This window comes from Urtica dioica, chromosome 5, assembly GCF_054948205.1.
Source record: "Urtica dioica subsp. dioica isolate 48M chromosome 5, U.dioica_male_clone48M_v1_H2, whole genome shotgun sequence".
Lineage (NCBI taxonomy): Eukaryota > Viridiplantae > Streptophyta > Magnoliopsida > Rosales > Urticaceae > Urtica > Urtica dioica.
In genome coordinates this window covers 40,818,209-40,887,896 of record NC_142760.1, presented here as the reverse complement: position 1 = coordinate 40,887,896, position 69,688 = coordinate 40,818,209, and the positions used below count along the sequence as shown (strand labels likewise).

The window sequence follows — 69,688 nt, the reverse complement described above, 5'->3', positions numbered from 1 at the left end:
TTCTGACGAAGATCCGAAGTGCCGTTTGGCCATAACCAGAAAGGCAGTTTCGGCTTAACGCCTAAGTGATTATATAATTTCTAGATATCACTTGATCCATGGTCCTCTAGTCTTCTTTGATAAATTCATACTTTAAACAAACTATTAGAAAAATAGCAAACTTAAACGTTTGATATTGCTAAATAGCCAACGTTTGGTAAATCTTAGGTAAATAGTCATTTTTATGTATTTACATATGTAAATCTTAGATAAATAGTCACCTCCATATATTAGGTCACGTCATTATTTACGGCTATTTAATTAAGATTTATCAAACGTTGACTATTTAGCAATATCAAACGTTTAAGTTGACTATTTTCCTAATTTTTACTTTAAGACGTTGATTTAATTATCAATTGTAATTATCAATTGTATTGATACAAAATTCTAAGATTGTTGAAATACATTTAAAATGAACTATATACAGATATATCATATATATATTTATCTTTCATCATAAAAGTTATTTTTAATTTATGCTTATATTTTTATGGAAACAAAAGAATCTCAATGACAGAAAAATAAGCTTTTTATATCACAACATAAACAGAGCGCCTTAAATTCACTTTATACTTCAATACCAAAATCAAAAGAAGAAAATTGATCTCTCAAATTGACTTGGCACATTTTTTATATAAATACAAAAAAAAATTATACATAAAAGAAAAAGCTTTATTTCTTACGCACAAGAAAACACCAAATTAAAGAGTACAATTAAACAATTTAATAATTATGCATAACTACAGAGTCCAAAAGCACAAAGACCTTCATCGCCACAACTATTGTTGCAGCCACCACAATGTTTCCTATGAAAGGAAGGGTTGACACATTTCCCATTACAACAAATCATGTTGTACTTGCATTTCTTTCCACATTTTCCACAATTTCGTCGGTCGGTCAACACGTTGACACATTTCTTCTTACAACAACTCGGCCCAGGGCTTCCCTTGGCCCGACAAACCCTAGGAATCTTGTTGCACGTCAATTTCCGAGTCTTCTTTCTCAGCGTGAAAAAGCCTTTGAATCTATCGACTTCGTCTAAGTGATCATGATCGAAGTAATTTACAGATTCTAGTTGATTGCTAAATTGTAAAGCGTCAATGCTTTGGATCATGATATAAGAAAAAACAATTGTGACAATAAAAATTAGATTAATGAGATTCATTTTGTGAGATAGGAAGAGAGCGAGAGGTGTATAATTTGTATTGAAGAATAGGTTTTCAAGAAAATTATTGTTTGGTTTGTCATGGTTATTGTGAGTTAGGGTTTGAATTTATATAGAGAGAATTTGAGTATAGTGGGTTTGACACGCTTTATTATTTGGCAAAACTTTTTTTCTTCTTTCATATTGGCGATTTCAAAATTCAACTATATGATACCCAAAAAAGCGTTGAGATTTTGTTTCCACCAAAAATCAAACACATGTGTGCTTTTCTCTTTTTCGGATAAAGGAATAGCAAAGACGTGAAAGTGACCGGAAAAAGGTCTCGATCGATAGGAAAATTGAACAGCACATAGGATTATCCAAAAATAAAAAATCATATATGAAGAGTTCTCTAATTAAAAGAAATTAATAGAAGATACTACATATGTACGTACTTGTAAAATCATTCATTTTTACACGTTTAATTCATTTGAATAGTTATGGATGTAAATGTTTTGTGATCTTGGGACAAAGAGATTTTTCAAATAAAAATAAAATCCGTAAATTGATTTGTGTATAATTATCTACCTTAACCGTAATGTCTTTAATTCATTTAATGAAATACCGTCTATTTTTAGAAGATAATTAAGTGAAATTAACTACACACATTAGGAGTTAAAAAAAAAAAAAAAAAACTACCCATTAGCTGAAATTTTATATGTAAAGATTTTAGATACACGTTTAATTTAAGTCCCTAATACCAAGCAAGTCCGACTTAATAGTAAGATTTTTTTTTTTTTTTTTATAAAAAGCTTCTAAAAATGATATATTGATAAAAATCAAAAACTTAAAATACAAAAAAGTACAAATAAAAATTCAAAAACTTCTACATAAATATGATGAATAGTGGACTACAAACAATAATAAATACAACAAAATAACTTTAGATTATCCAGCTTACACAAATAACTTTTCATTATCATATTACTAAACGAATCATAGCATGCGACTTAATAGTAAGAAATTATTAATCTATATATTGTATTTTTTTCAAATTAATCTATATATAATATAAACATACATTTTTGCAAGTGGTTCGCAATTTTTTTATACATTTTATATTTCATATTACCAGTTTTCCCATAGTCTCCCAAACGTAAATTCAATTAGCTCGGCTTTCAGTGTCCGCATACATTTCCCAATTTTGCTAATTGGAATTAGGTATAATATTGGAAATGGACCCAACTTATATTTGAATTTCATTTCCACTATCTATATACTTCCAAACCCAACTTTATCTCATTTTCTCCGATACACACTATTGCACTATTGACCTTTCATTTTTGACCGTGTTACAATATGTATAATAAATATAAGGGGTCTAATATATACACAGTTATTGACCCTATGATTTCTAACCCGTACGTAAAAGTACCAAAACCCAATAGGGTCGTCAAGCTTGTACCTTTGAGAGATGATGGGAAAATAATTCATTTCTCAGCCCTCCCACAGATTATATTTTGTCCTCTCTGCAGAAACAGTAATACATATTCGATTTTCTTCATATATTTCTTCATAGTTGACATTCTCAAGTCATGCATATCATTCCACTATTGGAGGTAAAGAATAGACCGTGTTACAATATGTATAATATATACATAGTTATTGACCCTATGATTTCTAACCCGTACGTAAAAGTACCAAAACCCACAAAGGGTCGTCAAGCTTGTACCTCATTTTATATGAGAGGCAAATAATTCATTTCTCAGCCCTCCCACAGATTATATTTTGTCCTTTCTGCAGAAACAATATACATACTTGATTTTCTTCATAGTTGACATTCTCAAGTCATGCATATCATTCCACTATTGGAGATAAAGAATATAAATATAAATTGATGGTATATTTAGGCCAACGAATTTCAGTGAACGGTCATATGCCATCACTTGTACAAGATAAAGAACAATGAACTATACAATTGTGCAAAGAGGGCCGGTTTAACATATCTTGATGCCTAATTTTTTTTTTTTAATTGTGTTTGCATGCCTATAATACCCGTATTATATCAATAAAAGTTCTATTGTTTGTCTTTTCTTTTTAACTCAAACACGTTATAGTATATAAATAAACACCGGAAAAGGGACACAGAAGCATGTAATAACTTAGCTCCATAAATATTTCTGGCATTAGAAATGACGATCAAAGGATGAAGTAAATCCATGCAGAAAGAAGAAGCGATAGAACAAAAAAAAAAAAAGTTAATACCCCGGTCAATGGAAATAATTTCTTTGTGATAATTTAATAATCCGGTTATTCCAGTCAATGAAAAATAATCTTTGTGACAAGGCTGAATTTGACTTATCCATCGTATCAAATGGAATTTTATGAAGACAATGATGTTTAATATTGGTGGTGTTTGAGTTAGTTTATTAAGCTTGATTTTAGTTTTTTTTTCTAAAAGCTCAATCGTTTTAAAGTGTTTGGTAAAAATAGTTTTTAGTAAAAATCGAAACGTGCTTTTGCAAAATATAGATAAAAAAAAATTTGAAAAGCAAAATTTTCGTAGTTTTTGGAAAAAGCATATTTTTTCAAAAGTTAAATCTAAAAACATTTTTTTAAGCAAAGCTATATCAAACAGAGTCATTATCATAAAAACAATTGCTAATTGGAACCATGAAGTTCATTTCTATCTGTTGGATGCTAGTTTTCTATGTTGTCGAATTGGCTGCTTTTATGTTTCGACAACGTTGTCCAAGATGTCATTGAACATGTGTGAGACACCTTGACTGGCTTCTGGTTGGATCTCTCTCGATACGATCTGGTCCATATTTTGTACAATTTTTTTTATTTTGATGTCCCCGGTGTCCACGACCGCGGAGTTGAGGGCTGCATCGGTGTAGTCTTAAACCCAGTCCACAAAATATTTTCCGTTGTTCTACTTCTCTTCCATATGATCATCTTATTCCGATTGTTCCATAAGTTTTACTTCAACGCAATATAAAATTCAGCAACATGTACCTTGAAGTTGGTTAGGCACTTGTGGGAATGGGTGGAATCATGCGGGGCCTAAGAGGGGCGAATTCCCCCTTAACTGAAATTGTAATTTTTACCCTAAAAATTTTAACATTTTTTTTATATATTTTTTGCTCAGATTTATGTGTTTTTATAATTTATCCCCTTAGATTATTTTTTTCAATTTTGTCTCCCTGCTGACTTGAATTTCTGGCTCTGCCACTGCTTATGAGCAGCTCCAAAGTGTGTGAGCCGGTATTTCGAGGTGGCCGTAGCATAGTGGATAATTAGCAGTGCAACTTTTAAACTATTTTGTTATGAACCATCGCTACAAGCATTTTTCATTCAGATTATAACTCCACCCAAAAATCAAAAGAAACATAGATATCAAGCCATTAATGATGTCGTTGATAAATGAATTGTTTTTATCTGGATTATTCAAGCAAATATATTTCAAATAGATAAATCGACGCGATGTGTATTTACTCTTTGTATTTTGATTATAGAAGCATTTGAATGAGAATTGTAAGCATATAATATTTATCAAGATATGAAGTATCTTAAGCATATTTGAAAAGCCTATAAGTATCACTAGCTATGTAAGAGCACGCCATCTTTGCGAAAAAGAAAAACCCATCAAATTTTTTTCACTCTTGCTATAGGGGCTAATTTTGACCGTGGATTCGACCATGCTAAGTGTTTCAAAAATTTTGGTATGATGAATTTTGGGAAGTCGAATGAGTGATAGGATCGAGAGACCGTCGGTGTGGTGTGAAGAGGGTTGTGATTAGTAGTGTAGTCTAGACTCACTGAATGTTCAAGGTAATATGTATTTACAAATACGTTGTTTTATTGTTACGCACCCAAATGTTTATTTTTTTATTGAAGGCAAATTAATCGCCTTCAACCATTTGGATAGGGGAGTGTTGATATTTTTTGTGTTTATTAATTGAAGAATCATATTCATCGTGGTTAGTGGGGCGCGGTTTCTTTGATTTATCTCAAATCAATCATTATGAGTATTTTTAAATAGTCAAATAGATGTTCAAGTTTTTTTTTTCCTCGTGTAAAAAGCATGCACAAAACAAAATGAGCGAACATTATATGTTATTCGATTTAAACTTGTGTCGTGTCTTTCTATTTTAAATGTTCTCCTCCTTATTTTTATCATGGGTATTCTACTCATATCCTAATAAATTGTTCCTTACAATATATATATACATATATATATATATATATAAGAAAAGAAATGCATTCATATATATCCATCAGTCTCAGCCAATAGTTTCAAAAGGAAGATATTTTTTCTCGTCAGAAGTAGCCATTACTTTGATTTTGCACATAAATTGAGTACTATATAAACACCCATACAATTGCCATATTGCACTACACCTAGTCCATATCTTTCTTTCCCAATCACATGCCAACCACATTCTCATCACCCCAAAATCCCCTATGAATTATTATTTCAAGGGTATTATTTCATATATAACTCTCAAGCTTCAATAAAATCAATTTGTTCATGAAATTCAACAATTGCCTATGTCCTCGGAATTCTCCTCTCGAAAATAGTGTTTGTGCTGTTAGAAAATAGTTAATTTGTGATAATTATTAATCCTTAGCTGCGCGACAAAGTAGCCCAACATGTTAGGATATTGTATTATTTTTTTATTAATGAACTATTATATTTTATGTAATTATGATATAATTATTTATGAATGATTTTATTTTGTCCATTAATTTTGATAATTGATTAAGGGACTTATGGGATACTAAATATAATTGATTAAAGGACTTTTGGGATTCTTTAATAATGTGTATATAAAGGCAAACAATGGGTTATGGTCTCCGATGCAAAGTCTATGGTGTTAGGAGATTCAAAGTCTATGGTTTGCAAGTTAAAGAAATCCATCTACGGACTCAAACAGGCATCCCGAGAATGGTATCTCTAGTTTCATCAAGTAATTACCTCATACAGATTCGAGGCAAATATTGTTGATGATTGTGTATACCCAAAGTTCAGTAGGAGTAAATACATCTTCATGGTGTTATATGTTGATGATATTTTGCACGTTAGTAGAGACATTGATTTGCTGTATGAGACCAAAAAAACTTTGACGAAGAATTTCGAGATGAAAGATATTGGTAAAGCTTCTTTGGTATCAGGAATCAAGATACTAAGAGATCGTTCTCAAGGTATTATGGATTATCACAAAAAAACTACATTGATTGAGTTTTGAGCATGTTCAGCATGAAAGATTGTAAGCCAAAAGATACGTCCATGTCCAAAGGAAACAAGTTTATTCTCAAGAATGATCTTGAAAGAAATGATATGCAAAAGATTCTCTTATGATTCGATTGTTAGGAGTCTTATTTATGCTCAAGTATGCAGTTGTCTCAAAATTGCATTCATTGTGGGTTTCCTTGGCATATATTTGTGTGATCCAAGTTTGCAGCTTTGGAAGGTGGACAAACGTGTAATGCGTTATCTAATACGAACAAAAGACTATATGCTCACTTACCAGAGATCACAGAGTTAGGAGGTTATTGGTTTCTCTGATTTTGATTTTTTAGGATGTCAAGATAGCAAGCGCTCCACATCAGGCTATGTATTCATGTTGGCTAGAGGAGCTATCTCATGGAATTATGCTAAACAGAGACTCATAGTTTCTTTAACCATGGCAACGGAGTTCATAGCTTGTTTCGAGGCATCCAACCACGGAATTTGGCTGCAGAATTTTGTCACTAGATTGCGAGTTTGATAGGCCATTGAAAGTTTATCGTGACAATAATTTTTGTAGTTCTTTACTCCAATAACAATAGTAACTCGACGAAGTCAAAGTTCATCGACATCAAGTTCTAGTTTTCAGGGAGAGAGTTCAGGATGGACAAATTTCTATAGAACACATAGGAACCAATTTTATGCTAGCAGACCTGCTGACTAAAGGTTTAACGTCTAAGGTGTTTCATGAGCACATTGCTCATATGGGCGTTATTCTAGATGATACCCGAGTTTAGTGGGAGTTTTGCTTTGTAGACTGTGTGTTTTGTATCCATGTGTTTGAGTGATGATTTTTCTGCAGAATAAAGTTTATATATTATAAAAAATGGACCAAATTGTTTAAGGAAATAAAATCAAAATAGCATAAAAAAATACACATCAAGAATTTGGTAACATGATTATTGTAAATATACGTAGCTCAAATGGGAAATTTTTAGGAAATTGTATTTCCTATTAATGAGCTATTATATTTTATGTAATTATGATTTCGCCAAATAATTTTGATCATTATTATGTAACTGATATGAAAATAATGGGTGGATACTAAATATGATTGATTATGGGACTTATGAGATTCCTTAATAATTTATATATAAAGGCAAACAATGGTTATGGTCTCCAATATTGCAAATCAATCCACTACACTCTCTCCCTATCAAGAGCTATACATTCGGTTTTTTTCATCGGATGAGTAAGGTAATTTTGCAAAGAAGACCACGTACCACCCGGTTCGTGTTCGTCCGACCACCGATCATCAAAGTTCTTCGATATCAAGTGGTGATCGACCAAGATGGATCCAGATGTTCTTTTAATCTTTAATAATCTGACAACATATTGATCTTGAGAAATACTATTAATATATAGATTTTCCATGGCAACATATATACACTCGCAACTTGTAAAACACCAAAAAAAAAAAAAAAACAAAAAAAACAAAAAAAAAAAAACAAAACAAAAACAAACAAAACTTAAGAATCGCGCTATTGGGAATTCTAAACTGAAATGGACTTGTGGTATGATTTTATTTATTTATTTATCAAATCATGAAATCCAAAGGTAAAATATTCATTTATACAAATATAAAAGTGGACAAATCTTGCATTTGAGCTATTTCCCTTATTTAAATGGTCATAAATGCTATGCAACTTTTTTTTTTTTTTTTAGGAAACGTGGTCGGTGCCACGGAATATCATAAAAGCCCTCACGTATGGCGGAGGAAAACCGTGGTTACAAAGATAAGAGTGAAAAGAAACCAACGGAAAGAAAACAGAAATAAACTCAAACAAACAAGGCCCTAGGCCGCGCGGGACCTCAACTCGCGATCATCGGCTTTAATGGCCTCTTCCGAACAAGGCGGGACTAAACCCAGCCAGGTCGAGGACGAGTGATGGTTAACCGCGTAGCGCGCTAGATTATGCGCAGCAACATTACAAAGACGAGAAATATGCATAATGCGAAAAATCTTAAGCTCCCTCACCTTTCTGAAGATGCGGTACAGGATCGTCCCAAGCTCTGTCGCAGGCGTCACACCCTCATCGATCATTCTCACCACCCCCAAGCAGTCTGACTGGATCTCCGCTCTCCTGCCGCCGACGCTACGAACTAGCTCTATGCCCTGGAGGACAGCATACGCTTCCGCAAGCTGGGGGGAGAACCCCTTAGCCAGAAAAAGCGTCTGCGAGGCGATCACCTCTCCGGTGTGGTCTCGAACTATACAACCGACACCGAAGCCTCCACGGTCGCGAGCGAGAGCCGCGTCGACGTTAATCGAGAGGGTCCCGTCACTAGGGGGTCCATCTGGGGGTCGTAGACACCCTCGTGCTCGTCGGAGTCTCCCCAACCGTAGCCGCTCTGTACTCCTCAAGGAAGCTCACCGTCCACTGGACTAGCTGTGGCTGGCTCCAAGCTGATCTCCCGGCCAAGACATTGTTCCTGTGGTTCCAAAGTTCCCAAATAATAGTAATGAAAAGCTCATGGAAACGAACCTCAAGGGTCTCCGTCGCTCTGAGGATAGCGTCGAAAGCATCGCCGTCTCTGAAAGGCGGAAGAATGTGGCCGAAGCCCACCTCTTTCCAGACTCTCCTGCTCCACCTGCAACCCCAGAAAGAGTGGAAAACAGTCTCTCTCGCCTCCTGACAGACAGGGCAGCTGTCGTCAGAGGTGATCCTCTTCTTGGCTAAGACTGCTCTGGCCGGGATTTGGCCTAAACAGACTCGCCAACAGAAGAGTTTCACCTTAGGAGGAGCTCTCAGCTGCCAGAACTTCGTCCACCACTTCTCCATCACCGTCGGGTCTGAAGAACTGGCGACCGGAGTACTGGCTCTCTCCATCGCGACACGGAAGCCACTCTTGACGGAGTACTCTCCGTTCTCGGTGAAATGCCAGCGTCGCACGTCAGGAATGTCCTCACCCCCACACGGAATGCTCAGGATCGCCGCAGCGTCCTCCTCCCCGAACATCGCTGTGATGAGATCGGCGTCCCAGCTACCGTCGAGTCTCATAAGCTCAGCTACCCGCATATCGGGGGGAATCCAAGGGGGGTCAATCCAGGTGGCCGGTCTGTCCCTCGGTATCCAACTATCGCCCATGACCAACACAGACTCCCCGTCTCCGATCCTCCATCTCGAACCGGACTGAATGATCTCCCGTCCCCAGAGAAGACTGCGCCATATGGAGGAGCTTTACTAGTACATTTTGCTAGCTTCCAAGTCAAGTTACGACTTGCTAGAAGAGTGGAATATTTTCTTAAAAAGTTAAAGGTGATCAAATAACAAAATTTAAGCAAATCTTTAAATATCTATATTATTATTAGAAGATATAATGTCTCTGTCTATATAATATACATATATATATATATATATATATATATATATATATATATTATATACATACATGTAATGCTTGTTTGACATTGAAATATTAAAATTTTGATTTGAAAATAAAATTAGTTGTAAAGTATACTGATTTTTCATTTGGAAACGAGCGATGCAAAATAATCAAACTAGTTTAAGACATAAACAAACATTTTAATCATAAACGTTATAATTTTCCTAGGAAAACTTTTGTCCTTTTTTTATAAGTTGATCAAGGCACGAATGAGAAGAGGGAAACTATAGCAAAATAATAAAAACGTTTTATTTGTTGACGTGATTAATTTAATTTATATTCTCATACATATTCCTTGTCTTTGCTTGCACTACTCTCTAAAAGCAACAATTTAAATATTCCTTCAAACATTTTCCAGTTTCCACGACTCCATATAAATTGATTATCCGAATCTTATGTTTTGGCTCTTTGTTTTTTGTTCAAGTGTTGTGAAATAATAATAAAAAAAATTGATGGGCTGGCAACTTTTAATACGAGCGTATCATGGAACTTGTTTCATTTTAACATGACTCATTAATCTCAAAATTAAATTGAATTCGTCCACATGATTAAAAAAATTATCTTTCTTGTTATGGTAAATGATTTTTTAAAGGATCTTTTGTGAATATGAAACCTTTATTTTACATGATATTAATATTTACACGCCAAACATTTATTGCATTTAACTGCTACATGAATCAGTATAAATTGGGTTAGTTACAATTTGTAAGGAATTAGTGGTATTGGTTTCCCGACCAGTCAGATCGAATTGTACTACCGGTTGACCTAAACTGCAAGTTATGATATAAGTTGTAACAACTAGCCAATAATTATAATGTAATTAATTCAAGCGCCGAATTTAATCGGACTGCCTTGGATACTATCTTTCATGATATTTTGCTCTTTAGAATTCTGGAGTTTTCTTATATCTCTATTGTTCTAGTATATTGTTTTGCATAGTACAATTTTTTAAATTTGTCGCAAGAATAAGCTCTTTTTGAAATTCTCGAATTTTCTTATGTCCCAAAAAATTTAATGTTGTAGCACATTATTTGGCATAGTGCATTTTTGAAATTTATCGCAATAATTTAAAATTTTTATCACGAAAATAGCATTTTATAAATTATAAATAATCATTTTTTTCTTGATGTTTGAAAAAAAAAATTAAAAACCATGTTTACTATCTTGGACCCTAAAATTTTAAGTTTGAAAAACACTATTTTTAAAAGAGTTAAGATAACCACTATTTGATAATGTTGCACTTTTTTTTTTTTTTAGAAAATAATGTTGCACTTTAAAAATATCATTCTTGTAATTAGTGGTACCTCAATGTAATGGACGGAGTCACGGAAACTACCTCCCCCAAACTTTTTAAATTGCTTTCTTAATCCTATTTATAATTCTTAGCCCATAACTGTATATTTTTTTTATATTTGGAAAAAAAAAATCATACACACCCTCCTGATTTTTTTTATTTTTTTATTTTTTTTATTTTTTTATGGCATATGTCCTTCCTGAGTTCAAATTAATCTGGCTTTGCCACTACTGCTCACAAAAATTATTCATCTGTTTTATTTTTATTTTTTTAAATAGAAGTATCTGAATGCATGTATACAAATAAATGAGAAAGGAAAGTTTCAAAAAAATATTATATAGATGAGAATGGAGAAATAAATGAGAAATACGTACACAAGATTGTACTAATAATATGATGCTTTACCTACCAATTAATGCAGTTAGGGAAAACCCACTTGCCAATACCATTTTCCATTTTCTATCTCTGTCTTCTCAGCCCACAGATCACAGAAGCTGCAAATAAAACTATACTAATTCTCAGCACCTGGTTTTTTTGCCGTTCTTTCTCTAATTTCTCTCTTTGCTCTGCAATTGGTTCTACCTTGTTCTTTTATATATATATATATATATATATATATATATATATATATATATGTGTGTGTGTGTGTGTGTGTGTGTATATATATGTGTGTGTGTATAAATAATCTCTGATTGAAGGGTCTTTTTATGACCACACGACAATCTCTATATATCTTGCATATGTCACTAATAATGTTATATGCTATCTTAGTGATTTAGGTTTTACATTTATATTTTTATTGGATATTAAAAAAATTATATTTGTATTATTGAGATATTAGGAAATGAGAAATTTCATTTTGTAGACCTAAAAACTATCAAAATATCAAGATTAGACCCATTAGTTTAATAATATCTGAAATTTGACTTTTGTACACTTTTCGGACAAAAATACCCATGAAATTCAAATAACACATATTCCTCTTTCATTTTCAAATTCTCTTCATCACAATTCTTGTCACCTTCGAATTGGCTGCGCTAGGATTAGAACTTTCGGTGGTCAAATTCCATAGCTAGAATTTCTAAAAAAACATGAAAAAATCCGATGAAATCCGATGAATGAGATTCATCGGATTTTTCCATAGTGAGAGTTTTTTAAATCCGATGCTTTTTATACATATATGGACTTGCAAGGGCATTTTTGTCCGAAAAGTGTCCAAAAGTCCAATTTCGGATATTATTAAACTAATGGGTCTAGTCTTGATATTTTGATAGTTTTTAGGTCTACAAAATGAAATTTCTCTTAGGAAATTATATCATTTTAGAATATGCGAAACAAATATATTTACTACATGTAAAAAGATACATAATTTGAGAAATTGCATAATTAAATAAATAAAAAAAATCGATGACCAAAACAAAATGCAACGAGAAACTAGAACTACATATAAAAAAAATCTCTAATTTTTTAGATGTGAAACCAAAACAATAATAAACGTTACAAGCTAAGATTTGACGATTTTATTATGTGCTCGGAAACTCGCTGGAGCTAATAATCTGGATTATTATTTTGTGTGCTAACTCCGGATTATTATTAGAGAATTATACCTCTTTACATAATCAATTATATGGTGGTTATATTGTTGCACGTATAGAGATGAAAACAACGATTCAGTAAGATATGTACGTAGTAGGAAAAAAAAAGTGTTGAGACAAATATATACTAATGTTTTTAGTCATCATTTCATTATTTAATGATGAATAAGTACTACCTAATTAGAATTCTTTAATATGTAATAACAACTAAAAATTGGTCATAGTTACTTAAAACTAATTGATTAATGAATTTACTATTTTAAGATTTAAAATAAAATTTTAAGTTTCTAAGCAATAAATTTAATCAAGTTTTAAGTTTTCAAACAAAATTGAGTACCAATAAATTATAGTGCATTTATTAATTTCTAACACATTGAGTATATTGATACATTTATGATATTAATCTTTCCGCTTCATGTACAAATCCATAAATCACTTTTGAAATCAACAACTTATCCTAAATATAAGGTTAATTAGTTTAAGAAAACTAATTTGAAGAATTGAGGAATGTAAAACAAATTACTTGATTTTGATTAATTAGCTGTTCTCTCTCGTTTTGACACTGTGTAAATTAGTAATTGATTTTTTTTAAATATTCTTTGATTTTTTTTAATCTATCATCGTATTCAGATTAATTGTTTATATTGTTCGTGCTTATTGTGAACGGTTTGCAATTGTTGTGAACGGTTTGATAAATTTTAATTTAGATAATAATGTGAACGGTTTGCAATTGTTGGTTGTCATTTGTCATACGTAAAAATTAGCATTTTTTTACCACTTTTTAATATATATTTAAACCATTTTAATTAAATAATAACTCATATATAAAAAAAATTAGAAATTGTAAGTTGTAATAATAATTGTTATCGTTTTAAAATTAGATTAGAGAATTTTCATTTTTAGAGTCATTTATGGAATTTTCGTTTTTTGGAGTTGTTTCTGGAATTTTTCGTTTTTTAAAGTTGTTTTTTGGAATTTTGTTATATGGTTACTTATGTAATTTTAAAACTTAAATAGGTATTTATGGAAATTTTAAGAAAAAAATATGGAGTTACTGTAGCATGAATAGTAAAATCTGGGTTTTGCTTTATATATATATATATATATATATATATATATATTTGTAGTGTTGATGAAAGGTTTGATATGTCATTTTATTTTATTTTTATGTTTGTCACTTTTTTTTATGTGATTAATTTATTTATAATATGGGTTCATTAGGTATATAGTCATATTTACAATTTCACATTGCAATATAGTCAACGTTTCGTAAATTTTAGATAAATACTCACATCCATGTATTTACACGCATAAATTGACGTAAATACCTCACCATTTTATTTCAATAAAAAAGCAAACCAGGAATGTCACGTCATGTTTGTGGATATTTACTTAAGATTTACGAAACGTTAACTATATAACAATTCCAAACGTTTTAGTTGATTAGTTACCTAATTTTTATTATAATATTGTATGTGGTTTGTGTTATTTCATTTTCATCACCATATTCTAGATGTTATCTATATTCTTTGCATTCTCCATGTTCTTCTTTTCATATATTTGACATTGTAAATAAAATATTGAGTCGTACAGGCACGAAGCCACATAGTGCTCAAGGGGTGTTATAGTCCCCCCTTCCAAATTTTTTTTTGCACTTTTCACTGTTTTTAAATTTTTTTTTAAAAAATTAACCCCAAATATTTACAAATTAGTCTCTCTCAACTTTTTTTTCGCATGTTAGTCCCATTAACCTGAATTTCTGGCTTCGTCCCTAGTCGTACATAAATTGTGAAAGACGTAATTACATTGTATATATATAGACCTCGTAATTCTAACTTGCTATCACACTAAGCCGGAGATTTATACCTAAAACTAGTTGTAATTATTTAAGCACAGAAAAAAAAAAAAAAAAAAAATTGACGATTCATTTTTTTTTTTTTTTTTTGCGTTTGTGTGACTCATCTCTCTAGTCATAGAAGGATAGGAGGATAAGAGTGGTTACCATAGTAATAATCTTATGAATTAATCTTGTCGACGATTTATTATTTAAGAGAGATAGAGTTATATGTGTGTAATATAATGAAATGCTTAATTTTATGTTTGGTGTAAAATTTTGCTACTTTATTAGATATTGGTCGAGCGAAAGAAAACGAAAAATAAATAGTTTAGATATACTTTATATATTTATATTATTATGATTATCATTATTATTATATATATATGAAAGAAAGAATTATTCCAAGTCTCTGGTGAGTCAAAAAAAACATCAGTGACATTATAGACGATGGCTAATGACCTTTGATAAGCCAAGTGGAATTTTTCCAAGCAGCCAATATTATTAGGTTATCAAGCTGCCTATATATAATCACGTAGGGTCTAGATATTAAATCCTTGAATCTCAATAAAACGGTTTTTCTTTTTTTTTTTTAAGATTCCAATATATGGTTAATGAGGAATTGGCGGCATAAATCATCAAACTCTTTCTCTGGACTTAGTTTGGTACTCAAACTTTTTTTTTACGAGAATAATCATTAAACTGCATTTCTAGTACCGACGTTACTCATTTTAACGATACATTTAGACAGAAATCCACGTGTCTCGATCTAACATAAATTCGAGTACCAACTTATTTATTCTACAACGCTTGACAAGCGTTGTAGAATTATTCTCTACAACGCTTGACAAGTGTAGAATCATTCCACAACTGTTTTTAAGCGTTGTAGAATCCTTGTTTTGTAGTAGTGTGTATGATTTTATAACTATTATATCAATGTATACACATATGTTTAGTTACAAACGTAAATAATAATAAGCTGAGTTAATCAAGCAGTTGGATTGTCAACAGGAAAAAAACTATCAAGCAATTGTAAAAAAAAAAAAATCCCTAATTAAATGGACACGTTGGATGACTGTAAGTACAGTGACATTTGGCTCATTTACCCGTATATAATACGTACAGATAGATATAAATATAAGAAAATTTGGAAAATAATCAACTTAAACGTTTAATATTGCTAAATACTCAACATTTGGTAAATCTTACATAAATAACCGTAAATAATAACATGGTCTAATATATGAATGAGGCTATTTACCTAAGATTTACGTCTGTAAATAAATGAAAATGGTTATTTACCTAAGATTTACCAAACGTTGACTATTTAGCAATATCAAACATTTAAGTTGACTATTTTTCTAATTGACCTTATAAATATAATATTTAATATAGTTCTTCCGTAACATGCATATATTTTTTTAATTTTTTATCCTAATATAATCAGATAATAAAATGTATATGTGGGTGGATATGAATCATATATGATGATTATATGATATCATGTAACGTTATGACAATTATAATACTTTAGCATTATTTATAATATCATTATCCTGTGTAACCGAAAGCCAGTTCTTCCTCATTAATCCATGCAAAAGAAACAAAAGGGGAAAAAAAATAATGTCCTTGTGAAGGGTAATAATCAAGAAGCTACTATATTTTGCAATATATATCATTATTTTTTTGTGGTAGATGATGTGACATTGCCTTATTTATAAGCCATGATATCATGTATTCTGATATATTATAGGGGTTTGGTGAGCCTCGGCTCTTGCCTCATTAAATGTACAATTCTCTCTCTCTCTCTCTCTCTCTCTCTCTCTCTCTCTTTTCGTTCCCTTTAAATGCCTTCTTATTTGTATGTTTTGTTCACTCATTCCCAAGGGGAAATAAAGCTCTAGCTAGTGAACGTTTATACTCTCTCTCTCTCTCTCACTCTCTCACTCTCTCTCTCTCTCATAAATAAAAAAATGCCAAGTTTCATGAGCGGTTATCCAGTGTTGATGATGAAGAGGTGGTTTTGTGAGGAATTACTTGTCTGTGTTTTGGGTGAGACTATAAGTGGTTTTAAGGCTAAACCTTTTGTAGTTAAGCTCTTGAACAAGATTGTTTTCGCTGCCACAACTTGCATTCTTGCATTAGGTACGTACGTTCTATTTCATGATGTATATTTTTCACTCTCTCTCTCTCTCATGGTTTTTTTTAGCTATTACATGACATGACGATGAATTATTTTTAATTTATTAGCCATTTTTGCCTTTTTTTTAGTAGAGGTTAGGTTGTTCTTTGAAAAGATGAACATTTTATTATTATTATTCTATTCTTAAAACAAAAGACAAAAACCAGTCACCTTTCATAAATCATACTAAACCAAAGATGTCATGCATATGATATGGCTTTGTTCTCAAGTTATTGCAACGTTTTCTTCTTTACAAAGCTTCTTTTATTTTATTTTATATTTCTTCTTTCAGTGCGGTGGGTGGTTCTTTTACACTTTTTGGCTAAAAGACAAGACTCAGTCAATACATTGGCTCTAATTACTAAGATCCATAATGAAGAAAGAAAAAGATAGAGAAAACAAAATAATTTAAAAGGTTTAATCAATTTTACTCTATACTTAATTTAGTGTAAAAACAAATAACATGAAGAACAAACACACTTCTTCCATCATTTAACGTAACGTAACATAATTTTATTTCCCATGTATATATATATATATATATATATGTATATGCATATTATATGTATGAGAAGAATAAAAAGAAACCTAGTTTAATTAATTATTAATGTATAAATAATTATAGGAGGGTCTATAATTGGAACAATTCATGGAGCCATAAAAGGGCAAACGACAGAGACTGGATTTTTAAAAGGAGCTATAGTCGGAGCCATAGTTGGTGCTGTTGCAGGCATTCAATTACTTGATTCTTCTAATATTGATGGCGAGCCATTTTCCAAGGTACAATATTATTATAAACAAATATAGAATATAAATCGAGATTAAAACATTGATATCAATATTCTTATTTTATTGAGATAGTGATTATCTACCGGAACTTCGTAATTATTTTGATACCAGTTTTAATTCACCGATTGAATATTAGTGAGATACCGGTTACCAACATACTTATCAATATTCAAAAAATAATATAGTGATTATTAATTTTAAACAAGATCCAAATTAAAATGTTGAGAAGGTTATTAAAAATATATTGTTATTGTAATAAAAATAAAATTATTAAATTGAAAACTGCATATGACTCTTACTTATATTGGAAAAATAAGCTACTATCATTTAAATAACGTTATTGCTGATTTATTTGTATTAAATTGAGTTTTAACTTTTAAGTCACTAAAGTAACTGTATTTCCTTGTTAAAATCAAGTATGTGACTTTCGTTTTTTTAATTATTATTAATCATTATTGCAGGCAGCTTTTTTACGTAGCTTATTAAATGGCAAGCTCTTCATGGAATATGTAAGCCGTGCGATGCTAAAAGCCTATCAATGGCAAGTAAGTATTTAAGAATATAAAATAGACTAGCTTTTCTATATATTTTTTCATTTAATAAAAACGCTATATACTTAATTTTTTTTTAACTGTTGACAGTGTTTTATTGAGCAGATTAGCGGTATGGAAAGTACTTATCGAGAGAATTCAGACATTTATGACACTACCTCAACTAAAGGGCTGTCCCAAATCTGCATCCAAAAGCTTATTCCTTCACAAGAATATCACCGATATTGTTTTAACAATATTATTCACTCATATGACTGCTCAATTTGCTTGCAGGTAACCCATACACAATAGATTTTTTGAAACTAATTAATTATCACTAAATTTTCAATTTCTTATAAAAATAGTTAAAATTGTACGTTTAACAAAATACTCAAGATTTTCTACTGTCTCTGTATATGCTTTTAATAATAATTAAAAAAAAATTAACAATTGTAAATAAAATACCTACCCCCATAAATCAATTTAATTAACAATAAATTCCATAATAAATTTACTGTCTCTGTATATACTCGAGATTTTCTACTGTCTCAATTTGATTGCATGTTGTACATATGTATGTATATATATATATATATATATATATATATATATACACACATATAGTTCCCATGCCATGCATGTTTATTATTTCTAGTGTATTAATTAGTAGATGCCAAAATTTATGATATTTACTGTTAAACTGTTGCTTTATTAATAATAGTACTCTAGAAAGAAAGAGAATGTGTGAGCTGATTCTGGCGAATTCCATGGATTAAAATTGGGACCCCCTAATTAAGTTTTGAACATATGTTTTTTGACTTCTTCGTAAGATCTATGTTTCTCGTTAATTAGTCCAAATAATTAATTATGAATTTGTGTGTGTTTTGTTTGTATATGTAGGAATTGAAAGGTGGAGAGAGAGTAAGAAGAGTTCCAAAGTGTGGACATATCTTTCACTTAGGCTGCATAGACCAATGGCTGAGCCGCCAAGAGTCTTGCCCAATTTGTAGGGTCAATGTATATAGCGACAGATATGAATATGATATGTGAATTAATTATATATCTTATTTTATTTCTTCTCGTGACAAATATATATATATATATATATATATATATATATATATACACGTAGAGAAAATCACAACACTTTATACGTATATTTTCTGTAGTTCGCAATAACTGCAAAGATTACACCTTGTATTTTTAATTTTGGTGAGAAAAAACTTTTCACGTGTTTATCAAAATCACAAAATACATATATATTGCTACGTATATTGTTGATTTATTTTTTTACTACAAAATTTATTCGACAATATGTTTTGCAACATGTTTCAAGATATATTGAGATATTTTGGTAGTTGTGCGCAGAACTGTAATATCGGCAAGTTTCCTATTTGGCGAAATTGTTAACGGAAGATTTTCTACATATATTTTCTCCGCGTGGTAAAGAAACTTTATTTCAACTTCCAGAGATGTATGACCAGTATAAAAGAGAGCATATGCCTTAAGTAGTCTTTGACGCATTCATTCACACAATTAAAGTTCTTAATCGTGCAAGATCGGCAGATTAGGAAACTAATTATGTGGTGGTGGTGGTGTAATACTTTGTACTCTATTCATCGTCTTATTAAGCGTTAGAGTTTCTTTTGGGTTTGTGATTTTGTGATTGAAGATTAAGGAGCGCTGACATCGAAGCTTACCAAACACTTGGGGAGTGTTTGAGAGAAATTGAGGGGAGCTCAAATTCAGGAAGAATTTGAGTTGAAATTCACGGGTAGTAATAGAAAAATGGCCTTGAAGCGGGGATCGTTCATACAAGTCCATTGTTATTCTAATGACTACTTTTCATATAGTGAATTTCTTTTCCATTGGGAGAACTGCTCTCTAGAGTATGTGACGTTGCACTGAACCGGGTTATCACTATTTGTGTCATTTACTTTACGCAATGAATTTATATTTTCCGTCTATTGCATCGGAACATATTGTCACATACACTAACTCTACATTATGTGCGCCATCTTATTTCTGACCAAACAGAATTTTAATTTGTATCAAAGCGGGTACCCAAATCTTAGGGTGTGATCTGTGTGTTGTTGATCGTTTATGTTTGTGAGGATTAATGACAGGAAATGAGGATATGTTAATCGTCCACCGGTGTTTGACAGGACGAATTATACCTACTGCTAAGCTCGCATGCGTGCCTTGTTAGGATTTGAATCCATAAATTAATCCTAATTCAATTCAAAAGAAACAAGATCTAAATAGCGGAAGCGTACCTGAATCCAAGAATACAAAACAATGGTGGTCTTCCAATTGCAGTTTTCCTGAGCGTCTGGAGTATTCTTGTTGATGGGGATACAAAAAAAAGAACATATTGCAATCAGGGACCTACCCTGTTATTAAATGTCAGACAGTTACTAATAATTATTGTTTATTTCTATTTTGACCTCTCATGTCAAATTAGATTAGCACTTATGGTAGCCACATAATAGCACTTGACAAATATGTCATTAAGTCACGAACTTTATTCTAAATTAGACCACATCAATTTTGACTTAATTAATAATGACGCAACACATTTATTTAATGACATTAGTAGTCTTTAAATTATTCTAATATGTCTTTCTTAAGTCTGTTGACAACAATACTTGGAAAGTTGTTACCAATGGCTGGTTTGCTCTCACTGTCAAAGATGATAAAGGTGTGGTTGTATCCATCAATCCCGAGAAGGATTGGAATGCTGCAAAAGATGAAGTTGCCCTTGGTAACTCAGCATTCAATGTTATTAACAATGGATAAGAATATTTGCAGGCTCATCAATATATGTAAGAGCGCCAAGGAGGCTTGTGAGATCCTTGAAGTTGCTCATGAAGGCACCTCCAAAGTGCGTAGTCAAAGACTCAAGCTTCTCACTACCAAATTTGAGGCCATGAATATACTTGAAGAAAAGACCATCTATGATTTCAATGTTCTCATCCGAGATGTCGCTAATAAGTCTTTTTCTCCTAAAGTTCATATGAGTGATGAGAAACTTGTTCTGAGAATTATGAGATCTCTCCTGAAAGATTTGGAATGAAGACTACTGCCATTGAGGAAGTGTAGTCGATGAGTTGATTGGGTCTCTCATGACTTATGAATTGTCTCTTCCCAAACCTGACAAGAAAAATAAAAGGGTGTAGCTTTCAAAAACTCCATTACTAATCAGAGGGAGTAAGTACATTATGAAATTGACAATGATGTCACTGATTCTAGTGCTATGCTTTCCAAGAATTTTGACAAGGATCATGAGGAGGCTTGATAGGGGGATTCAGGAAAAATGTCTCTCATATTGTCAAAGACAATAAGCCACGCCAAAATTATCAAAATGATGGAAATCTTCAGCGGCATGAATGTGATAGTGATAGATCAAACATCAACAATCTCAACAAATCTAAAGAGATTCATTGTCATGGATGTGAAGGGTTTGAATACATTCAGGAAGAATGTCCAAACTTCAAAAGGAAGCAGAAAAAAGGCTACACTACAACTTTCTCTGATGATGAGTTGGATGTGATGGTGAATATGATCAAATAAGCAATTTTTTTTACCTTTACAGCCTCTAGTAATATCACTAATGATTCCAATATTATTGCCAGCTCTTCTAATCGTGTTGATATTAATATTTTTGTTGATGATGTTGACGGACTTTCTGATAAAGTACTTGTTAATACTTACAAAGTTTTTTTACTATAAGTGGATTGAAGAATCACATCTTCTGTAGAATCAGAAATGAATGATTGAGTCTCTCACTGTCACGATCCGCGAGCGGCAGCTCGCCCGAGAGCCACGACCATGAAGCTCATTCTCAACCTAAGACACTTTGAAAGATAATATTTATACGATAGCTACAACATGATAAATGTAGTTCATAAAACTACGAAAACTTTTTTTTTCTCTATATGACATACACGATTAGGTCTTATAGTGACCAAAGTATAACGACGCTCTTGCGTCTAGGATATATTCTGTATATAATTTAAAGGATATGATTAAAATAGAAAATAAGGTTTAAGACAAGAATTATTTCAAACTTAATTAAAAGACGCTTGTCTTGGTTTACTAAACTCTTACTACGCTCATAAGGTCGAGGAACACGCTACCGGCTCTCTCCAGATTTCCAATCTACTGAAAGACGGTATTTCTCTTATTTGCATTACCATGGATCATAATCTATGAGTCGCGAGACTTAGCAAGTGGGAGTCCATCTAGTGTTGAAAACGACTAGATGTTCGACATCCATGTGACTTGCAAACCATGCAAATAGAGAAAGCAATCAACATGATAATACATAGCAGTTCTATTGGTAACATGAATCAATGCAATACGCTCGCGAGAAATCTACCTATCACTTGACGCTCGTTCTCAGGTCGCCACACATTCGTCGGTTATGACATTCCGAACGTTAAGAAGTCAGCCTCAGACCCCAGCATTCTAGTCTTTTGGCGACTTAAAGTTTTAATTACTTGTATATGGGATCCTCTAATGGTATAATCTTCTTTGAAATATTGGCAGTATAATCTAACATGTGCTCCGCGACACATGAAAGGGAATTCCACATCCCAAATAGTAGGCCAATTGTGGGTTGATCATGATACTATGTGAGCCCCACTATCACAACACAAGTATTCGGACTTGCTCGTACCATTGACATCTACTGTTGTTTGTGGTATTCTGTAACTCTCATGTGATAATGATTACATTAGTTAATCAATTTTTTTTTTTGCATTATATTTTAATAATGATCATTTATGAATTAAAATAAATTTGATAAATTTTATTTTTGTAATACTTTTTAGTTTTAGTAAATAGTCTTTTATAAAAATTTTACATTTAATTATTGATGTGTGTTTTTATTAGTAATAAATGAAATATCTTTAATTAATCATATTTAATGTATAATATATTATATGTTATTCCTATATATATATATATATATATATATATATATATATATATACACAGGCCCGGCCCGACAGTGAAGCGAAGTAAGCAGCCGCTTAAGGTCTCTGAAATTTGGAAGAAAAATAAATCAAAGTTCTATTTAAATGGGCCTCGAATTTTTGCCCCATTTTACATACAAAAAATCTCATTATAATTGTTGTTTGCCCACTGTGCGTAAAATGAAAACAGGCCCATTATAATTGTTGTTTGCCCTATTATAATTGTTGTTTGCCCATTATAATATTTATTGAGAATGATAGTTGATATATATTTTTTTGTTAATTTTGTGAAGGCCTAAGTTTTAAATTTTACCAGCCCTATATATATATATATATATATATATATATATATATATATATATATATAATATATGAAAATTCTTTTCTGTTTTTTGTCATGGAAAACTCTTTAGTTTACATCTCTTTTTGCGGTTTACTTATGCGATAACGATTTATTCATCAGTACGAGTTATCTCTTTTGAAAAATCTTCAGTGAATAACTACAGTCAATGGCGGAGCTAGAAATTTCAATGGAGTGGGGATTCATAAAACCTGAGACCTGACATGGTAGCGCTAAGCTAAGCATTGAATCAAGGATATAATCATCTGAAATTCTGTAAAAGTGAGATATGTGTGAAATGTTTGATATTCACAGAATTACTATCCTTAAATATCATACTTATGAAATTTTCCCCACTTGTTTTGATTGGACAAAGTTAAGCATAAGCCCATTAAAAGTGGCTGTTTAACGGGGCTCATCCACAGCCTTTCCAATCTCAGCTCAGCAAATCCAAAAACCAAAACCCAGACAACAAAGGATAAAACTGGAAATAAACAATTTAGAAATAGGACAACACAGAAATTAGACCAAAGAGCACAGACGAGTCGCTCAGTTTAAGTTCAGAGAGAGAGAGAATGGCGTGGTGCGCAGCGAGGACACTCAACGCGCCGTCGTACGCGGCGGCGGAGATCACCGGAGCTCTGCGAAGGAAGTCGCCGTTGGCCGCCGCAGGAATCGGCTGCGCTTCCGTCGCCGGCTCGAGCCTCTGGCGATCGAACAACAAACGCTCTTTGCCTTTCGCTTGTCGCAGCATTTCTACGGAATCTCGTATGAAACCTCTCTCTATATCACTCTCTCTCTCTCGTTTTCATCGTTATTTCGACGGTTCAGTGTTTCGTAATTTTCTGCGAGTTTTTTTTTTTTTTTTTGTTTCCCATCCACTTGGTTCACTGACATGAACAAACCTATCATATGCTTGAGTTTTATTAATTTTCCTTGCTTGCGATGGTTTTCAGATGATCGAGGTTTCGGTTATTTATCTACACTGATGATATGCTTGAATTTCATTTTTCATCTTCATTTTAAAGGCTCAACACTTTGTAATCATCTGAGTTCTTTGCATTTTGTTCCGTTTGTATGAATAATTATCGAAAAATGGCTTGCTGACATAGATAAACCTGTAATCTGTTTGAAGGTCTTTGTTTTTCGTTGCTTGCAATGGTTTTTATATGATTTAGGTTTTGGCTATTGATTTGCACTGATATGATTAACGAATAATTGCTCAGTGATATGAAATATGAATAAACCTGTCATCTCGTAGTTTTGTTCCATTTGTTACAATAATTAACGAATAATTGCTCAGGGATATGAAATATGAATAAACCTGCAATTTGTTTGCAGTTCTTTATTTCCGTTGTCAGATTATTTAGGGTTTAGTTTCAAGACGAATGAACTAAATTTTTGGGGGTAATTTTGTGTACTGAATAGAAGGAGCTATTAAAGAGGCTGTGAAGACAGAGAAAGCTCCGGCTGCATTGGGACCATATTCTCAGGCTATTAAAGTCAACAACGTTCTTTATCTTTCTGGTGTTCTTGGTCTTATTCCTGAGGTATTCTTACTTTTAATCAATTTTATCTTACTTTACTTTTTTTCTTACTGATTATAAAGACTGCATTGTATGAAAGTTAATATTTTTCGTTTTGACTTAAATTTAGACTGGGAAGTTTGTATCGGACGATGTTGAAGATCAAACTGAGCAGGTACAGCGAGTGAACTTGTGTATTATCGAATTCATTTTACGAACCATAGGACAGAAGAAATAGAACCTTTCGTTACGTAACGAAGCGTTATAAGGAATTTATGCAAAGTCCATTCTTTTGGGGTTTGCATCATTGTATATAGGCAATAGATAGTTCTGACTGATTTTGGACGGTGAATTACTTGCAGGTTCTCAAGAACATGGGAGAGATTCTGAAAGCTGGCGGTGCCAACTACTCATCTGTGGTCAAAACGACGATTATGTACGAACATGGTTTTACTCGGGATCATTATATTTTCTTCTGGAATTTAGCGCTAAAGAACACGGTTTCATTTACTAGAAAAAGAAAAGAACGTGTTTTCATTCTTGCTTATATATATTTTGTTTATTTGCTTCAGGTTGGCTGACTTGAAGGACTTCAAGAAAGTGAATGATATATATGCAAAATGTGAGTTCTAGCAAAATTATAGTGTTCTGTTCTGCTCTGTTTAGTTTGTGTTAGTTCTTCATTTTCAGAAATATTGCTGAGTGAGAATCTCAATTCATTTTTCAATCACAATCCCTTGAATGAAGGATCATACTATTTGACAAAAATTATGAGTTTGTCAAACAGTCAAACATCACTAATCACTAGAGTAAGAAACTATGACGCAAAAGAGAGTGATCGATTTCATTTTTCTTTATGACAATCATAGACTGAAGTGTTTTTTTTTTTTTTTTTTTTTTTTTTTTTTTTTTTTTTATTTCTTTATAAAAAAAATGCAGATTTTCCTTCACCTGCCCCGGCTCGTTCGACATATCAGGTAGCGAAGCTACCATTGGATGCCAAAATCGAAATCGAGTGCATCGCAACTCTGTAGTGTTTAGTTTCTCGTAATTTGGTTTGACTGTTTTGAGTTGAATAATCTCGGCAACCCATTATTATGTCCAAGAAGAAGAAATATGTGTTTAGCTTTTAGCTTAGCTTTCTTCATATTTTTTCATGTGAACAAAACATTGTTGACTTTAGAATCAAATCTGAATGTGGCAACTCTTATCATACTTCATGGTTTATCCTCATTTGGATGCTTAACAAATTTGTTCCTTCTCTTAAGACTAGTATATGCTGTATAAAGGTTTTATTATTATTATTATTATTTCATATACATCTGGACCAGCATGAAATCCATATATCTAGTGTTTTGAATTTTTGGCATCTTTTGAAATAAAACCAAAAATTTCTCATTAAAATTTGAATCTGCCCATCCTCCGATGCATCCATTTTTTTATAAGTTTTTTTTTTCTTAAAGATAAAAATGCAATGTTTTTATCCGAATATGGGTAATTAATTTACCGCGAACTTGATGGGTTATTTTCATAATAAAATAAAACTTTAACTATATTACCAAATGGACCGTCCTACTCAAACAACCGTCGAATTAATGCTTTTTTTTAGTACTAAAGAATATGTAAGTGTAAGTATTAGTAGAGAAAAACATGAAAAGTGTATAGAAATCTATCATTATCATAAAAGAAAAAGAGCCATTAATGCAATTTTTCTCATTCTCATTTTAATAACATATCCAGCTCTTATACGTCGTTTTCTCATACACTTTCATATGTCGTTTCTGTACCACATATTACATGTCGTTTTCTTTCAGAAAAGAGAAGAGAATAGAAAAAAAAAAGTAAAATATCACCGACTCAGTGGGACCCAATTCACCCAACGCAACTAACCAGACAGGAATCCAGATTAATCATTTGTGATCGTGTTTTGAAAAGATACCGAGCCAATTACAATCTACTTTAAAGCCCTAAGTACAGCCCCCATATTATCTTCTTCGTGGAACTGACCCCATCAGATTACAGCTATACCCCAATTACAATCTACTTTAAAGCCCAAAATCAAATTACAGCCCCCATATTATCTTCTTCGTGGAACTGACCGTATCAGATTACAGCTCTAACTCTTTTTTAAGTTGATGCCTCTGCTTGTGGAAATATAGAGAAACAGAAAAAAAAAAAAAACGCAATAGTGATTCCATTGTAATTACCTTAGAAAAGCTTCTCTCTCTACATTATCAACGGAGATTTCTTTCCTCTAACGCAAACGCAATACGCAGAAAAGTAAGATTATCTTCGATGTATTATATATATATATATATATATTTCTGAATATATATATAGACGTCGTGAGAGTAATTTGGTTGTGCTAAAAAAAAATGTTTGTCTAGTTTTCGTTGTTATTGTCAACGATTATTCGCTTCCTTGGCTTCTTTCACTTTCACCTTTGTTGAATTTGTTCATCTGATTTTTAGGTTCTGTTTTGTTGATTTCATCTTCTTCTTTTTTTTTTTTAATCAGAAGTAATTTAAACTAATCCGGTGACTTTGCCATACATATAACGCACCGATACAATTATGGTTCACATCAATATTTTTTTTTCTTTTCAAATTGACCTGAATTTGATTTAAGTTCGTCTTGTTCTGATTTGTTCTGTTTAATCTTGTGTATGTCTTTATTTATTTATTTCATCATTGCTAATAGCTGAGTTTCAACATATGAGTTCTCATATAACTAGTTTCAGGAATGGCTTTCAACACTTCTAATAAGTTGTTGATTTTTTTTTTTTTTCTTTTAATTTCTGATTTTGATGTTGATTTTGAATTTGATTTTGAAGGTGCAGGTATAAAAGAATAATGGAAGGAATTGTGGTCAGAAGAGTCATTCCCTCGGACAATAGTTGTCTTTTCAACGCAGTCGGGTACGCCAATACACATCTTTGAGTATAGAAGAAAAAATAAAATAAATAAATCATTGAAAGAACCAAATAATGTAAATCTGCAGGTATGTGATGGACCACGACAAACAAAAAGCTCCGGAGTTGAGGCAGGTCGTGAATCTTCTCTCACGGCTTTAATTTTAAGAACATGTGTAGCAATAAAAGATTTACCAAAAATTGCTTTTTGTTCTCAAACTAGGGCTCTTAATGTTTAACCACTTATCGGTTTTTTAATATTTTTTTTTCCCGATAGGTCATAGCTGCGACGGTTGCGAGTGATCCGGCAAAATACTCCGAAGCATTTCTCGGGAAGACAAACGAAGAGTATTGTGCTTGGATTCTCAACTCAGATAAGTGGGGCGGTATGTTAAAAGTTGTCGATTTTTTTTCGTACTTGATAATATTCGTAATGAATTCATGTTAAGAGTTGGTGACCCGAAATTCATTTCTTCCCGAAAGTTCGGAAGGGGTTTATATAGAATACTTGGGTGTTGTAAGAATTTTGGTAATTGACTAACAAGCTTTCGAGAAGCAATCAGCCCAATTTTCACTCCTAATATGCTTATCTTTTTCCTTCCTTTTCCTCTTATTTATACTAAGCGGTTAATTTAACTAAGTATGAATTTATAGTTACCCTAATAATAACGTTAGCTTATAAATAGGAGGAATTATTGCAGAGGAAGATGATGGAAATAATTGCATGAGAGATTCGTGTGAGGAAGAGATTCCTTAGGAAGAGATTCGGTTTATTTTTTTGTTGCTTGTTGTTGCCGATTTTTCTAATTTGGATACAAATCTCTTTTAAGCCGTTTTTTTTTATCGATATAGTGATTTTTCTTCTCTCTCCCCGTTAAGTGTTTTCCATTTAAGATCTTGAGTTCATTTGAGTTAAATTAGCGCTTGGTCCGTTTCCAAGGAACAAACATGAATCACCTCTAATGCACATTAACTTTTCATTTAATATTGTTACATAAAAAAATTATACGACAAGTCATATTATTATTTCAACTCGTGAATAAGCTCGTACTACGCTTCATGTTTCCGATAAGAACTTGCTGTGTTTCATTACTAGAAAAACAGGAAAAATACAACGTTAATTACAAGCTTCGAGAGGCTTGTGCTCTCCAAAGTGAAACATCTAACTTTTCACATAAATACGCTCATCTTTCCCACTTTATTGTTCTCTATTTATAGCCTATGTATGATTTAACTGACGATTAAATAATAATTACAGTTATTCTCCTAGGCTCGTAATGATTTCATATTTCCTTTCTCTTTCTTTTTTTTCTTTTGCTGTCAAGGTGCCATTGAGCTTTCGATATTGGCCAAACATTATGGACGTGAAATCGCCGCTTACGATATCCAAACCACGCGGTGCGATTTGTACGGACAGGTTTGTACCAGTAAAATCAGTTTATCTCGGTACATTATCGTGATAATAAAAACTCTATATTTTTCCTTTCTTATAATGGTCATTCATTTTGTTTCACAGGAAATGAAGTATTCAGAACGAGTCATGCTGATCTACGACGGGCTTCATTACGATGCTTTGGCTGTACGTTATTTATTTATTTTATTATTATTATTATTATTATTTAATCTTTTGCTTTCACTTTGGTACAAAATTTAAGGATGTTCTAACTAAATAGCTAACTTAAACCCGCTAATGGATTTAGAAAATTGTCAAAGTTTGTCTAAAATCAGTGAAATAGCTAAATTTTACAAAAAATGTGCAAAGTACCAGTATCTGTAATTTTTTGACATTGGTAAATTGCTTATTGGCAGTGTCAAAAAATTTGGATATCAGTATTTTTGGCTATTTTGCTGACAACTTAAACTTTTGGCTATATTGCGAATCAATTAGTTTCGAATGACTATTTTGTATAATTTTTCTTAATTTAATGTATAAACCATTTAGTTCCATTTTCCGATGCTAAGTATTGATTTATAAATATTGTGGTATATCGTTAGATGACGCCGTTTGAAGGAGCGCCGGAGGAATTTGATCAGACAATATTTGCGGTTCAAACGAACAGAACCGTCGGACCAATCGAAGAAATTGCTCTTAATTTCATTAGGGAGCAACAAAGGTATTATTTTGACCACATCCTTAGTTTTTCTATGCCATATTTAAATCGACTGAAAAAAAATCATGACAGTAATCTTTCAATGGATCTCATTGTTAGGAAAAGGAGATTTACGGACACTGCGAACTTCACTTTGCGATGTGGCGTTTGCCAAATCGGAGTCAAAGGCCAGAAGGTCGTTTCTCGCTCTCATAATTACAAGTCTTTCTCTTTTCTTTATTTTTTACTTGAATTTTTCTCGTTATATTTTCGATGTGCTTGATAAAATGTTTTTATCTCGAAAAAAATATCAGGAGGCTGTTGAGCACGCACAAGCGACGGGTCACATTAACTTCCAAGAATACAAATAATACCCGAAAAACCGTGGAAACCATGGGATATTTTAATGGCGGAACATTGTATTTGTTGTTGTATTGGATTATTTATAGACTCAATTGTTTGGTTCTCACTGGGTTTAAAGAGAGCATTATGATTTGTTGTTGTACCTTGCTGCTTCATAGATATGAAAAGGAAAGAAAAATCATTATACTTTTAATAAAAAAAACTCGTTTACTGTTTTGGGTTATATTCAACTTTTTTGTACTGTTTGCAGTTTTATTTATACAAAAAAAAAATCTTAAATAACCCTTTACAATCTGAAAAAAAAAAGTGCTATTTTTATAAATTGCACTTAAAAAAACAATATTTCTACAATTTTCCTATTCGTTTTAGTGGACTTCAAAATATGGCTCTAAGACCAACTCCATCCGATAACACCATTTTCTACTCTATTTTACAGTACATGTCACATCAAACACTACTTCATCTCCAACCGAACTCTATTTTTTACACCAAATTGAAATATTAATTTTATATTCAACTTTCTCTTATTTATTTATATACCCTTATATTTATTTAATATATTTTAATTATACCACTTATTCATTATTTAATAATGAAGTATTACTCCATAAAATTATTGAAAATACAAATTAACACAAAGTAAACTTAATATTTATTAAACACAAAATACAATACAAAACAAATAACATAAAATAAAATAAAAAAAAATACAATTACACATCTGAATTAGAATATATCTCCCACAAATGGTCGATCAATGCATTTCGGAGCGTGATATGTGCATCTTTGTCTCTTATTTGTCTGTAGCGACTGAAAAACTCATGAAATCGTGTATCATCATTCTCCGCTAATTCAACCCCCAATGGTGGCGTTTCTATGTTAACTTCAATGGGCACGTTGAGATCACGCTCATCTTCTATTATCATGTTATGCATTATTATGCATGTAGTCATTATATCTTTTAAGACATCTTTTCTCCAAAATCTTGACGGTCCCGCCACAATTGCAAACCGTTCTTGGAGAACTCCAAAAGCACGTTCTACGTCTTTTCTACAGGATTCTTGCTTCATTGCAAAATATTGTTTTTTTCGGCCACAGGGTTCTCGAATAGTTTGAACAATAGTAGACCATTTTGGATATATACTATCAGCCAAATAATAACCCATATTATACTCATTTCCCTGTATGATATAATGAGCGGGAGGAGCAATACCTTGAGTGAGATTGGAAAATAGGTGAGAAGACTCTAACACGTTGATGTCATTGTTGCTTCCCGGCATGCCAAAATAAGCGTGCCATATCCAAAGATCATAATCAGCCACAGCTTCTAGAATAATTGTAGGTTTTCCGCTACGACCCGTATATTGTCCGGCCCACGCGGTAGGGCAATTTTTCCATTTCCAATGCATACAATCCAAACTACCCAACATTCCCGGAAAGCCACGTTGTTGACCTATATGGAGAAGTCTAGCAACGTCATTAGGAGTTGGTGATCTTAAATATTGCTCAGAAAATACCTCCACCATTGCTCGGCAAAACCTCTTCAGGCTTTCAATTGTCGTGGACTCTGCTATTTTGCAGTACTCGTCTGTGGCATCTGCCGGAAGACCGTAGGCCAGCATCCGAAAGACAGCAGTTATTTTTTGAAGTGGTGACAACCCAAGTCTGCCAGCACGATCCAACCGTTGTACAAAATAGTTGTCGTGACTTTTAACAGCATCCACTATTTGGAGGAATAAAGAGCGAGACATTCGATACCTCCGACGAAACATGGCCTCGTTGTAGAGCGGAGATTCTGAGAAGTAATCATTGAAAAGTCGCCGGTCTGCACTTTCTCGATCCCGATTGATGAAAGCACGTCCTGGAATCGAGCCTCCTACGTTGCGCTCAATGGTTTGGTCGGCGGCATGTTCGTTGAGAATTTGCATGATCGTGATATTATTTTGGATAATTTGATGACATATAGCATCCTCCTGCTCATCAATTTGAGCCATTTGAAGTTGAAAATCATTATCAGAGGAAGAAGATGATGAATTAAAACTCATTTTGAGAGATGAATGATGAAAGATGAAGTGTGTTAGAGAATGTAAATGGGGCGTTGAGTGTTAGAGAGTGTGAAAGATGAATTAAAACTGAGACTATTTATAGGGCGTTGAATGTAAATGCCGGTTTGGGAAGCGTGAGATTCTTGATGGGTGGTGGCATTGAGTGGTCACATCACGTCAGAACCCGGGAAGCGTGAGATTCTTGATAGGCGGTGGCATTGAGTGGTCACATCACGTCAGAACCCGGGAAGCGTGAGATTCTTGATGGGTGGTGACATTGAGTGGTCACATCACATCAGAACCCGGGAAGCGTGAGATTCTTGATGGGTGGTGGCATTGAGTGGTCACATCGCGTCAGAATCCGGGAAGCGTGAGAGCTTTGATGAGTAGTGGCATTGAGTGGTCATATCACGTCAGAACAAGGAAGCGTGAGAGCTTTGAGTGAGAACATATTCTATAAATAGTATCTTCCATAAGTTGTGTTATTCATCCAAAAAATTACTGAGCCTTGAGTACGATACATTACAAGAAAATGACAAGTCGAGCTTCTGGATACTCTCATGAAGAAGACCGACTTCTTTGTCAAGTTTACATGGAGATTTCTCAAGACCCTATCATTGGTATATACCAATCATCTGATAGGTTTTGGAGCCGTGTTGAAGACAGCTATAACAATGCAAAAAAACCAACTGCGGAGATGCGTTCGAAGCGATCAATTCAGTCCCGAATCCAAGTAATTGAGAAAGCTACAAGGAAAATGCATGCATGCATTCGGCAAATTGAGAATAGACACCCGAGCGGTGCTTCAAATGAAGATATTGTGAGTATTTTAGCTATTTTTATCTTTTTTTTAATATTATGTTATTGTAATTGGTTATATATCGACTTGCAGATGGATCAAGCTAAAGTGTTGCTTGCAGATGATGAAAAATTCAAGAAAGGTTGGAAGTTTAATCATGTGTGGAACATCATCAAGAATTTTGAAAAATTTCAAGACGGAGCCTCAAGTGCGAGACAAACATCTCGAGGTTCGTGTTCTTTTTCGGAGTCCGAACAACAAACTCCTGAGTCGGTTAGACAACCATCTCCTTCTGAGCGACCGATTGGAGTGAAAAAAGCTAAACTAAAAATGAAAACGGATGACAAAGTAGCTTCCTCCATCAGCAAGCTTGATGAAGGAAATAAACTACTTCTTGAGCAGATGAAGAAGTCGGGTGATATGAGGGAACGCCTCTTAGAAAGTATAGATATGGCTAATGATTTGAAAACAATCAGAGAAGAAAATAAAATAATGAAAATGAATTTAAATAAAATATCAGATCCTCAGGTTCGTGCATTTTGGGAAGCTGAACAAGCCAAAGTTTTACAAAAGAGAGCCGAACAACAACAATCTCAAACACCATTTCCTAATTCCGATTCATATTCGCAATATTTCACCGGTCTTGGAGGATCCGACGCTAATCTCCCTGAGTATTAGTTTATGTATTGTAATTTTATTTTGTTGTATTGTGTTTTTTTTAATGTTTTTTTTTTTCATTTCGATGTCGTTGTAATGTTATTTCGTTTCGGTATTAATATTAATGTCATTTTAGTTATTCCGAAACTCCAAATGTCAATGTTGTATTTTAAAATATTGTGGTCTTTTAAAATATTTAATACATAAAAATAATTTTTGAGATAAATATGAAATAATTTTATAAAATAATGACAATTGAGTAAATAATACATTTTACAAGGACTAAATAACAAGTAAAAAGTATTTTTGGCGTAATGAACAGTAAGCGCTATATATAGCGCACCAAAAAAATAAAAGTCACTTCAGCGCTATTTTAGTGTTTTTTTTGGCGTACGGCTGGAGTAAGACCAACGCCAACCGAACTCTATTTGACTGATTTGGGTATATAAATAAATAAGAGAAAGTTGAATATAAAATTAATATTTCAATTTGGTGTAAAAAATAGAGTTCGGTTGGAGATGAGGTAATGTTTGATGTGACATGTACTGTAAAATAGAGTAGAAAATGGTGTTATCGGATGGAGTTGGTCTAAATCAATACACCAAATCAGTCAAATAGAGTGAATTACGAACCCGCCATTTTTCCACTAAAGTACTTTTATTTCAATTTTTTTTTCCAAGTCCCTCCAATTTTTCTCACATTCAAATTCCGCGCTAAATGCCACTCAAAAACACACTTCCATTTTTTCCTCTCTCTCTGCAAATCCATGGCCGACTGTGAAGCTCCTTCGTTCTCTCTCGGACTAGACTTTCTCTTCGACTCACAACCCCAAATCCCAGCCAAACCAACGAGCCCCGAACCTCGAAACGACGACGTACTAGAGACGGAATGTGAAGCTCCTTCGTTCTCGCTCGGACTCGACTCTCTCTTAGACCCGGAGCCCCAAATCCGATCCAAACCAATCAGCCCTAAACCTCGAAACGACGACGTACAAGAGGCCGATTGGGAAGCTCCTTCTTTCTCGCTCGGACTTGACTCTCTCCTGGAGCCCCGAATCCCAGTCGAACCAAACAGCCCTAATTTCCGAAACGACAACGCACAAGAAGAAGAAGAAGACGAACACCTCGGGTCGCAAGTCGCGGACTCGGATCCGGATTCGGATCCTGGAACCGAACCCGCGAGGATTCTCAGGCGGCTCAGGCGTGGCCTTCCTCAGCCTCGAGAAACGACGTCGTTGAAAGGCCGTGATTTGGATGACGACATCGAAAGTTTCTCCTCCCAAGAAGATGTTGTCGAAGGTGAGATTTTCTTTTCCAAGGTTTTATTTTTTTAGTATATTTCTGAAAGTGTATTTAAATTATTCCCTCTCTCTCTCTCTCTCTCTCTCTGTGTTTTATTTGATAAGATTAAAACGGCGGAGATGATTATTGATTAAGGTACTAGGATTAAGGATTCTCTCTTTGAATGTGTGCAAAGATTGTAACTTTTGGGAGAATTATATGTGATTTTGAGGTAGAAAGGCAAATTAAGGGTTTGAGTTATGATATTAATTTTTTTTTTCTTTTAAAAGAAGAAACGGTTTGAGTTATGACATGAAAGACCTGGCTTTGAATGAAGTAATGTACATGCGAGTGAGTCTTAAGCTTCTGGGGAAGTATATATAAATCTGTGAGCTCAGATATGCAATGATCTTTGGTTGTACTATGAATTTATTTCTAGTTAAGCCCTTATTTTACACGGTATCTATTGAACTTCTTTTCATTTTGAGATGAACACTTCATACGCGGATAATTGCTCATTGATGTTTTTCCTGCATCAAAATTAGTTTTTCATTTTCAAGATTTATCATTTCATAAATTGCGCATTGAAGTTGCTTCTCGACTATAAATTGCTATAACGCGTCTAATACATTATAGTAAAGTCGATGTTGATTGGGATTAAGTTTAGTTTTTTAGTTTTTTTTTTTTTAAGTGCAATGTGTCTGAGACGAACGCCATGTATTCGGATAATTGGTTTATAGTCGCTGTTGATTTTTTCCCTGGCTCAATTAGTTTTTGAATGCATATATGTTTTTCTTTATCGTTTAATTAAAACGTGTATCAGGTTCGCGTCCATCGACACAATACCACTCTGTGTGTAGTACTTCGAAGATCTCTTTGAATGGGTGTGGAGCGATATCCAGGAACAGCGAACCATCTTCGACCGTAACAGCTTCTACGAGCAGAGAAAAACTTTTTGCGAAATCGACGACAGTCAGTCCCGTTCGGCGGTTTCAGCTGATCGATTCCGACTCCGACGACCCTTCCACGAGCGAGGAAGATATAATCACAGGTTACAGTGAAAGTAAGACTAATCAGTCGTCCGTGAAGCAGCAACGATCCGAGTCCAACGCTAGCGATTCCAAATCGAAGACCAAGACCGGTGATCTATGGAAATATTTCACTCCGATCAAAAGTTTTCACGTCCCAACGCCCACTCTGGACGAAATGTGCAAAGAGTACTTTTTTTCGGAGGGAAAAAAGAACGCTCCTGAGAAGCCGAGGAACGATACTTTTCCCGAACGACCTTGGAACAAAGCCGAACGTTCCGTTCCTGCTCATCGGTACTTTCTCCATCGAGATCGGAGGATTCGCGAATTGGTTTGCGAGCGATTGTCCAACTTCTATCCGCTATGTGTCGGAAATGATGTCATAAATCAACCAAATAGTGCGTCAGCCATCGATTACCTGTAAGTACATTTTGTTTCATCAGCTTATCTTTCTAATTTTTTTTTTAAGATCAAAGGAATAACGTGTTAATGTAATTTTTTTTTCCCGGGCAGGGGTCAATTTGGGAATAAAGATCCTTCCAAACGACGAGCGACTCAACAAGTTGATCAAGGTAGAAACGCGAAACGTGGAAGAAACTCTACAGGAGAGAGTTCTCGAGCCTCTCAGAGCTGGGTCGATCCTAAACAGGCTAAACCAACGCCGACAAGTAGAGCTCGGAAAGTCTCGAAGAAGGGAAAAGGTGCGCCAGGTGGCGCCGCCGGTGGCCATTGGTTCACTGGTCCGAATGGGAAAAAGGTACATTATTTATTATTATTATTTTTTTTTTTTGTAGTCTTTAGGCAATGAGTAGCAGCTGAAAATAATTAATTCGGAGAGGGATGAATTAGTTGGTTATGGGTTTATCTCGAATACTTGGTTATCTTGTATTGTCTTTTATTGTTTATCAGTGGAATTCGATTGTTCTTATGATCGAAATCAACTGAGTGTCTACCGAAATTCAAGTTAAATTCAAAGGCTGTCCATCAATGGTGTGTTGTTCGTCTTGGTTGCAGGTTTATGTTGACAAGAATGGGAATGAATTGGCAGGCCAAATGGCATACAACCAGTACAAGAAGGTATAAATCTGAAACTAAAAGGTTTTTTTTTTTTTTTTTTTTTTTTTTTTTTTTTTTTTTTTACTTTTTTTGTAATTTGCTTGTCTTTTATGTATCTGGTTGTGCAGGATAGAGGAGGTTATGGCAAAACTAAAAGGAAAACCTGACACATAACATGTTTTTGTATCTTCTGCATTTCATTCTTGTTGACTTGACACAGGCGAAACAAATATAATAGATTTCTAAATTCGAGAAATGTTATTAAATCGCAATGTTTTCATGACCTGAATCTGAGACTGACTGAAAATATGACTAGTGAGGAAATTGAACCTTTTTAATGCTCAAATGTAGGGATGGCAACGGGTACGGCCGGGTACACCTATTCCGTTACCCGTACCCGCTATAATTTTTTACCCGTTATCCAGACCCGTTTACCCGGATTTTGAGACGGGCCGGGTAACGGGGATACCCGCCGGGTAAACGGGTTAAAAATGTTGGACCCGTTACCCGTTTACCCGGTTTAAAAAAAGGGTAGCGGGTCGGGTAGACTCGCTTACCCGTTTATAAAATAAAAATCTATCAACAATATAAAGTTTAAAAATAATATATCATCTTTAGGTAAACATATGATTTATTATATTTTTAAAAACAATGTTTAAAATATATCATCTAATTATGTAAACATATGATTTATTATATTTTTAAATATTTAAAAGTTAACGGGTCGGGTCTCGGGTAACCGGGTACGGGATGGCTATTCCGTTACCCGTATCCGGACCCGTTAAAACTTTAACGGGTATTACCCGTTTACCAAAAAAGAACGGGTATTACCTGACCCGAATAAATCGATTAACGGGCCGGAACGCGGGTAACGGTCACATTAGAGAAGTGCTAAGAGAAGTTTATTCATGACATGACATATCGTCATAAATACTTTATATTATTAATAGATATTTTTTGGACAAAATATTCCAATATGAGCATTCATAAAAGTTAATTATAATATTGACATATTATTTCTTTTTTATTTATTTTATATCCACTTTAAATTATTTTTGTATAAAATATTGGTGAGCATTGGTGTCATATATGAGTACCATTGTCATAATTATTGTGACATTTTAAGTTGCCCACAATACAATAACAACTTGAGTTGCTTTCCACCTAAGCTCCACTTAAGTATGGACAACCTCCATTGAAGTTGCTCTAAGGGTATTTTTGTAAATGTTGTATAGTTTTCTAAATTTGCAATGAGTGTATACAAAATAAATTTGAGGTATTTTGTAAAATAAATAAATTTAAAAAAATCAAATTTAGCATTTATAATAATATTTAGAGATGTTTAGGCAATTTTTTTGTTACCGGATGAAATTTCCATTAGAAATAGGGTATTAACACTCATAAATACAAGAGCATAACATCTTAGTACGAAAAACACGACAGACTTAAGTCGAATTAAATCTAACACTAAGTTCAAGTGATAGCACGTTGTAATGTATAAACTTTTGTAACCGCTCGACTTGTGAATTTGAATAAAATGGACGAGTTTTAATTCAAATTCTTGTTGCATATGAGACGTCCTTAAATTTTAAATATCTTGGAATATGATAATATTTAAGGTCGATGAAATTTCGGAATGAGAATATTCGAGTAATCCAATATTATTATTCGAAACATACTCGGAGATTTAAAAATCTCAAGAGTAAAAATAAATTCCGGAATCCCTTAAATATATTCAAGATAACGGGAAATAATGACAATTTTCTCGGTTATTTTCAAGATTATTTTCTATTTAATTAAGGACAGATTTGTGAGGTTTTATTTTAAAAGGACTTATGTGCAACATTTTGAAGGATGAGATTGTAAGAAAAAGAGGAAAAGGGGGTCGTTTTAAGAGAATTGTGGAAATAATTGAGTGGGCCACCTGTGCACGCGTGGCGTAGCGTGAGGGTGCCACTTAGGCTCTTAAGCCACTCATCCTCTCTCTTTCACTGCCACCTCACCCGTCCCTCACTCTCTCTATTTCTCATTCTCGGTTTCTCTCTCTTCTCTATTTCTCCTTCTTCTTCCTCGCGTTTCTCGGCCGAACGAAGCACAGGAACAACGAAAAAAAAAATTCAAGCAACAGTTAGATCTCACGGCAAGCTCTCATCACTCGGCCACCACCCTCGTCAATCTCCTCATTCTTCTTCTTCTCCGCGCCGCGCTATCGTCTCGCCGAGCCTCCACCGCGTGCGCTCCGGGCCGAGGAAACACAGCGCCGCCGAGCCCCCGACGTCGCCACCGCCACCTCCCACTCGTCTCTTCCCTCTCTCGCCTTCGCGCGTCACCGACCGCTGAGCCACCGCGCGCGCGTAGACCGAGCGACACACCGCCGCGCGCGACCGCCACGAGCCACCGAGCACACCGACCACGAAGAGACGCCGGTGAACGAGTAGGAGAGTGTCGGAGAGTTTAATTCCTCCAGAAACGAGGTGAGATTCTTCTACCCAAATTGAAACTCTAAGGAATTAGGGTTCGTTTTTGAATTTGGGGGTTTTTAGAATCCGAGAGAAATCTGTGAAATTGACTGGTTCTAAGTGTTCATTGAGCTTCGTGATTGACGAGTATAGCTTGATTTTGTTCATTGAACTCGGATTTCTTAGTTTCGTTGTGTTTTTGGCCGAAAATGTGATGAACTAGGGTTTGAATTGGGATTTTTGATTTCTGCGTTTTGGTTGATGTTTCTGAGACGTTTATGAACCTGTTTCAGACTTGGGTTTCGTTTGATAATGGCTGTTCGGTGATGATTTGAAGTTTGGACGTAGTTTCAGTGTTTTCACTTGTCTTGGCCGTGTGTGTTTTGTTAGGTTTCTGATGTTTGTGTTGATTTGTTTAGCTGAGGCTGTGATGTTGAATCTGAGAACCTTTATGTTGGTTTGAGTGGTTGTTTTGGCTGAGATTGTTGTTTGGTTGGTATTAGTGTTGGCCATAAAGCTTATGTTTGTTTGTGACCGTGAGCTTGGTTTTGGCTGGCTCGGTCTCACTGCTCGTGATTATTTTTCTGAGCCTCGGTTTGAGTTTTGAGATCGTCTATGTTGAGTCGTTGGTTAGTATGGTTTCGGTTTGGTGTTGGGTTCGGGATTTTTGGAATCGGGATTTGGATTGTGAAACTGATAAGAGTTTGGAATTTAAGATATTAACTCGTCGTTGGATTCCAGGTTTGTATTACAGATCTTGACGGACGAACGGGAACCAGACGAGTCAAGAGCGACGAGATCAGTTTCTGAAGATATCAAGTGATAGAGTTATCGAAATAAAGCTCGATTAACTCGTGAGTTTTAAATCGCTTATAGCGTTTAAATACTCTTAGATATGTACTTTCAGAATTTAAATAAATAATTTATAAATTATTTATTTAACGATGCTTATGAATTTAATTTAATTATTCGTTTGGAATTCTCGGTTATTTTAATTTCGGATTATTTAATTTATTTAAGACTCATGAGTACTCGTTGAACATTATTTCGTATCACTCTCGATATGAGGATACGTGAGTCTTGAATAAACTTCCGAAAAACCGGGGAATAATAAATTAAATTCCCGAATTCCGAACCAACTCTAATCCCGACAACGAACCCTATTATCTTTAAGTAAACTCGAATCCAATAACTAATAGATGTTCAACTCCGGATGCTAGTTCTCTCGACGTCTCGACAAGTGCTAAGTGTCTCGAAGAACGTGAGAAGCAGGACATCTTCAGGAATCGTCAAGCTTTCTGTCGAACATTTCCGGGTAAGTGTGGAGACATAAGTCAACTACTTACCAAGGGTATAATCCTGCTTGTTTGTGCATTTGCTTACTAGTAAACAAGAGTAGGTAAAAGCCTAAAAATGAATAAACTCGAAAGTTAAGGCTTCGGCCACTCTTGCTTGAAAACTTAGCTCGGGTTCGCCCGTTAGGTTCAAACGCTAACTTGAACCAGCCTTGTTTGCTTTGTGTGTGGTTAGACTTCTCTTCTAACTCTAGGAAGTAGGTTAGAATCGAGAGGACGGAAGAGCGATAGACTCTCAAATTCAATCGAGAGTAGAGAGTTCGAAAGTCACATTTCGAGCTTTCAACTTAAAACACTAAACGAGCTTCAAAGGGAAACAATAATTTCTTTCGGGGTTTATCCCGTCACGCTCTTCCGTATATAAGTTTAACGTGTACGCTGCTAGCTGCAGTGTACCCAAACGTTAATCTCGTGTCGGTGGTACTCACAAGTCCCTGACTTGTGCTTGGCGGGCCATGTCGGTCCGTGCGCCGAGTACTCGAAGCAATGGGTGAAGGTCGCGCATCGCGAGCTCATTGCTTGCTGAAAGACTCACCGGAAGCTGCCTTGAGCACACCGGGGCGTAGTGGGTGATGGTCGCGATTCGCGAGCTCACTATGCCAGAGACCAGTGGCGTTGACGTCATGATGAAGGAAGTACCACTAGTGGATCCCAGACATGTGTTAAAACTTAGATCAGTTGACGACTGCTGCTCGAAGTTGAAAACTGGTCTCTAGTCGGACCGGAGGTTATAGCAGTGAGGAGTGTATAACCTTGCGGGACGGCTAGTATTCTAGGATGCGCGCTCATTAGTCACTTTTAGGTGATAGCTGCATCCTGCATTCTTGTTTGCTTGTTCGCACGTCACATGCTTTGCATTAGTTGCTTTTCTTTCATAGGCTAGACTCCCGCTTGCTGAGTCATTCGACTCATAGTTTTATGTCCCTTGGTAATGTAGATAAAGAAGAAGCTCGTAAGCGGGAAATGAAGTCGAAGACCGAGACCGAGCGCGTGTTGCCTTGACCTATGGGCTATGGGGTTTAGACCGGGGGTTTGTTTATTTGTTCCGGAACATAAATCTATAGAAGTCGCTATAAGACTCTAAGTTAAAAAGCGAAAAAAAATTCCCCGGATTTTCGCGACTAATTAATATTTATTCATTTATATTTTGAGTTTGTATTGTTTCAGAGTCAACCGGTCACGGCTCGTGAGCTGTCGCTCGCGGGTCGTGACAAACTTTTTGGTATCAGAGCCCCAGGTTTAGCCGTTTCTGTAGACTTGGAATACGTGTTCTCGGTATGGGTCACTGATAGGCCATGTGACGGTGTTGTGCGTATAGTCAACATGTCGTGAGTTAGGATGCAGGATGAGTTGCCAGAAGTTGGATCTCATCTTAGATGAGTTTCGTACGCGTGTTCTATGGCGTGAGAGGCACCGTCTCTTGGGGCCGATGGATCAGTTAACATGTGAAGGGATTAGTGTCGCCTCAATGCCTCACCGCTTTCGATGAGTATCGCGGTGATCCTCTTCTTTGGCCCAGCGTTGAGTCGATGGACTCGTTACACCGCTGATGGCGATGTCAGCCGTGATCGAGAGATGTTCTCGAATGTGATGCAGAACACGCTTGGGGCCAGATGGAGAAGGATGAGTGAAATGAGTAAGCTTACGGATTCTACCAGCTTGAGTTTGAATCGGTTGTCCGACGTGAAGGCCGATTTGTCCAAGAGAGTGTGGACTGGTGCCGTTGTGCTCAAGGATAGTTTCCAGCCAAGTATCGACCTTTGAGAGTTGTGTACATAGCTCTCTTATGTGAGGTTGGCATATGATTGTCCCTCGTTTGCAGTCTTGCGAGTGCAGACTGTGTTCCTCGTCGTGACGCGATGTGGTGTTTGAGTACCTTACCCCCCGATAGTTGTTTCTAATGGGTTATTTCCGCATGATGACGAGAGGGCAAGCCATGACGAGGGAAATCCCGAAGAGGTTTTTGCTGAGCCTCCGGCTGACTCAGCTGCGTAGACGTTTGCTTGGCAACCACTAGAGTTGGTTGTAGTCTTGTGTGTGTGTGTGTAACAAGGAGTCTTGAGGTTGTGTTTAAGTCTCTCGTTCGACTAGACCTTGAAAGGCTAGTCCTTTTGGTTATGCATTCTCGTGATGGTTGTTTGCTCAACCTTGATCGCCCTCTTATACGTGAAAATAAGAAGGGATAAGGCCTAGACAAGATACGTCTAATACCGAGAATGTTCCAACTGCGGATCTCATAGAGATTAGACGCATGCTGAAGGTTTGAGTTGTTGACGCCGCTCGAAGAGACGACCAGATGGAGCATCTGAATCAAGCTCTGCTCAGCGGATAGAGCAACATAACCGAGCGATCGCGGATCTTTTGATGAGATCGAACGCGCCACCCCAGCCAAACCTTGGACCTCCAGCCCAGGTAGGACGACGTAAGAATCCACCGCAGGTGCTCGTGGATCCTCCTGAAGAGTTGAACTTCTAGGTTCTTGATGTCGTTCCTCTGATTGGTGAACTTGCGTATAAGAGATTCTGGAAGCAGAAGTCTCCGACTTTTGACGGCAACGTTGACCCAACCATAGCTGAGAAGTGACTCATGAAAATCCAGCAGATTTGTAGTTACATGCAACTGTCAGATGCTGAGAAGGTAACGTGTGCCGTAATTAGCTGATATATGAGGCCAGAGAATGGTGGGAGGTAGTGGCGTCGTATGAGGATGTCTACACGATGACGTGGGTACATTCTTTGAATTTGTTTCATGGGAAGTATCTTAGCGAAGCTAACTTATCAAACAAGGCACGCGAGTTTATGACCTTGCGTCAAGGTTCGTTGTTTATCCTTGAGTATGTAGCGAAGTTTGATTCGTTGGCAAGGTTCGCTTCTTCCTGGGTACCCACTAATCAGGCTCGCAAGATGAAGTTTGTGCACGGTTTGAACGTAGATTTTGTGAGCCAAGTGAGCTACGATGTGATCATCGGAATGGATTGGTTAGACAATCATTACGCGGTTATTGATTGTATGAGGAAGTCTGTTTCATTTTAGAAACAAAGACTTAACCATTCTAGTTCCAAGGCTTCTCTAGAAGATCTGATCAGTTGAGTAGAAACAAATAGACCTTCTCGTATCCGTTTGTTACGGTTACACCCTCAGGGGAGAGATATCAGTCGCTATACTGGTATAAAGATGTGCCTATTCAAGTTCAGGATCGGGTCCTTGATGCAGACCTGATTGAACTAGAAATGGTTGACTATGATGTAATACTTGGAATGGATTGGTTAAGTAAGCATTATGCAGTCATTGATTGTAGAAAGAAGTCGGTTTTGTTTCAAGAACCGGGGCTTGAACCATTCCAATTCCAAGGTTCCTCTCGGAAGTTGGAATTTCCCGTCATATCGGCACTTAAAGCGTTGAAGATGATGCAGCAGGGATGTGCCGGATATCTCGCGAGTGTTGTGGATACTGCGAAGGCGACCAAGCCACAACCGCAAGATATTCCTGTTGTGAGGAACTTTCTGGATGTTTTCCCAGAAGATCTTCCAGGTCTACCTCCTGACCGTGAAGTCGAATTTTATGTAGAACTCCTTCCAGGAACAGCACCGATTTCGAAGACCCCATATCGGATGGCTCCGGCGGAATTGAAGGAACTTAAGACGCAACTCCAAGAGTTATTGGATAAGGGATTCATCAGACCGAGCCATTCGCCATGGGGAGCGCCAGTCTTGTTCGTCAAGAAGACAGATGGTTCGTTACGGTTATGTATCGATTACCGTGGCCTAAATCAGGTGACAATAAAAAAACAAGTATCCGTTGCCGCGCATTGATGATCTGTTCGACCAACTTGCTGGAGCAACTGTGTTTTCGAAGATTGATCTGCGATCAGGGTACCATCAGCTGAAGGTTCGGGACGAGGACATTCCAAAGACGGCTTTTAGAACTCGTTATGGTCATTACGAGTTCCTAGTTATGTCTTTTGGACTAACCAATGCACCTGCAGCATTTATGAACTTGATGAATCGAGTATTCGAGGATTTCTTGGACAAGTTCATCATCGTGTTTATTAATGACATCCTGATTTACTCAAAAACCAAGGAAGAACACGCGCAACATCTAGAGATGGCTCTGACAAGACTACGAGAAAAGCAACTGTACGCCAAGTTCTCAAAGTGTGAATTTTGGCTGGAGCACGTTGTTTTCCTCGGTCACGTAGTCAGTAGCACAGGAATCATGGTAGATCCGACCAAAGTGGAAGCAGTGAAGCAGTGGAATCAGCCGAAGACGGTAACCGAGATAAGAAGCTTCTTGGGTCTTGCAGGCTACTACAGGAAGTTCGTAGAAGGATTTTCTAAATTAGCCATGCCGTTAACCCAACTGACCCGTAAAGGACAGAAGTTTGTCTGGTCTGAGAAGTGTGAAGAAAGCTTCCAGGAGCTGAAGAATCGTCTGACCACGGCTCCAGTGCTCACTATTCCTCAGGGAGCCGACGGATTCGCGATCTACTGTGATGCCTCTAAGCAAGGATTAGGCGCGGTTCTAATGCAGCATGGTAAGGTTATTGCTTATGCCTCGCGACAGCTGAAGGATTATGAAACCCGGTACCCTACGCATGATCTGGAGCTCGCAGCAGTTGTTTTTGCGCTTAAAATATGGCGACACTACTTGTATGGAGTTCATTGCGACATTTATACGGACCATAAGACGCTGAAGTATCTCTTCACCCAGAAAGAGCTGAACATGCGACAAGGACGCTGGTTGGAACTTCTGAATGACTACGACTTTGAGCTGCACTATCACCCTGGTAAAGCTAATAAGGTCGCTGATGCGCTCAGTCGTAAGTCGGTAGTTTCACTAGCAAGTCTAGTTGAGACGTCCCTCAAGCTGAAGAAGGATGTTCAGCAGCTGGAGCTTCAGCTAATCACGGGAAGGATAGCTGCGCTCAGTGTGCGACCAATGTTGCTGGAACAGATCAAAGACGGTCAGTACGCAGACGAGTATCTTCTCAGCAAGATGTTTGATGCTCAGAATGACGCTGAAGGTAAGTTTACACTGGACGAGAAAGATGTTCTAAGGTGTAACGGGAGAGTCTGTGTACCGTCCGACGAAGGAATCAAGAGACAATTAATGGAGGAAGCTCACGGAATGCCGTATTCCGTGCATCCTGGTGTGACTAAGATGTACCAGGACCTGAAAAAGGTCTATTGGTGGCCAGGAATGAAGAAAGATGTAGCTGCATTTGTTCAAAGGTGCTTAACTTGTCAACAAATCAAGGCAGAACATCAGAAACCAGCAGGAATGCTTCAACCCCTTGAGGTTCCGCAATGGAAATGGGAGCAGATAACGATGGATTTCGTGTCAGGTTTGCCAAAAACCACTGCTGGTCATGACTCTGTCTGGGTTATTGTTGATAGATTAACCAAATCAGCTCACTTTCTACCTATCAAAACCACTCACACGGTGGATAAGCTTGCTGAATTATATATCAAGGAGATTGTACGTCTCCATGGAATCCCTAATTCAATCGTATCCGACCGAGATACTCGGTTCACTTCCAAATTTTGGAAGAGTCTGCAGGAGAACTTGGGAACACGATTGAAGTTCAGTACTGCTTTTCATCCCCAAACAGATGGTCAGAGTGAACGCACGATACAAGTGTTGGAGGATATGCTTCGGGCATGTGTCTTAGACTTCCCAGGCTCGTGGAGTCGTTATCTCCCTTTGGTCGAATTCTCCTACAACAACAGCTACCAAGCGACAATCGGAATGGCGCCTTATGAAGCCCTCTATGGACGGAAGTGTCGCTCTCCAATTCATTGGGATGAAGCTGGCGAGAGCAAGCTGTTCGGACCTGAATTGGTAGAGCAGACTACAGAGGCAATCAAGACGATTCGAGCCCGAATGAAAACATCTCAGAGTCGCCAAAAGAGCTATGCAGACAAACGAAGACGACCGTTAGAATTCGAAGCAGGAGAGAAAGTTTTTTTAAAGGTTTCCCCGATGCGTGGTGTCATGAGATTCGGGAAGAAAGGGAAGCTCAGCCCGAGGTATGTTGGACCTTTCGAGATTCTGGAGCGAGTGGGCAAGGCAGCGTATCGCCTAGCTCTACCACCGTCGATGTCCAACCTCCATGATGTATTTCACGTATCGATGCTACGGAAATACATGTCTGATCCTTCACATGTACTGCAAGATCAAGAGGTTGAAATTTCTCCTGACATCAGGTATGAGGAATCAGCCGTCGCAATCCTAGATCGCAAGGAGAAAGTCTTAAGGAATAAGACCATACCTTTGGTCAAAGTACTTTGGAAGAGTCACTCTACAGAAGAAGCTACTTGGGAGCTTGAAAGCGAAATGCAAAAGAAATACCCTTCCTTGTTCTAAGTTTCGAGGACGAAACTCTTTTAAGGGGGTATGGATTGTAATGTATAAACTTTTGTAACCGCTCGACTTGTGAATTTGAATAAAATGGACGAGTTTTAATTCAAATTCTTGTTGCATATGAGACGTCCTTAAATTTTAAATATCTTGGAATATGATAATATTTAAGGTCGATGAAATTTCGGAATGAGAATATTCGAGTAATCCAATATTATTATTCGAAACATACTCGGAGATTTAAAAATCTCAAGAGTAAAAATAAATTCCGGAATCCCTTAAATATATTCAAGATAACGGGAAATAATGACAATTTTCTCGGTTATTTTCAAGATTATTTTCTATTTAATTAAGGACAGATTTGTGAGGTTTTATTTTAAAAGGACTTATGTGCAACATTTTGAAGGATGAGATTGTAAGAAAAAGAGGAAAAGGGGGTCGTTTTAAGAGAATTGTGGAAATAATTGAGTGGGCCACCTGTGCACGCGTGGCGTAGCGTGAGGGTGCCACTTAGGCTCTTAAGCCACTCATCCTCTCTCTTTCACTGCCACCTCACCCGTCCCTCACTCTCTCTATTTCTCATTCTCGGTTTCTCTCTCTTCTCTATTTCTCCTTCTTCTTCCTCGCGTTTCTCGGCCGAACGAAGCACAGGAACAACGAAAAAAAAAATTCAAGCAACAGTTAGATCTCACGGCAAGCTCTCATCACTCGGCCACCACCCTCGTCAATCTCCTCATTCTTCTTCTTCTCCGCGCCGCGCTATCGTCTCGCCGAGCCTCCACCGCGTGCGCTCCGGGCCGAGGAAACACAGCGCCGCCGAGCCCCCGACGTCGCCACCGCCACCTCCCACTCGTCTCTTCCCTCTCTCGCCTTCGCGCGTCACCGACCGCTGAGCCACCGCGCGCGCGTAGACCGAGCGACACACCGCCGCGCGCGACCGCCACGAGCCACCGAGCACACCGACCACGAAGAGACGCCGGTGAACGAGTAGGAGAGTGTCGGAGAGTTTAATTCCTCCAGAAACGAGGTGAGATTCTTCTACCCAAATTGAAACTCTAAGGAATTAGGGTTCGTTTTTGAATTTGGGGGTTTTTAGAATCCGAGAGAAATCTGTGAAATTGACTGGTTCTAAGTGTTCATTGAGCTTCGTGATTGACGAGTATAGCTTGATTTTGTTCATTGAACTCGGATTTCTTAGTTTCGTTGTGTTTTTGGCCGAAAATGTGATGAACTAGGGTTTGAATTGGGATTTTTGATTTCTGCGTTTTGGTTGATGTTTCTGAGACGTTTATGAACCTGTTTCAGACTTGGGTTTCGTTTGATAATGGCTGTTCGGTGATGATTTGAAGTTTGGACGTAGTTTCAGTGTTTTCACTTGTCTTGGCCGTGTGTGTTTTGTTAGGTTTCTGATGTTTGTGTTGATTTGTTTAGCTGAGGCTGTGATGTTGAATCTGAGAACCTTTATGTTGGTTTGAGTGGTTGTTTTGGCTGAGATTGTTGTTTGGTTGGTATTAGTGTTGGCCATAAAGCTTATGTTTGTTTGTGACCGTGAGCTTGGTTTTGGCTGGCTCGGTCTCACTGCTCGTGATTATTTTTCTGAGCCTCGGTTTGAGTTTTGAGATCGTCTATGTTGAGTCGTTGGTTAGTATGGTTTCGGTTTGGTGTTGGGTTCGGGATTTTTGGAATCGGGATTTGGATTGTGAAACTGATAAGAGTTTGGAATTTAAGATATTAACTCGTCGTTGGATTCCAGGTTTGTATTACAGATCTTGACGGACGAACGGGAACCAGACGAGTCAAGAGCGACGAGATCAGTTTCTAAAGATATCAAGTGATAGAGTTATCGAAATAAAGCTCGATTAACTCGTGAGTTTTAAATCGCTTATAGCGTTTAAATACTCTTAGATATGTACTTTCAGAATTTAAATAAATAATTTATAAATTATTTATTTAACGATGCTTATGAATTTAATTTAATTATTCGTTTGGAATTCTCGGTTATTTTAATTTCGGATTATTTAATTTATTTAAGACTCATGAGTACTCGTTGAACATTATTTCGTATCACTCTCGATATGAGGATACGTGAGTCTTGAATAAACTTCCGAAAAACCGGGGAATAATAAATTAAATTCCCGAATTCCGAACCAACTCTAATCCCGACAACGAACCCTATTATCTTTAAGTAAACTCGAATCCAATAACTAATAGATGTTCAACTCCGGATGCTAGTTCTCTCGACGTCTCGACAAGTGCTAAGTGTCTCGAAGAACGTGAGAAGCAGGACATCTTCAGGAATCGTCAAGCTTTCTGTCGAACATTTCCGGGTAAGTGTGGAGACATAAGTCAACTACTTACCAAGGGTATAATCCTGCTTGTTTGTGCATTTGCTTACTAGTAAACAAGAGTAGGTAAAAGCCTAAAAATGAATAAACTCGAAAGTTAAGGCTTCGGCCACTCTTGCTTGAAAACTTAGCTCGGGTTCGCCCGTTAGGTTCAAACGCTAACTTGAACCAGCCTTGTTTGCTTTGTGTGTGGTTAGACTTCTCTTCTAACTCTAGGAAGTAGGTTAGAATCGAGAGGACGGAAGAGCGATAGACTCTCAAATTCAATCGAGAGTAGAGAGTTCGAAAGTCACATTTCGAGCTTTCAACTTAAAACACTAAACGAGCTTCAAAGGGAAACAATAATTTCTTTCGGGGTTTATCCCGTCACGCTCTTCCGTATATAAGTTTAACGTGTACGCTGCTAGCTGCAGTGTACCCAAACGTTAATCTCGTGTCGGTGGTACTCACAAGTCCCTGACTTGTGCTTGGCGGGCCATGTCGGTCCGTGCGCCGAGTACTCGAAGCAATGGGTGAAGGTCGCGCATCGCGAGCTCATTGCTTGCTGAAAGACTCACCGGAAGCTGCCTTGAGCACACCGGGGCGTAGTGGGTGATGGTCGCGATTCGCGAGCTCACTATGCCAGAGACCAGTGGCGTTGACGTCATGATGAAGGAAGTACCACTAGTGGATCCCAGACATGTGTTAAAACTTAGATCAGTTGACGACTGCTGCTCGAAGTTGAAAACTGGTCTCTAGTCGGACCGGAGGTTATAGCAGTGAGGAGTGTATAACCTTGCGGGACGGCTAGTATTCTAGGATGCGCGCTCATTAGTCACTTTTAGGTGATAGCTGCATCCTGCATTCTTGTTTGCTTGTTCGCACGTCACATGCTTTGCATTAGTTGCTTTTCTTTCATAGGCTAGACTCCCGCTTGCTGAGTCATTCGACTCATAGTTTTATGTCCCTTGGTAATGTAGATAAAGAAGAAGCTCGTAAGCGGGAAATGAAGTCGAAGACCGAGACCGAGCGCGTGTTGCCTTGACCTATGGGCTATGGGGTTTAGACCGGGGGTTTGTTTATTTGTTCCGGAACATAAATCTATAGAAGTCGCTATAAGACTCTAAGTTAAAAAGCGAAAAAAAATTCCCCGGATTTTCGCGACTAATTAATATTTATTCATTTATATTTTGAGTTTGTATTGTTTCAGAGTCAACCGGTCACGGCTCGTGAGCTGTCGCTCGCGGGTCGTGACACACGTCCTGTGTATGCTTCCGACATAAGGAGGAACAAACGAGTAAAATAACATTCGAGCACACATGTGACTCTTTCAAAGTATCCATGATGATTGATGGATAGATCCAATCAACCTTTGTCCAGCGACCACGAAAAAGATGATTCTTCAGCCAACATTTAAAAAAAAAAAAACCTAACAGGAAATCCACAACGGGATAGTGGACGACAACTAATTTGTCTCCAAAGAAAACTAAACCAAGCAAACTGCAACAACACAATAAAAGATTCAAAAGCCCCCCCTAAAAAATGAAACAAACCAAAATAAGTTTTAATCTCGCCATCGAAATTCGTAGCAGACACGTTCCGCGAACTTCCACGTCGAGGAACGGCACACCTCTACCATCACGCTCCGCTCCATTGTTGCCTCTCTTTTTCCGGCAACGTTCCACCGCACGGCCGAAAGGATACCCAATTGGTGACCAAAGTCCCCTCTGGATTTGGCCCCAGGGGAGGGAGTGAGAAAGGATAGATCTAGATTAGATATGAAAAAGATATCTTTAGGCAAGTATTTGTTCATAATCATATACATCCAAATGAATTAGCAGCACTGAAAAAAATCAACTTATTGAACATGGTTTTCGAGTCCAACAGCAAAATCATCGGTTGTTCTTAGCACAATTAAAAAATATTGGAAAAAAAAAACACATTGATGATAAAAAAAAAAAAAAAAAACACTATTAGCTGCAATGTAAATAGACACAAGTACAACCTGTTTTTTTTTTTATTTTTTTTTTATTTTAACTTTTTCATGGCCAAGCACAACATGGATTGCTAAAATCTCTGTCCTCTACAGCTTTCCTGAATCAAACAAGATTTTTTTGTGGGAAAAAATTGAGCTAATATAAAAGCTGGTATTATATTCCCACCTCATAATTCATAAATCAATCTATATAAAGATATAAGTTAAAAAAAAAAACAAAAAAACAAAACAAAACTGGACGCAAGAGATCTACAGTTCTCATAAGACAAGAATCTAAACAAAACTTCTCGAACTAGTCATCACTCCCGCGGATTCATTCGTGGTGGTCTGACTTATTTGGTGAAGCTCTAGATCTCAATATATTCTTACATGCCCTGAGAAGAAAAAAATTGTTCAAATATTAAGGAGAGCACAATGGACCCAAAATAAGTTCAATATGTGAAAACCTCGAAGTAGAAAGAAAAGAGTAGAAAGTTTTTACGAGTTTAGTTCGCTCATCTTGCTCTCGATATCGTGTGACCATATCACTGGATCCATATTTCTCGGAACAGAATCTTGTTCTTGGGTTTTATCTCTCAGCCATTGCTCGACTTTAAGACACTCGTTAACAATCTGAAGATCGATTTTTTTTAGGATATTGAGCGAGTTGATAATACGATACGGACTCGCTGATAACACACATACCGATTCTTTTTTATTGGTGGAGAGCGAATCCGCTGACATACGATAATCCGAAATGCACTTCGAAAGATCTCTCGTGGCTCGTGCTCTTGAATCCTCTTCCTTGTATCGGTTCTCGACTGGATCCACCAGCTATTGAAGAGATAGGAGAAATATATTTATATTATATATATAATACAAAAATTACGGTTACGACAATATAAGAAGAGATAACAAACCCTCTTAAGATCCTCCATCTTTGAAATATATGCATTTTCAGTTTCATCATCTCCTTCGTCATAAAGCCACTCCTCAGTCTGTTGTAAGTTCGCGGAGATACCTTCTCTCTCTTCATCACTTGCGAAACTCCGATACGTGTTGAATAGCTAATTATTACCACACGAACATGGTCAATATAAAATTCAGCGGTCACGGAAAATAACATAAAAAAATCTGTCAACCCATACAGCATAATACCTTATTACGAGTGTCATATACGTATGACTCTAAAGCGTTCTTCCTGTTTTTAGTTTCTTCCATGGTTTGGTCTTGTTGGGCCAACTCAAGTTCTTTCTCACGAGCTTCCATGAGCTCACCGCTAGACATTCCACCGTATATATTCTCACTGACGGGTATATCCTGCCTCGTGGCTTTATCCTTTTTGCCAGAATTAGCCTGGGAACGAGAAAACTGGTGAGTATGATTTTCAAGTAGACACAAATTTCCGAATAATAATAACCCCAAATGTCTTGTTTTCATTTCTTATACATGTTCAAGTGCAAGGATGATTGACTTTAATGGCAAACTTACAGAAGAGTGAGAAGATTCCGTGTGCATATCTTCCACCCCATTGGAGACCCTCTCGGAATACCCAGAAACAGACGTGCCGTCCACATCCATTGCGTCCGTTGAATGAGCTTCGTTACTCGTGGCATGACCATCGAAATGATCGTCTATCAACTGAAACGTCGAAATCACATGTAAGGCAAACTATATTGAGTGCCATTAAATCTATTGATGTTCTTGCGTACCGTGGCTGATTCAATATTGACGATTCCGTGGAGGTTCAACTGGATTTTAATCTTAATCTTGGCTCTTTCGCTATGGGATCCTTGAATCGGACCAATCTGCATAAATGAAGAGTCGAAAATAAGAAATATAATAATTACCCTTAAGAAGACATTTCTCAAGGAACTTGAGTATTTACCGTGAAGCTACTAATTTTTGGGGATGTTCCCGGAGGCAATTCGTTGGGATCGGCATAGAACGCTTCCAATTTGAAGGAACTGTTTCTTTGAAGCGTCAGAATCTTAACGCTTGGGATGGGTTGGCCTCTCGGGAACAAAACTCCGTTAGCCTTGGTGCCAATAATAGGACCATCGTCCAACAAGAATCCAATCGAGTAAGGAAGAGAATCTTGAACCTGAAGATGAAGATGAAGATGAAGATCAGACGCACCACTTCGATAGTTTATCCGACCAAATTATGAACACTTAAAGGCTTTTTTTTAGAACCCGGGATTCCAACAAGGAAAATGAGAATGGTGAGGAAAAGTTGAGTGAAAATAAAAATTATTTTTAGTGTGTTTGGAAGTCAAGGAAAACCCGAAGGGGAAGAAAATAGATTCCCCGAAAAAAAATTCATTATCGATTGGATGTGTTTAAAATAAATTATAGAAAAAAACTACTAAAATTGAAAAAAAAAAAAAAATTAAAGGAGGCACACATGAACAAGGCATGGAAACGAAATCCCCCACACACGCAAGTTTCTTTGGATTTTTCATTTACTCGCTATTTTCAAATAAAATTAGAACCCGCTTTTAGTTGTTAAATTTTCCACCAAATTTTCCTCAATCCAAACAAGACAAAAAAAGTTCAAACAAAACAGGAGATTAAAGTTAGTGTCTTTTGTAAAACAAACCTCATATTCTCTGACCCGAAAGACGGGACTGAGCATAGCGCCTTGGAGAGCACAACCCCGAGCTACGCACTCGCTCACGTTCAGAGTCCTCCGCGGCTCTCTCTTGAAAACCGAGACCAACGACCTCATGATCGCCGGGACCCTCGATCCCGACCCCACGAGCTCGACCGAATGAACCCTCTCGGCGGTCAACCCTGCGTCGGCCAGAGCCTTCCTACACGGAACGACGATCCTGTCCAACAAACCCGAAACGAGCCTCTCGAAATCCTCTCTCTTGATGTACCCCTTCACGTCCTTCTCGTCCATGAGACACTCAATGTTCAGAGGTGCCTCGGCGTTCGCGCTAAGCACCTTCTTCACCTTCTCGCACGCGGCGCGGAGCCTCACGCTCGCCTTGACGTTCGAACGCACGTCGATTTTGTACCGCTCGTTAAACTCCGCCGCGAAATGGACGAACAAAGCCTCGTCGAAGTCTCTCCCTCCGAGGCAGGAGTCAAAAGCGTGGGAGACCATCTTCATGTGGCCCGGCTCGAAAGCGGCCACGGAGACCTGTGTGTAAAATGTGCGAATTTCAACCTTTAAACTTACTTTTAAGATTAACCGTGTTTCAACCTAAAAAATTAAAATTCTTATTTAAAAAAAGAGAAATTCAGTAAAATGGACGCGTTAGACAATTTTTTTTTTTTTTTTTAATAACAATTTTCCAGAGTTTGGATGCAAGTGAGTTTTTTTTTGTTATAAGTTTGGCTAGTTTCATATCATTTGCAAAGCATTGGCTATATGCTTCACCTAAATATTACAAAATAGCCAATTGAAACTAATTGCCAAAGTTTCAAGCTTTTAGAGAAATAGCCAAAGTTACATTCTCAAAATATTTTTTGACACGATGATTATAATTTTTGACGATTCATATACGCAATTTAGCACTTTCAAAAAATTAAATCGGCTCAAAAATATAATCGAAACCTGTTACTTCCAAATTTTTGGCTATTTCACTAATAAATTAGACAACCCGACTAATTTGCAAATCTATTCATTTCAATGGGCTATTTAGCTAAAACACAAGTACCGAAAAATTGAAACCGAAATCTCATCGTTACCTGAGTATCGCAGTGGCCAACGTCCATGAACACGACGAAGGTCGGGCCCGCCGGAGAGAAGTCCGACTTGTAGATCCCGTAGCTGAGCGCGGTGGCGGTGCAATCGTGGACGAGCCTGAGGGGCTTCAGGCCGGCGATCGCGGCGGCGTCCAAGTAAGACCGGCGTTGGAGGTCGGTGAAGTACGCGGGAACGCCGATCACGCACTCCGAGACCCCAACCGTCTCGAGGTTCTTCTCCGCGAGGTCTCTCAGGTGGGCGAAGAGCATCGCGGTGACCTGGACGGGGCTGAATTCCCGGCCACCGATCCGGATCGAGATTCCTCCGTCGGAGGCGGAGGACTCGGAGGTCTCGAAGGGGAGTTTTTCGAGCTCGGTCTGGGCTTCGGGGTCGGAGAATTTCCTTCCGATCAGCCTCTTCACCTGAGTCACCGTCGTCTTGGGGTTCATCACCGCCGAGGCCGCTCCGGCGGACCCCAAAAACCTCTGCTTCTCGCCGAAGCACACCACGGACGGCGTTTCCCGTTTGGACTCGTCGTTCAGAAGGACGTCGATTCCTCTCTGCTTCACCACGGCGATGACGCAATTCTCATTCCCAACGTCGAACCCAACCACGCTCATCTCGGATTTTCCGACCTAACTTTTCCGTTTGGTTATGCTATATTATATATACCTCCGACTGCAAAAAAAGACGGAGAAGAACATACACGCACACAGAAGCTCGATGAGTTCGAGGAATTTCATAATCTGAACCCGAATTTTGAACGAAGCACCAACAATCAATCGCTGTACAGTTTCAGTTTTTTTTTTTTTTTTTCCTTTCCTTTTTCGACCTAGATTGCTTCTAAAATCACAACAGAGCGTAGTCTATAAACAATGTTTCGGCTAATTAAGTGTTTTTTCTTCAAAACTCAAGAACAAAAGTACATAAACTGTGAGAGAGCCTCGAGACTCGATAAGGCTTCGAAAAGGAAGAGATGTCTGAACATTGAGATTCATAAACAAAACGAAGCGAATTGAGCAAAGAGAATTACCTGATTCAACGAAGAAGAAGAAGAAAAGCGATGGTTGAGATTGAGCGCTTTCAAAAGCGACTAAAATTAATGTCTTCAAACATAAAAAAAGGGAAACTGACTAAAAATATGTTAGTTCTTTTTGTTATTTCTGATATCTACAGGGGTGCATTGTGCAAATATGTTCATTCATTGTAAGTTTGTAAACCTTGTAAGAGAAGAACCCTTTTTTTTCTAATAGTAAAATAATTGACTTTTAATTATAAAAAAAAAAAGGTTTACTGCTCATTTGGGAGAAAACTGTTAGCAAATAATATTGAACCCATGTGAACTGAAACCCTACTTTTTTTTAAAGTATGATTTTACATTTTGCTGATGCCAATGACTTCTTGCTCTAAATTATAATGATTGGTTTGTTTCGTCAATCTAAATAAAAATAGTATAATTTTTTTTTTATTCCAACATTAACACCAGTAGTGGATGATAAAAATATTACTAGCCACGGCATACATCTTTTAAAGTGAACTATCATATCAATTTAATACATACATAATAAAATAAAAAAATTGTAACCATCTTTACTTTCATGAGCTCAGATAAATCCGCTAGTAACTCAAAATTTTGCATCAACTCCGGGAAAAATTCATAAGAAAATCAAATCCGAACTTTTTTTTTTTTCCGTGTTCGTCAAACATGAACTAGTCGCAAGCTCAAATACTCGACGGTGGATCGGAGGTAGCGATCCCTCGTTCCCAAACACGTCTCAGCGGTTTTGATAAGTTTGGAGCAGATTAGAGATGTCTCCGGACTCGGCTGCCAAAAAAAATTGTCAAATGGTAAAAAAAAAAAAAAAAAAGTCAACATAAGTTCAGTTTTTGTATACGAATTTGGAGCGAAAGGTCTTACAGTGAAAGACGATGCAATGCAGTTGCAAGCTTCGAGTGCCGTGCTTCCACGAGCCGCCTTTGTTTCATAAGATGATGAGCACCGTAAATAGTGGTATAAAGGGAAGAAGAAAAAGAAAAAGGCTTTTAGGGTAAATAGTCCATGAACTATTCTGGGAGTGACATTTTGATTTGTAAACTAATTATGGTTCTCAAACTATTGAAATTTATAATGAAACATATGGCCTAAATAACTGGAACCATATTCACAAACACAAACTCAAATTGCTTGTTTATAATCTTAATTAGTAATATTAAAATAAAACCTGGCTCTAAAAATTCAAAAAGTGTTTCAACTAATTTATATTTTGGAGTTTATAGTATAATGAAAATAGTTTCATTTGTAAAATTAAAACTTTAAGTTTACAAATATGTTTTAGGTTTTTGTGATACAGTTTCACTAAAGAGTTTAATATTCATATGTAAATGACTAAAATGTTACAAAATCAATAGCTTGAGGACTATTTTGCTAAAAAAAATTAGTTTATAGACCAAAGCGCCAGTTCAGGGACTATTTCTGCTAAAAAAACAAACAAAAAAGAGGTGATTTGTATATAATGTGTCATATCTACCGGAGAAGGTTCTTGTTGAATCGTATCAACCAAGTGTTGAAGAACAAGTTCCGCGAATGAGGTGACTTCGTGCGTATAAGATAAGTCACCGTAGAATAAATAATCATTTCCTAGAACCTGAAGAGATCACATGTGAAAAATATATGGAAGAGACCCGAGTCGTAAAAGGTAATAATGTTAACGCCATTTTACCTTCTTTGGATCAGCGTGATACGGAAGTTTGTTTTGAGACAACGTGGCTAACAGTACAAGGACTGAACAAAGAATTTTGGCCTTCATTTTCGGTTTGAGCCTGCATCGAAAGAAGAAAAAAAAAAGTACAACACCGATCATAGAAAACACAAGGAATTTGTTGGAGCGAAGCGAACTAAGCGAGTTTATATATCAAGTGTAGAAAAATGTAAAAGAGTACCATGACCGGGAATTAACAAGTGATGAGATAGTTTTGAGAAAGCACGTGGCTCCTAGTTCGGGATTACCTTCACATGAGAAAACGGATTTTTTTTTTTTAGTTTCAACTTGGATATTAAAATTAAAAGAGTGGCACCGGGATTTACTAAGAAAATGAAAATTTAAATCTGCCAACCTGGAGCCATAACCAAGAGACTACAGAGTTTTTGAATTGAAGAGACTATGCCATCTAAGTCTCTCTGCAGTTTTGAGCCTGTCAGAAAGCGATGAAATGAGCTTGGAAAAAGGGTTTTGAAAAAAGACACGATTGACTACATTTATCATAAGATTTACCATCAGTCATGTCTAAACTTTGGAAACAGCTGATTGCTGATTCAATTAGCCCATCCGAATGAGACACTAAACCGCCTAACAAAGCAACCTGAAAAAATTCAGGTACGTGAATGAGTTAAAAAAAAAATATAAACTAACTACAACTTGATTTTAAAAGAGGCCAAATAGAAGAAGAAAAAAACTATATTACCTCAATGGTCTCAAGGTAAAGGTTTAGCCGACTAGCCAGAGATGAAACGGAAGGTAGAGTAACTTCACAGAATGCGATGCATGATCTGACAAAACTGAGATGTTCATTCCCATGTTTCAAAGCCTTGACTGCTAAGGAATTGCTAGAGTGAACAAGAATTTCCTGCGAGTTAGTAAAAGTGCATTGGTAAGACTAAGACAAGAAGAATGAATTATTATTTTTACAAAAAATTGGCTACGTAAGCCACCTAAACTATAAGAATTGTAAATTAGCCAACCTTTGGTAAATACTTTGTAAATAGCCAACTAGCATACGTGGCAACCTATTAACTACCTATTTTTTTACATGTTTGGCTGTGTTAAATAAGTCTTTTACTAATGTGTTAATAAGTCCACTTAGCTATTTACAAGAAATTAACTAAAGGTGGACTATATCTCAATTCACTATAGCCGTGTGGCTATATAACTTAATAACCCTTATTTTTATTGTTATTATTATTATAAACCTTTATTCCATTAATGCCACCAAAGGAACCACGACATTCTGCAAAAAACGTCAAATGAGATTCCATTTCTACCCCATAATCCACCTAATAAAAACAAAGGAAAATGTATCAGAACAGGTTAGGTGGGTTGGCAAAAAAAATAGCATACAAGATATGAGAAGGAATTTGAAGCTAGCTACCATATTAACGAAACGAGAAATCAAACGCGCTGGTTGATTATCACCGTCTTTCACATCCAAAAAGTCTATACTGTCATACAGATCCCGAGATATATCGAAAAGCAACTGTATAGTTGGCGGGTCACATATATAACCATTCCTGTCGGAGGAAACAATGATCCAGTAAATACCATAGTATCACTCAGGATCCATCACAAGCGCGAAAGGACGTATAAGATGTGGAAACATAGAGAGATCGGTGTAGTGAAATAAAGGTAGAGAATGAAGAGAGATCTTCCGAATTCGTACCGTGTTGCCATATTAAGGATATGCATGTTGACAATGGTACGGGAGCTCCCACACATTACGTCTAAGATCTCAAGAAAATGATTCTGAAATCAGAGAAAAATAAATAAAATAAAGGGCAATGTGTTTATTATGGTGAAGCCTTGGAAACATAGCACAATTGTTCAAATATAGATAAGATGTGAGAAGGGATTTAAAATGTTTTAGAGAAGCGAACCAAAGCAAAGATGTCCTCGATACACTTGTGATGAGGAAGAAGCTTCACCAAGATGGACTGTAAGCTTGCTTGTTCATCTTCATCAGTTCCTTTGTTGAACACCCACTTTGATATTCCTTCTAAAACGGTATTCAAATTATCTTCCTGAAAAAGAGTCATTAGATCCGGATTGGATTTGATTTTTTTTTTTTAATTAGATTTGTGCATCTAGAAGGACCACACCAATATAGTTAATCACCATTGCATATTTCTTCCAAATTTAACATACATGATGGTTAAGAATAATATGAATACTCTTGAAGAGACAAGCAACAACAGAGAAATGACCTATAATAGATATCAGAATCTTCTTACCATCTGGTTTTCAAGAATGATATCCACAAATGCATCGACAACCTTCAAGTACTCGTTGAAGCTATTGTATTGAGAAATGACCTGAATTTTTTTATAACATTAAGCATAGTCGAGAATTAGTAGATTACACTATTAGTACAGAAAGAAAGGCTTTTTTCCATATTGAAATATAGAGGAATTAGGATACTCGATCAGAAGCAACAAAAAACACACAACGTACTGGGTAAGGATAAATAATGGAATTTTAAAGCAAAGAAAACTACTGTTTCAAAGTCAAATCACCTCGATAATTTTATCCACCACCTGTCTGATGGATTCTGTTTGAGATTTATTCTCATGAAGCCTGAATCCAAGCAACCTGTAATTCATGCACTTTCCCAAGCAAAATGAGGAAAAGAATAATCAGACAGGGATGAGATGGTATTTCATTTTAATTTCTCAAAAATCTATTTAATTCAAAGCAATTGAACACACGAACAGAAACATTGGCAGGAAGTTTAAAGGAATACAACACATACCTGACTGAAGGAATTGTCGCTATTGCACTCAATGAGATGAAGAATTTCCACTGCTTGTGAGCTAACAATTTCAGTTGGAATTTCCTTGAGTAGATGATGAAGAAGAACCGAAATGCAAGGAAAATTCCCAAACAACTCCTCTTCAGTTTTTCCTAGTCCAAGCTCCACGAGTCTTCTGCGTACTTGTCTCTGTGATAAGAATTAATTTCCATGCCAGATTATTTATTTTCACACTTTTCTATCCCATGTGACTAAATGAGAACAGAGAATTATAAAACAAGAACTACTATGTTCTTCCCTAAAAGTAGTCATACACCGAATTCAAGCATATGGATTCAAGACGGGCAGTACTGTTGCGTATAAAAAGTCCAAGGCATACCTCCGATGCACCGTTGAGTATACATTTCACACTAAACTCAATAGTCGGTTCTATCAGACTTATAATTATTCTCTTGTTGTCACCGATGTTCTTCACTGAGGTGCCCTTATCTGATGTGATTTGCAACGAGACTTTCATGTCGTTCACAGATCTAACTAGGTGTGCTGTTCCAAAAAGAAAACAATTGAATACACAACTAAGTTTATTAGATAGCTCTACACAAAAAAGAATCGATTTGCTCAACTGTGAAGCTTAGATCTTTTACCAATATTACAGGAACGCAACTTCTGCATAGTACGAGCCAAGTATAGACGGCAATATGCAGATGCTAGTGGATCCGATAATCCCCTAATCATTAATACCAAGCGCTGAAGACAGTCTTCAGGATTGTCGTGCAAGAAACGTCGGCTAGGTAATATTGCGAGCTCCAAGTAACTGAAACATTAGGTAAGTCTGAAGTTAAAATCTCATGAAATGAGATTGGAAGACAGTAAATTCATGTAGAGTTTTGGTCACTTGATATTCTTCATGATATATACAAAAGCTTGCATAGAGTCATTATATATGAGTGGAAAAAATACAGAAGAAGCTGAGAGACCAACATGCGAGGAAGGAGCTCTCTGATGGCTCCAATTTTGCAAAACCAGTTGTAGCAAGTTTCTTTGGCTTCAGAGCAAACATCACTTGCTTTGAAGTTCTCTGCCATAAGCCACAAAGAAGTTATAGGAAAACACAAAGTTAAGAGCAGCAAAAGACATCCAAAGATAAGAGACCTGGTAAGGAATAGAGTTTAGTTCCATCTTCGGAAAACTCAGATTTTTGTTTGATGCGGTCCCAAACCATACTTCCAAGCATGTCCAAAATATCTGTAGCTAGAACAAAAATCGTGCCGTAAAATTGCAACACCGAGGTATCCAACAACAGCCTAGCAACCTGGACAACATTTTATCAATTCATTCACATGGTCAATTTAATGAATTCTAAAATCAAGTGTTACAGTACACAAATTGACGTCCTAGTTTTCAGAGTGTCTTTTTTATTCGAGAAAATAAATAAATCTTAATTCTCCCACAAAACTAAGGAAGGACAATGTTCGTAGGTATGTGATGTTTTCCTCGTTATTGTACACGAATCCTACTAAAAAAAATATTTATCCTTTATGGCGGTAGAAACACTATCAATTATCCAATAGTTGATTGTCTTAAATCAAGTCTTGTCATAAAATTTGACTGGTGGATTAAAAAAATTCATCAAAATTATAAACAATTTTGAGCAAAGTAAACCTTTAGGGCGGCTTTCAAAGACGTAACCCTGTCACCAAGATTCCATGCCCGAACCATTTCATCCTTGAGTTCATTTACCCGAGAGACATACTCTTGCCGAGTTATGATTTTGGAACCCTCCTCTGGGACCTTTTCCATGTCTTCTGGTTCTTCCAAGTTCTTACTTGTCAATGAAGGTTTCTCAACTGTTGCATATCGATTTCATTGAGATAACACTTACAACAAAATACAAAATACTAAAACCTTCAGGTAAACGGAATCTAAAATGCTACAGAGGTCAACTCAGAAAAGAAAAAAAAAATGGATTTGCTTACATACTTGTTCCGCTACTCTTAATGATTGCATCGGAAATCTGAAATTCCAAAGAAAAGCATACATAATTTGTATCGGAACTCAAAAATTCTCAAAGTAAATACAATCGTTAGGCCTTGAAATGGCAACCAAACCCTGTCAATGTTAAATTCACAAAGTGCGTTGCTTACCGAAGAAATCGAGACCATTTTCGATACTGGAAATCTTTGCATCAAGAATCTCTTGAAAGTGTTCCATTCTTTCTCCGATGCTTCAACAGAGAGTCCTGAGACTGAACTATTCTCTGAAGACTCCGAAATGTCAACATCGATATTGCCATTACCATCATCCAAAGCTCTCAATGGATCAAAGAACTTGTCATTTCGTTGGTCTATAGCAACAATCTACAATTTTATCACCGCATTCAGTTAAAAATATGAAATTCCTTCAATGCCAAAAAAGTCTATTTTGTATAGTATTGATCATTATACCAAATGAGAATTCAACCAAACTTCCAATTTCTAATTTGAAACGCTATCGATTATTCAATTGCTGATTCGCTTAAGTATCTCAAAACTTGGTCTCAATTCCAAAACGCTATCCAATGACATAGCTTTATAGTGAAGAATCTCTTGTTTTCATCTCATTTTTCTTTATAGCTTTATACTTTCTTAGGAGCCGTAGAAGATCGAGAATTGGAAATCGGAGACTGAATCTTCGAATTGAGCGTGAATGACCTGAAGATTAGACGGCGAAGCTGAAAGCGGATGAACGGCGGCGCGTGATCGAGGAAGCGCGTGGGATTTATCTTCTTCCGAGTAGTCGCGATTTCTGAACTCCATGGAAACTCCAATGGAGTTCTGTTTCCTCTTTCCGTCTTTAAGGCGAAAGTTCGAAACGACGTCGTTTGTTAATTACAAAATACAAAGCATGTTTATTATTCTAAAAAAATTAAGTATTTAATGTATTTCTTCAATTAATTACCTAACTATTAATGTATTTTCCTCTTTCATAATCCCAATTTTTTTACATATAGTTTTAAAGTTAAGGGCATAAAGGGACAACAAAATTTTATGTTTCTCTTAAATTAGTTATTTATGTACTTTAGCGGACCGAAATATGAACGATGATAAAAATAAATAAATAAATAAAAAAAAAAAAAACCCGTACATGTTTTTAAAGAATTTTTGGCTAAATACATGGATTATTTAGGAAATTAGGAACATTTTTAACATGCATAAACTATATTAGTTTATTTTGTTAAAAAAAAAAAAACCTATATTAATTTACTACCAGTTAATTTTGCATTTGCATTGATATTAGTTGTGTTTTAGTGATGTATTGGGGGATATTTTTGAATAACCGGAGTTTCCTTTGATTTCAAATATATTATTTCCACGTCAACGTATACTAGATTTTGAGCTTTCGTATTTCCAATAGGATATTGGATGCATAGACCAACTTTCAAACTATTTGAAACTGAGTGCCCGGCATGAAACCTTCATGTTGGGCCTTAGGAGAGAGCCCGCCCTACTTTGCCAATAGAGGGAGACGAGAGCTTGACCCGTTCTACTCGACCCCTAATTATCTACTAATTATATAAATCAAATAATGTTTTTGGACACTTTTATTAGTAGTAGACACGAAAGTATACAATTGTCATAAACTTTAGACTTATAAGTTTACAAATAACAATAATTGTAGATATATAGGTCTACAGTTACTAGTAGAAATGTCCAAAAACATAGTTTGATTTATTTTGGTACAAAGTATCAAGATTCCTAGTAGTTGAGGTCATTTCTCATCCTACCACACGAAAAGTTAAACTCATATGAGGGGGGGAAAAAAACTAAGTTGGTTGGGTAAATGGTGTTTTTAGTTTTCATCGACAAAAAAATTATCAAGAGCCGAGGGACCATACCTTCTGTCTAAGCCCAATATTTTGGACGAGGGCTCGACTTAGTTTTGGGTGACAATACTTTATTTGTGTGAAGTGATATTTATTTTAAGATGACGAAGGTTTAACAATCGTCAAATGTAAAAAATATAAATAAAGAGATATAAAAAAAAATAATGTTGAATTTAAAAGGTATTTTTTTGTAGTTTGTTTTTATGTATAATGTCCCATGATGTAAGAATTTTTTTTTTTTTTTTAAATTTGACTTTGGGGACCAAAAATATTGTGTAAAACAAAATTGTATGGGAGGTCATGATTTTGGAAGTACCAAGATGAACTGAGCTAAAGGTTTATTGAAGAGCAAAATGCCAACAAGAAGCGATGTGTGTGCGATGACATTTTTTATGAAACATATATTTTTTTTTTATTCCAAATTTCAAAAGTGTTGGACTCATTCCATTTTTATCTTCTAAATTATAGTTTATCCAAATCATTGTCTATGCTATCTTTGTGCCAAAATGAAGATCGATTTCCAAATTCTCAAAGTCAGACAGTTGAACTTATTTGATTGTACCCACTGATATAGACATATATTGGGTTTTTTTTTAAATTATATTATTTTATAGTTTTTTTGTTTCTTTGAAGTACAGATCATCTGACATCAATTAGCTTAATCAAACAAATATCAGGCCATCGAAAACAAAACAAACAAAAACAGAATCGAAAAATCGGCATAGACCAATACTAAAACACGAAAATTTACAGACAAACGTGATTAGTTAAAGGGTAACTTTTCTCACCGCCTTAATTGATTATTTGATGCAATGCATGTAGTGGATTTACTTACGGCTAGACTTGTTTTTTTTTTTTTTTAGCTAACCATTGAAACTATTCTTCTTGTTTCGATAGTTAATCTTCTGTTCGATAGTTAATTTTTCACTTATGATATCTTATGGCCACTTTTGGAAATTTCGAGTAATTTCCTTGATGAGTTTGCAGAGAGAGAGAGAGAGAGAGAGAGAGAGAGAGCAATAAATGAATAAAATACGTACGTTTACTTTCCTCTTTAATCCTAAAGCCAAAACATACATAATTCTCTAGTAACTAGCAAATGTACATCAATGAACAAAAGCCTATCAAACTGTAATCTAATATATAAACTCTCTCCAAATTACACATTTCTCACATAAATATACATGCAAAACAACAACACTCACTTAACCCAATTCATCCCATGACTTCTTAAGGGGTGAATATAGTGAAAGGGCAACAGAAGAACTTGAATATATTCACATACAAAATCATATATATATAATAATCAATTAACCTCAGGAATGCTTTGAAGGGCAGGTCTCCAAGGCCTCAAAGGCTCGTCATGAGTTTGAGTTTGAGTTTGAGTTTGAGTTTGACAGCCATTGATCAATTGAGCTAAAACTTGTTGGACAGACAAGTCTTTTACGTCCACTTTTCCAAGCAAACCCTCTAATTGTTTCTTTGTAATCTTTATTTTCACCTCCGTAGACCCATGCGTAGTGGTAATAGACGTAGAGTTACTATTACCATAGTAATTCCCACTTGGTGATGTTGTGCCATTATAGTTGCTCTTTTCACCATCACCACCACCACCACCAAGTCTTAGAAGCCCTTTTTCTTCAATCGCCTTGATGCCCTTATCGGTCATTTCACCGTATTCGCTCGAGTGATCGTCCGCCCCCCAATCCTCGCCGCCCCACATCATATCCGATTCGTGTACGAGACAATTTCCCATTTTAAATTTTTTTTATTTTTAATTTTGCACTTGAGATTTTTAGAGCTTCTCTTGTTCTCCTTCCTTTTCTTCTTGATATTTTTTTTTCCTTTGGTATTGGAGAGAGAGCCAGAGAGGAATACACTTATAAGAGAGATGAAATTGTATGTGCCAATTTTTTGGTAATGGATAGGTTGTGTTATATATATATATATTGCAAAGTGGTTTTTGTGGTTGGAGGACATACAATATAATTAATGGGATGGGTAGTGGGTGAATAAATAATAGAAAACAATAATAATGATAATATACCAATATTGAAATGAAGGGGTCAAACCTAACTTTGTTGCCACGGTGGATGGCTTGCTGTCCTACGTGGCATTATTGATAGCTCATTTGACCTAAGCTACACCAATTTTGATATTGGCTTCAAATGAGGAGCCTAAAGTGATGACACCATGTAATAGTTTTTTTTTTTTAAGAAGAGACACCATGTAATAGTTGTCTCTCTAGGTTGTATGTGGGACCGGCTCAAAGCTTGGTTCAGCTCGGCTCGGCTCAAGAAGATATGTCTCAACTCATGATAAATTGAATTCCAAGTTAACCAATATAAGATTAATTATGTGAAAAGAATCCAGCACTAGTACTTGTCATGATTTTGCTTGAGAAATTAGTCTTTCACTAGCTAGTCTTCAATGCTAGCTTTTGTTGTTCATAATTAAGATATGCTTGTATTGTACAAAAGGGTAAAAAAATTTGGGTTACCTTAGAATTTAGACCAACGTCTTCTTTGATCTAATATACAAAATAATGACATCCAACAATATTTTTTTATTTGTTGTAAATTTATAACTTTATTAAGAACACAAGTTCATTATTTATTTAAACACATCTATTATTTATGATTATATAGCAATTACATTTGGTAAAGTACACTTCTACACTTCTCAATATGCGTCCCCCAAAAAATTTAAGGGAAATTACAAAAATAGCAGTTTTAAGATGCAACATTTAATAAATAGCGGATATTTTAAATTGCTTAAAAAAGTATTTTTTATAACAGTAAATAATTATTTTCCTTAATAAATGAAATTGTAAACATTCAATAGAGCCTAAAATGATAAATAAATCTTAAAAAAAAAAAAAAATTATAAACATGAAGAAAAATGACTCTTTTACAACTTAAAAAAAATACTATTTTCTTAGTAAAAAAATTTACGGCCCCATTGTTACAATAAAATACAAAAAAAAATAATAAAAAAAAAATCTACCAAAAGTAATTACCACAAAAAGTTAAGAGCAACCAAGATGTTTTATGATGGTCAAAATTGAAGCCAAATCAAGCCACCAACTAAAAAGCCAATCAAAGACCAAATCAGTCTCTCTTTAGTGGGAATCGGCTTTTAAAATGGCATCTTGATAAGATAGACGTGTAGGTGTGAACACAATTTACCAAGGGAATCTTTCATCGAGCGTGTCATTGCTCTATCATTTGTAATTAACTGGCTAAACATACTCTTTTATTTTAAGTATATCTTATTGATATTTTTTTTTTTCTTTTCAAGATGTCATTGATATTATCAAGTAAGTAAACTAAAACATGCTTTTTTCATCATTACCCAATTATGTACTCAAGTTTCAACATGTTCTTATCCATTCCCCAATATTAATCTCCAACTCCAAAGGTCGTGAATTTTTGTGCATGGGCAAAAAATTAATTACTTTTAATTATGTTTTGTGACCTGTTTATAAATTATCCATCGAAAAAGTTATGTCAAAAGAAGTGCGCTAATTTTGTCATTGTATGGTTTGGAGTAAAAAAGGTCGGCATAAACGCTAATTCTATAATTAAATCAATAATAAAACCTGGAAAAATTCAAAAGAAAAAAAATTAGCTATAGATAGCTTCTCAGTTTAGCCATAAAATTTAGAATCTTTCATCCCACATGTAACTTGGGAATTTGCCACAAAATTTATAAGCCAAATCGCTTGGATAAAATGCAAAGTTACAAACCTCCTATAATTAATTTTGAATAGATATATTCTACACATCCTTATCCCGTAGTCCCCATTGATGGCCTTTATTTTAGTTCAAGATCTGATATAAAAATAAAATAAAATAAATAGTTCAAGAACGCCTTTGAATAATTTCGCTACTCAACGTTTGTATTTCTATAGACGCGAGGGATATTCTGGCCATCCCGATGAGTGAAGAAGGGATTCCCGACAAACGAAGTTGGCACTACACCAGGGACCGGGGGGGCTATAGCCCCCCCTCAAAAAAAATTTTTTGCACTTTTTACCCAGTTTTTAATTTATTTTTATATTTTTTAACCCTCAAAATTTACAAATCAGCCCCCCCTGAACTTTTTGTTGCAAATTAGCCCCCCCTAATGTATATTCCTGGCTTCGTCCCTGCCCGGGACGGTGAGTACACGGTTAGAAGTTGCTATCGCGTGGCCATGACTTCCCTTGATTGTGCATCCCCGTCCGCTCCGGGTGTCACCGCTAGATGGTGGAAGACCCTTTGGGAGCTCTCTCTCCCACCTAAAATTAAGCTTTTCACTTGGCGAGTGTGCAAAGGGTGGATCCCGGTGTTGACAAACCTTCGGCGGAGGAAAGTCATCGACAACGACCGCTGTCCGAGGTGTTTCGGCGGACCGGAAACGGTCATGCATGGGCTGTGGGGATGTCGTAGAGCTCGTAAAGTTTGGGAGTTCACTAGATTCCTCAACTTCATCGAAGATATCCGGGGAGACGACGCCACCTCTATCTTCATCGAAATCATGGAGAACTTCGAGGTTAGTGACTTGGAATTCTTTGTGGTTTTGGTTTGGGAAATATGGAATCTTAGGAACAATGTGAAGGAATTCCGGGATGCGAAGGGAAAATCTCCACCATGCTCCCCGCCACGGTCTCAGCCGGTCGACAAGTGGTATCCCCCGACTCCCGGAACGATGAATATTTGTGTGGATGCGGCCCTCGAGTCGACTACCGGAAAAATTGGCACGGGATGCGTTCTCCGCGACCACCGGGGGTGGGTCATCGCTTCGGAAATTTTGGTAAGAAATTCTGGATTTTCCCCCCCTATTGCGGAGGCCTACGCGGTTCTTGGTGGGCTGCGTTTGGCGGCGGAGCTTGGCGTTCCTCGGCTAACCGTGCACTCCGACTGCCTTGGGGTAGTTCTCGCGATTAAAAGCAAGTCTATCCCGGCTACGGAACTCGGTACGATATTGGAA

General features: G+C 36.2%; 9 protein-coding genes and 1 long non-coding RNA gene across 14 annotated transcripts in view; 5 read left to right on the top strand and 5 right to left on the bottom strand.

The window, feature by feature from the left end:
- The window catches only part of LOC149398544 (uncharacterized), a 5,626-nt gene extending 4,455 nt beyond the window's left edge, over nt 1-1,171 (bottom strand). Inside the window, exon 1 of the mRNA XM_089614616.1 lies at nt 776-1,171. Within this exon, the coding sequence (XP_089470742.1) occupies nt 776-1,153 (378 nt within the window). The 5' untranslated portion in view covers nt 1,154-1,171. The remainder of the gene's footprint in view (nt 1-775) is intronic.
- Nucleotides 1,172-16,446: 15,275 nt separating this feature from the next.
- On the top strand, nt 16,447-19,159 carry LOC149398543 (RING/U-box superfamily protein). 2 transcript variants are annotated; one of them, XM_089615709.1, is made up of 5 exons: nt 16,447-16,731; nt 17,394-17,548; nt 18,019-18,102; nt 18,214-18,381; nt 18,988-19,159. In XM_089615709.1, the coding sequence occupies exons 1-5, from the start codon at nt 16,560-16,562 to the stop codon at nt 19,135-19,137; spliced, it is 729 nt and encodes a 242-aa protein (XP_089471835.1). In that variant the 5' UTR covers nt 16,447-16,559; the 3' UTR covers nt 19,138-19,159. The 2 variants fall into 2 exon arrangements, with proteins under 2 accessions (XP_089471835.1, XP_089471834.1); XM_089615708.1 differs by having other exon boundaries at nt 18,199-18,381.
- Nucleotides 19,160-23,895: 4,736 nt separating this feature from the next.
- LOC149398542 (endoribonuclease L-PSP family protein) lies at nt 23,896-26,147 on the top strand. Its single transcript, XM_089615195.1, has 6 exons — nt 23,896-24,174; nt 24,835-24,956; nt 25,063-25,107; nt 25,295-25,368; nt 25,505-25,554; nt 25,872-26,147. The coding sequence occupies exons 1-6, from the start codon at nt 23,982-23,984 to the stop codon at nt 25,964-25,966; spliced, it is 579 nt and encodes a 192-aa protein (XP_089471321.1). The 5' UTR covers nt 23,896-23,981; the 3' UTR covers nt 25,967-26,147.
- A 925-nt stretch (nt 26,148-27,072) lies between these two features.
- Nucleotides 27,073-30,489, top strand: LOC149398541 (OTU-like cysteine protease family protein). 2 transcript variants are annotated; one of them, XM_089615971.1, is made up of 9 exons: nt 27,073-27,212; nt 27,766-27,849; nt 27,933-27,978; nt 28,121-28,229; nt 29,169-29,260; nt 29,360-29,422; nt 29,839-29,957; nt 30,054-30,129; nt 30,248-30,489. In XM_089615971.1, the coding sequence occupies exons 2-9, from the start codon at nt 27,785-27,787 to the stop codon at nt 30,302-30,304; spliced, it is 627 nt and encodes a 208-aa protein (XP_089472097.1). In that variant the 5' UTR covers nt 27,073-27,212; nt 27,766-27,784; the 3' UTR covers nt 30,305-30,489. The 2 variants fall into 2 exon arrangements, with proteins under 2 accessions (XP_089472097.1, XP_089472098.1); XM_089615972.1 differs by having other exon boundaries at nt 27,075-27,212; nt 27,772-27,849.
- A 520-nt stretch (nt 30,490-31,009) lies between these two features.
- Nucleotides 31,010-32,341, bottom strand: LOC149398540 (uncharacterized). Its single transcript, XM_089614615.1, has one exon. The coding sequence runs from the start codon at nt 32,339-32,341 to the stop codon at nt 31,010-31,012; it is 1,332 nt and encodes a 443-aa protein (XP_089470741.1).
- A 2,187-nt stretch (nt 32,342-34,528) lies between these two features.
- LOC149398539 (Rho GTPase-activating protein) lies at nt 34,529-37,328 on the top strand. The gene is made up of 5 exons (XM_089614614.1): nt 34,529-35,095; nt 35,901-36,525; nt 36,619-36,862; nt 37,120-37,182; nt 37,290-37,328. The coding sequence occupies exons 1-5, from the start codon at nt 34,564-34,566 to the stop codon at nt 37,326-37,328; spliced, it is 1,503 nt and encodes a 500-aa protein (XP_089470740.1). The 5' UTR covers nt 34,529-34,563.
- A 1,938-nt stretch (nt 37,329-39,266) lies between these two features.
- On the top strand, nt 39,267-41,462 carry LOC149398538 (uncharacterized). Its single transcript, XR_016297262.1, has 3 exons — nt 39,267-39,635; nt 40,362-40,474; nt 40,841-41,462. It is a non-coding gene; the product is annotated as an uncharacterized LOC149398538 (long non-coding RNA).
- A 10,226-nt stretch (nt 41,463-51,688) lies between these two features.
- Nucleotides 51,689-56,475, bottom strand: LOC149398537 (heat shock protein 70 (Hsp 70) family protein). The gene is made up of 11 exons (XM_089615525.1): nt 56,366-56,475; nt 55,335-56,010; nt 54,235-54,783; nt 53,522-53,737; nt 53,346-53,441; nt 53,125-53,274; nt 52,792-52,989; nt 52,554-52,700; nt 52,339-52,467; nt 52,136-52,266; nt 51,689-52,028 (listed from the first exon to the last, which is right to left on the bottom strand). The coding sequence occupies exons 2-11, from the start codon at nt 55,950-55,952 to the stop codon at nt 51,968-51,970; spliced, it is 2,295 nt and encodes a 764-aa protein (XP_089471651.1). The 5' UTR covers nt 55,953-56,010; nt 56,366-56,475; the 3' UTR covers nt 51,689-51,967.
- A 346-nt stretch (nt 56,476-56,821) lies between these two features.
- LOC149398536 (uncharacterized) lies at nt 56,822-63,692 on the bottom strand. 3 transcript variants are annotated; one of them, XM_089615692.1, is made up of 23 exons: nt 63,543-63,692; nt 62,997-63,209; nt 62,833-62,866; nt 62,515-62,699; nt 62,005-62,164; nt 61,834-61,930; nt 61,497-61,666; nt 61,232-61,395; nt 60,853-61,041; nt 60,617-60,706; nt 60,335-60,415; nt 59,981-60,124; nt 59,767-59,849; nt 59,479-59,617; nt 59,300-59,383; nt 58,795-58,956; nt 58,605-58,692; nt 58,447-58,524; nt 58,273-58,339; nt 58,053-58,152; nt 57,861-57,977; nt 57,251-57,307; nt 56,822-57,157 (listed from the first exon to the last, which is right to left on the bottom strand). In XM_089615692.1, the coding sequence occupies exons 1-23, from the start codon at nt 63,645-63,647 to the stop codon at nt 57,032-57,034; spliced, it is 2,733 nt and encodes a 910-aa protein (XP_089471818.1). In that variant the 5' UTR covers nt 63,648-63,692; the 3' UTR covers nt 56,822-57,031. The 3 variants fall into 3 exon arrangements, with proteins under 3 accessions (XP_089471818.1, XP_089471819.1, XP_089471820.1); XM_089615693.1 differs by lacking the exon at nt 59,300-59,383; XM_089615694.1 differs by lacking the exon at nt 63,543-63,692 and having other exon boundaries at nt 62,829-62,866.
- A 2,075-nt stretch (nt 63,693-65,767) lies between these two features.
- Nucleotides 65,768-66,673, bottom strand: LOC149398535 (protein expression protein). The gene has a single exon (XM_089615607.1). It carries the CDS (start codon nt 66,468-66,470, stop codon nt 66,021-66,023), a length of 450 nt encoding a protein of 149 aa, XP_089471733.1. The 5' UTR covers nt 66,471-66,673; the 3' UTR covers nt 65,768-66,020.
- Between the last annotated feature and the right edge of the window lie 3,015 nt (nt 66,674-69,688).

Coding starts and splice junctions, on each gene's coding strand:
- LOC149398543 (XM_089615708.1), top strand. CDS start 16,560: ATGCCAAGTTTCATGAGCGGTTATCCAGTGTTGATGATGAAGAGGTGG. Junction 18,103..18,198: donor TAAAAGCCTATCAATGGCAA/GTAAGTATTTAA, acceptor AACTGTTGACAG/TGTTTTATTGAGCAGATTAG. Junction 18,382..18,987: donor ACTGCTCAATTTGCTTGCAG/GTAACCCATACA, acceptor TTGTATATGTAG/GAATTGAAAGGTGGAGAGAG.
- LOC149398542 (XM_089615195.1), top strand. CDS start 23,982: ATGGCGTGGTGCGCAGCGAGGACACTCAACGCGCCGTCGTACGCGGCG. Junction 25,108..25,294: donor TTGAAGATCAAACTGAGCAG/GTACAGCGAGTG, acceptor AATTACTTGCAG/GTTCTCAAGAACATGGGAGA. Junction 25,555..25,871: donor GAATGATATATATGCAAAAT/GTGAGTTCTAGC, acceptor AAAAAAATGCAG/ATTTTCCTTCACCTGCCCCG.
- LOC149398541 (XM_089615971.1), top strand. CDS start 27,785: ATGGAAGGAATTGTGGTCAGAAGAGTCATTCCCTCGGACAATAGTTGT. Junction 29,423..29,838: donor TTCATTACGATGCTTTGGCT/GTACGTTATTTA, acceptor GTATATCGTTAG/ATGACGCCGTTTGAAGGAGC. Junction 30,130..30,247: donor TCGGAGTCAAAGGCCAGAAG/GTCGTTTCTCGC, acceptor AAAAAATATCAG/GAGGCTGTTGAGCACGCACA.
- LOC149398540 (XM_089614615.1), bottom strand. CDS start 32,341: ATGAGTTTTAATTCATCATCTTCTTCCTCTGATAATGATTTTCAACTT.
- LOC149398539 (XM_089614614.1), top strand. CDS start 34,564: ATGGCCGACTGTGAAGCTCCTTCGTTCTCTCTCGGACTAGACTTTCTC. Junction 36,526..36,618: donor GCGTCAGCCATCGATTACCT/GTAAGTACATTT, acceptor TTTCCCGGGCAG/GGGTCAATTTGGGAATAAAG. Junction 36,863..37,119: donor CTGGTCCGAATGGGAAAAAG/GTACATTATTTA, acceptor TCTTGGTTGCAG/GTTTATGTTGACAAGAATGG.
- LOC149398537 (XM_089615525.1), bottom strand. CDS start 55,952: ATGAGCGTGGTTGGGTTCGACGTTGGGAATGAGAATTGCGTCATCGCC. Junction 53,738..54,234: donor TTCGGGTCAGAGAATATGAG/GTTTGTTTTACA, acceptor CTTCATCTTCAG/GTTCAAGATTCTCTTCCTTA. Junction 53,442..53,521: donor CAAAAATTAGTAGCTTCACG/GTAAATACTCAA, acceptor TCATTTATGCAG/ATTGGTCCGATTCAAGGATC.
- LOC149398536 (XM_089615692.1), bottom strand. CDS start 63,647: ATGGAGTTCAGAAATCGCGACTACTCGGAAGAAGATAAATCCCACGCG. Junction 63,210..63,542: donor CTTCGCCGTCTAATCTTCAG/GTCATTCACGCT, acceptor ATAAAATTGTAG/ATTGTTGCTATAGACCAACG. Junction 58,153..58,272: donor CTTGTTAATTCCCGGTCATG/GTACTCTTTTAC, acceptor CTTTCGATGCAG/GCTCAAACCGAAAATGAAGG.
- LOC149398535 (XM_089615607.1), bottom strand. CDS start 66,470: ATGGGAAATTGTCTCGTACACGAATCGGATATGATGTGGGGCGGCGAG.